We start from the raw sequence: 67,737 nt of genomic DNA, 5'->3' as shown, positions 1-67,737 counted from the left end.
ATCCCTAGGCCCTGCCCACCCCACCCCCACCCCCACCCCCACCCCCACCCCCCCCGCCTGCAGACTCCCTCCCCTGCCAGAGGCAAGCAGACGGGTCTCCTCAGGGCTGGGTGCACGTGCCTCTGTCTGCCCCTGCAGTGGTGACCATCATCAAGGGGAAGGTGGAGGAGGTGGAGCTTCCGGTGGAGAAGGTGGACATCATTATCAGCGAGTGGATGGGCTACTGCCTTTTCTACGAGTCAATGCTCAACACCGTTCTCTATGCCCGAGACAAGTGGCTGGTGAGGCCCCCGGCGGGGTGGGGGCCGTGCGCTGGGGCCAGGCTCCTTCGGCCACGTGTTGAGTACCTGTCAGTCGGGTCTGGGCAGAAGACAAAAGCCATGGCAGATATTTCCCACACGGGACTTCGTACAGGGGATTGACCGCTCCGATGTCAGAGGGCCCGGAGCCAAAATGGGATGTTACAGCCACCAGGAGCTAGACATTGACGAGGAGTGTCAGGAGGTGGTTGGTGCCGGGAAGAAGAACATGGCAGGGCAGAAGGATAGGAGAGGCTGGAGGGCCATGCTTCCGGGTGCTCAGATCAGAGCAGGCCTCCCAGGGGGAGGTGACTGAGACCCGGTCAAGGGGAAGGCTGCATGACATCCTGGGGGAAGAGCACCTGGGCCCAGGAAATAGTTAGTGCAAAGGTCCTGGGGCAGGAGAGTTTTTACTGTGTGTTGAGGGACAGGGAGTGGACTGAAGAAACAGAACGTGCAGGGGGCCTGAGCACTCCCATGAGACTTTGGTTTCTCCTCTCAGAGGAGCCAGGGAGGGTCCTGCAGATCCTTCAGAACCTATGAAGGACAGGTCTGACTTAGGTGCTCCTAGATGAGGGCGTGAGGACAGAAGCCAGGAACCAGTGAAGAGGCCGCTTGTAGGAGTCCAGGTGGGCAGGGCAGAGATAGAGTGTGTGGATGGATAGAGAGACGCGAGTTGTCCAGGTTTGGGGCCGGTGTCCCAAGTCTCCCCCCATCCTTCACACCCTCCCCCTCCCCCTCGGCAGGCACCCGATGGCCTCATCTTCCCAGACCGGGCCACGCTGTATGTGACGGCCATCGAAGACCGGCAGTACAAAGACTACAAGATCCACTGTGAGTTTGGGTCCCTCGGACGCCCGTGGGGCGGGACTGGCTTGCCCTGAGCGCCCCCTGCCGGGCTCACCCTCCTCCCTGCTTGCCTCCCCAGGGTGGGAGAACGTATATGGCTTTGACATGTCTTGCATCAAAGACGTGGCCATCAAGGAGCCCCTGGTGGACGTGGTGGACCCCAAGCAGTTGGTCACCAACGCCTGCCTCATAAAGGTGAGGTGGGGAGAGTGTGTGGCCAGGTTGTCCCCGGGGTTGGAGACAAGGAAGGGCCGCCACTTGGGCCTGAGCAAGACCTCAGGTCCAGGTGTCTATCTTGGAGTCTGACCTGTCAGCCGGAGGTGGCGCCGGAGGCCCAGAGAAGCCACCTTGACCATCAAAAAGCTCTGTGAGCTAAGCCTGCTCGTGGTTCGGACAGAGGGGTGGATTCTCGAATTGTGCTTGGCCACGAGAGGTGGGCCGAGAGCCACGTGGAGGAAGAGGAAGTCTGGAGCGAGTGGAGACAGGAGCTGGATGGGCGGCCGGACACCCTGCCAGAAAGAGTGCCGGGGAACCGTCCTAGGGTTTTGAGCCGGGGGTTGACGTGTTTTCACGTCACACTGGCTGCCATCACGAGCGTGGCGGGGGGACGCCGGTGAAGGGGTAACGGGTGACACTCCGAGCACGAGCAGTTGCTCTAGGAAGTAGGACTGTCCAGTTTGGGCTTCCGGTGGGGGGAGCGGGGGGGGGGGGACTGGGGACTGCCGCGTGGCACCTCCAGGGTCTTGGGCCAAACGAACGCTGGGCGGGGTGCCGGGGAGGGGGGCTCACGGAGCCTGTCCCGCAGGAGGTGGACATCTACACTGTCAAGGTGGAAGACCTGACCTTCACCTCCCCCTTCTGCCTGCAAGTGAAGCGGAATGACTATGTGCACGCGCTGGTGGCCTACTTCAACATCGAGTTCACTCGCTGCCACAAGAGGACAGGCTTCTCCACCAGTGAGCGGGGGGGCGGGGCCGGGGGGGGGGGGCTGTGCCACAGCAGCCGGCAGAGGGAGCCCGTGTCGTGACCGCGGCTCTGCCAGCTCACCTGAGCCTGTCCTGTCTCAGTTTCCCCACCTGTGAAAGTAGACGAGGTCCCTCTCCGGGACTTGATGGGAGTGAAGGGATTCGGGGATGGTGACCCCTGTCACCGCTCAGTAAAGGTCATCAAGGGGCCGGCCAGAGGGAAGGGCCCGGCCAAGGCCGGGGGATGTGGGGGGGGGGGGGTCCTGGCTGACCCGACCGCACCCCCCAGGCCCCGAGTCCCCGTACACGCACTGGAAGCAGACTGTGTTCTACATGGAGGACTACCTGACCGTGAAGACGGGCGAGGAGATCTTTGGCACCATTGGCATGCGGCCCAATGCCAAGAATAATGTGAGGCGCTGCGGGGGTTCGGGGGTGGGCCCAGGAGGGGCACCTCCGCCTGTTCTGGGGCCCCGGCAGCCCAGCCCTCTCAGCTAGGTTGAGTCGGAGACCCCCAGAGAAACCCCGAGTACATGGGAGGTCGAAGGCTCTAGAGCCTGGAGTCCAGGGCGGGGGCCTGGGCTAAACGCGTGGATCTGTGCGCCCGGGCTGGATCCTGATCTGGGAGCACAGACGGAGGAGGCCCCAAGGTCACGCCAGCTTTCCAAGGGAAGCTGGAGGTCTTCCAGCAGAGGCAGCTTTGCTGCCCCCCAGAGGGCATTTGTCTCTGGAGACATTTGGGGCTCTCAAAACTGGAGAAGGGGTGCTACTGGTGGCTCCCGGGAGTGGCAGGGATGCCGCTGCGCATCCCGCGGTGACCAGGACACCGGAACATCCTCCACTCTGGCCCCAAATGTCTGTGGTACCGAGCTTGAGAGAGAGAGAGAGAGAGAGAGAGAGACACATACACACACACACACAGACACACCCGCTGAGCTAAAGAGACAGGGAGATGCCCAGAGATGGGAGAGGAGCCCGGGCGCCTGGGATGAGGTGCAGCGAGGACTGAGGGCAGGCGCCATCATGGTTATAGGTGACTTTGCCCCGAGCCTTTCCGGGGAGTCCTGGGGGGGGGGTAGGGGGGGTGGGGAGCATGGAAGTGTTGGCTTCCCGGAAGCTTGGGAGTAGAGGAAGTGCGGAAGGCGGGGTTGGGACCCCTGAGTTTGGCTGGAGAGGGGTTTGCTTTCTTCAAAAGCAGTGAGGCCAATGGCTTGGGATAGGGAAAGATCTCGGGATGTGGGAGACAGAGCAGCTCGGTTCAGCCGGGCTCCGGGTGGGTTTTAGGGTGGGACCGGCCCCGGGGAGTCTCCGGCCTGGCCTTGGACCAAAACAAGACCCCGCGGGGTCTCCTGGGAGCGCGCGCCCCGCTGCTGCCTCCCGACTCCCGACGGTTCGGGTCTCTGCCTGCCCCGTGGCGCGCGCCCCTCACGTCTGCCCTCTCCCCACAGCGCGACCTGGACTTCACCATCGACCTGGACTTCAAGGGCCAGCTGTGCGAGCTGTCCTGCTCCACTGACTACCGGATGCGCTGAGGCGGCGCCCGGCTTCTCCCACCCCGGCCGGGCCGGCCCTGCACGGGCCCAGGGGCTGCGGCATCCTTAGGCAGTTTGGGGGCTCCCCCTTCCTCTCCTTCCCTCCCTCAGAAGGGGGTTTTAGGGGCCTGGGCTGGGAGGGGGGGCACATCGTGACTGTGTTTTTCATAACTTATGTTTTTATATGGTTGCATTTACGCCAATAAATCCTCAGCTGGGACGGCTCAGCTTCCTGGGGGGCGGAGTGGGGTCTCTTCCTTCCACACCCTCCACCAGGGTCACTTCCCCCGTCCGCCTCTCCGGGCCTGTGTCCTCCCCCAACCCCCTCACTCATGCCCCCTGAGGCCCCGTTCCCACTTGTCCCCATTGGGCAGGGCTCCTGCTCCACTGCCCTGCCGGGCTGGGGGAGGGTTGGGGTGTGGGTTCCCAGCACAGCTGGGCCCTTAGGTTTCCCAGAAAGCCATCTTCCCCCCGCCGCCCCCCCCAGCACACACATTGTTCCTCTGGCTGTTTTTTCCTGTCTGGGACCCTCCAAGGCCAGGCCAGGGCTGACTGGCAGTGACTGCTGCCCTGCCTGCTGCTGCTGCTGGGGAAACTGAGTCATGGGGGGGGGGTGTTAGGGGCTAGAACTTGTGGGGAGGGGGTGTCTGCTTCTCTCCCCAGCCTTGCTTGGAACTTGGAGTTGGGGGACTAGGGAAGGGTCCCCTCCTAGGGCCACAGGGCCTCCCACCTCCCCAGAGGCTATCCCAACCTCAGCTCCCCAGGGACCCTCTGTTCAGCCTCTGCTGCAGGCATGGGATCCACACCCGACCCTTCCCACGACCTTGTGTACAGAGCCCCTCGTCCCCCAGGATGGTGTCCCAGGACCTGGACCACCTGAGCCACCAGAATTTTCCTTTTCATGGCCCTGCTGACACCTGCTTCAGTACAGCTGAAGCCCTAGGCCCTGTGGCTCTTCGCACCTGTCTACACCTCTTCCCCTTCCAGGATGGTGTCCGCCGGTTATTCTGGGGCCCAGACTCCCTTTGTCCCCGGGTGGCTCCCCAGGTGGCTCTGCAACATGCCCCGCATTGTCCTGCCCACGAAGGAGCCTGGCCATTCGAAGGCAGGGTCCCTGATGGGTTGAGGTTGAAGTCCCAGAAGCCCAGCGCCTCCCTGCCCCCACCCCTTTCCTGGAAGCCCTAAGCTGTGTCACCACTAGCAGGTGTCAGCTGCCCCGCCCCTCTTCCCTCCTTAAAAGGGTCGCTCTCCAGAGGCCTCCCAGGGTCAGAGCGCCGCTGTGCGACCAGCACACCCGTGTGGGGCTCCGACGCCAAGGACAGGACGTGGGGATCCGGGTTCTGTCTTCCCTTCTGGCGTGGTGTGGCCTGGACTCGGCCTCGGTTTTCCCCCCCGGGGGAGGGGACCGGCGCTGAAGCGGGAGTCGGGAGGGGGCGGGGCCGCACTCCAGACGGGCCGCTTCGCCCAGGGGTTTCAAGGACCACTCCCGGCCCCACCCCACGATGACTTCCCACGTCCTCCTGTTGCTTCTCGCCTCCTCCATCCTGGGGGACCCGGACTCTGCGGGCAGGTGAGAAGCGGGTGGCGGCGGGGACCGGGCGGGAAGGAGACCGCGAGGAGCGTGCGCCCTCTTCAGGCCACGGTTTTCCGCGTCGGTGGAATGGTCATCTGTACACGCGCCTGCCCTGTGGCGGAGCTCTGGGTGCCCCGACCCCACCGAGACCCCTTTCTCGAGAGGATTCTGTTTGAACCCGGTCTTCTCCCATGCTCCTTCCCCAGACGGCCCCTGCATCAGGTCGCCCAGAACCGCAGGCGCCTCTGTTCCCTGGGCACATGCCAGACGCACCGCCTGCCAGAGATTATATACTGGCTCAGCTCTGCCTCCACCAAAGAGCTCTCAGGGAAGGCCGGCCGCGAGCCCCAGGACCCCCACAGCTACGGGCGCCGCCGTAAACGCGACGCCAGAGTCCTGCTGCGTCTCTATGACCCTGGCCCGAAGAAAAGAGGCCAGCGCAGTGCCCGGCTGGCTGGGTGACGTCGGGCACGTCCCTGTTCCTCCTCTGGCCTCAGCTTACCTACCTGTGTATTGGGGCCACGATCCCAAGTTTCTTTTGCCCTCCATCTCCTGGGCTCACTCAGAAACTGTCTCCCCCCGGCTGTGACTGGGCTGGACTCGGTGCACACCGGACCTAGCATGTACAAAGAATACTATCGTCCAGAGCCTAATAAAACGAGTTTCACGTTTCAGCCTCTGCTTGTCTGTGCCCATTCCGGCCTCCCAGTCTGAGCTCAGCCTGTGACATATTCTCCCCCTTTATCCGTGCACCTTTTCCCACACGGAAGTCCCTCTGCCTGGCTCACTTGAATCCAATCTGCTGTAGCTTCCCTTTCGCACCACTCAATCCGCGCAGCTGCTTTTTCCGTGGGCGGTTTCGGTGGGCGGGCCCAACTCCCCAAAGTAGCCCTCCCTCCTCGGGATGGTAGAACTTTGATTCGCTCCGGCTCGATACCCACGCGCGTGACTTTACACGTACCCAAAGGTGGGCTATGAGTACCAAGCTGAGCCTCGTTTTTCAAAGAGGGAGAGTGAGACAAAGCGGAGTGGGAAGCTCAAGAACCTGGGGTTCAGAGGAGAGGAGCTGCTTAGAACCCGGGAAGCCAATGGTAGAGAAATCAGGCCGGGTAGAAAAAGACTGAAGGCTGGGGAGCGAACGGAGGGAGAGGATTGGACGCTGCGATTCGAGGGGGCGGGGATAGAACGCAGAGGGTTGGAAGGGGGCGGGGACAAAACCAGGGACTTGCCTACCCGGCGAAGGCACACGCGAGGCAGAAATCGGGGTTCCTGGATGTTGGATAACTGGGAGCGGCCAGGAGCTCCGGAGGCCCGACGACCAAGTCGTGGACTCGTCGCACTGGGATTGGACATATGCAAGTGGGAGACTTGGGTCTGGCGCTCTGAACCGGGGGTGGGGGGTGGGCTCGGGCTTGGGTTCCAGGATCGGCTCGGCGGACGTCTGACTCAGCGTGGTAAGTATCGCACCGGAGGGACCCGAGCTCCCGCGGGGCCGGGAGGCCTGTGTCTTGGGTTGGGCGTGCGGGCTTCTCCATCACTTGTCCTCGAAGCTCGCATCGGCTCACAGTCTCAGCATCCCTGGCTGTGAGGCATGCGCAGTAGGGTGCTCCCTCCCCCACCTCTTCCAGCCCCCGGAGGGGGGAGGGGACGCTGGGCCATCCTGGAGCGGAAGAATTTATAGACATTCCCCCTGCTCCTCCCCCGCCACTCCCCACCCGTCCCATCCCCCCCTCCCCCGCCTTGGCATGGGAAGCGGAAACCAGGCGGACGGTGCCAACGTCCGGCAGGTGTTCATTTCAATGGGTCTCGGACTAATGTTTTTCTCCAGACCCCGCAACCCGACCCTGGGCTGGTTTCGCGTCCCCAACCCCGAATCTTGAAAGTCTTTCGTGGGGAGGGGCGCACGGCCTTGCACTTCCTTCTCAGCAGAGTCGCGAAAGGGGTTCACGCGAGTTATCCCTCCTGCCTCTCTATGCGTTCACAGAGGCCCCCGACTGACATCCCCCCAACACCCGAGTCTCTGACAAAGTCCTTCGAGACCCCTCAGGTGGTTAGGGAAGGGTGAGCCGTCGGCCTAGATTCCTGGGTCTGCAGGAGGAGGGGGTTGGGAGCCTGGATTCCTGGGTCTGAGGCTGGGGGCCTGGAAAATGACCCTCTGTCCCAACTCCCAGGGCTCTAGCGTGACATGGCTGAAGCGCACCAGGCCGTGGGCTTCCGACCCTCGCTGACCTCGGACGGGGCCGAAGTGGAGCTCAGTGCCCCCGTGTTGCAGGAGATCTACCTCTCCGGATTGCGCTCTTGGAAAAGGCACCTCGCCCGTTTCTGGGTGAGGAGGGCCACGCTTGGTTTCCTTCCAAGACTCCGGTTACGTGTTTCTGGGATGCCCGAGGCCCACTTCTGGGATCCTATCCCTCCCCACCCCCACCCCCCCTTCTGGGGGTTTGGATGTGGACTTTCAGGACCCCCTTAAAGCCATTTCTGGGTTTTCTGAGGCTCCCTTCCTCCCCTACTGGGAACCTCTATTCACCTCTTACAACCACTTCCTGGACCACTTCCCTCTGTCCTCAGACGCAAACCCAACTTCCACCCCATTTCTAGAATTCAGACCCCTTACCCCCCACCCCAGGTGCTCCCCTCACCTTCCCCTTTCGTCTTCAGGTGCTAAACTCGGTGCCCTTCATTTCAGAACACTGTGACCCGGGGAAGATCTTGGTTAGCCCGCACCCCAATCCTGAAGGCCCGCACCCCAATCCTCCTCCGCGCCCGAGCCCCTGGGTCTGAGGCTGCCTCCTCAAGCCTGCCTCTGAACCCCCAATTCCCCTCTCCGTACGCCGTGCGCCCTCCCTGTAGTTCCCAGACGTGAACCTCCAAATGTCCGTGTGCACTTCACCACTGCCCTTGTTCTAGAATGCCCATGCCCGACGTCTAACCAGAACCCATGCCTGCCCCAGGGTCTCTAGTTCTAGAAGTCCGGCACTGGGTACATATAGTGTCTCCCTGGTGGTCACGCCCTGTCTGAATGCAAGTCTCCAACACCTGCGGGGTTGGCCGAGACTGACTCTGAATCCCGGCCCTGCCGCTTACTAGCTGTGTGGCCTTGGGCAAGTACGCCTCTCTGAGCCTCAGTTTCCCCACACGTAAAACAGGGGTGATGATAACAGCTCCCCTGACGGGACAGTCGAGGGGATTAAATGAATTGTTACATGTAAGCACTGAGCGGACTGCCTGGGCCCTGGCAAGTGCCAAGTAAGTGTTAGCTTTTGATAAGATTGTTCTTTATTCATTAACCAGGTGTCTGGCTGCCTCAGTCGGTGGAGCGTGTGACTCCTGATCTCGGGGTTGTGAGTTCGAGCCCCACCTCTACACCCAACGTGGGTAGCCCCCGCCCCCCCCCCCCACAAAGAGCTTCTTCAGCCCCGCCCCTGGAGCTTCCTGGGCCTCAGGCTAATTCGTCAATTAGAACATTATCATGTGGACATTAACCTGGGGTTAAATACATAAACACACACCTACACATATACATATATTTTTACTTTATTTTTTTAATGTTTATTTATTTTTGAGAGAGCACGAGTAGGGGAGGAGCAGAGAGAGAGAGAGAGAGGGAGACAGAATCCAAAGCGGGCTCCGGGCTCTGCGCTGTCAGCGCAGAGCCTGACATGGGGCTCGAACCCACAAACTGTGAGATCATGACCTGAGCCGAAGTCAGACTCTCAACTGACTGAGCCACACATGTATTTTTAAAATTAAGATATCGTTTCATTCAGAAAAAAAAATGCGCAGGTGCTTAAAAGGTACAGTCCTTGAATTTTGACAATACCTGTGCACCCAACTTCCTAGCAAGACAGAATTGCTGCCATTCTAGAATGTTCCTTTGAGCCCTTTTCCAGTTACCGCCCACCCCCCCCCCCCCCAAAGCAACCGCTGTTCTGGTTTCTATACTTATAAGTGGATTTTGACTAGTGCTGCATTGTTGAAAATTTTGGCCATCACCACCCCTACTTTTGAGTCAAAACCTAAAGCCCTTCTCAGAGTCAGTCCCCTATGCCTGGTGGGCCCCACCAGACCCTGTCATTAGTATTAATTGATCATTGTAATAGTGATCGTTCTTCCCTTTCTATCACATAGCTGCCTCTCTCCCTGTGGGACATTGGATGCTCTTCTGTCCTTTCTCTTCCATTCTGGGACCTTAGGAGCCACCCTGAAGTCGTAGCTCCTGGAACTTGGTTTCAGGGTGAGGGCTGTGCCCTCAGCAACCGCAGGGCTGAAATCGCATAGACGTCCTGCTAAGCCATAGCTTGGTCACTTATAAAATGGCGTCCCTGACAGTCCCGGCCTCGAGGGATTGTTGTAAGCATGAGCTGTCTTAGCAGAAGGTCTGATGCAGAGAAGTGACCGCTCCAACATCGCCATTCCTACGATCCTGGTGGTTCCACATAGGTCGTAAGTGCTGGGTGCTCTCTGGCGTGTTATTAACTTCTCTGAGTCTCTGCCTCCTCGTTTCGAAAATCACATCAGGTCATATTTAGTGTGTTTTGGGCTCTACACTCACCAAACCCTTTAAATCTATTGCTTGCGTGTGACCCTTGATTTCAGGGTCGTGAATTTGAGCCCCGTGTGGGGTGTAGAGATGACTTAAAATCTTTTTTTTTTTTTATTTTTTAAGTTTGTTTATTGATTTTTGAGAGGGGCAGAGACGGCGCGAGCAGGGGAGGGACAGAGAAGGAGAGAGAGAGGGAATCCCAAGCAGGCTCCATGCTGCCAGGCGCAGAACGAGATGTGGGGCTCGAACTCACGACCTGAGCCAAAACCAAGAGTCAGAGGCTCAACGGACAGAGCCGCCCAGGTGCTCCCCAAATAAAATCTTTTACAAATAAAAATCAGAATAAATAAATGTATGGCTCATCTGATCTTCATTATAGCCTTCTAAGGGAGACCTATTCTCTGTCCCACTTTACAGATGAGGAAACAGAGGCCCAGAGAGGTGCCTTCAACTTTCCCCAGGTCACACAGCTGCCAAGATGCAGTGCTCAAGGCAGGACTAGAATTCGCAGTCTGGCTGTGGAACCCATACCCACACCTGCTATCCTGCTTTTCTAGAACGTGGTCCCAGGACCCATGCCATGGGGCTGTTGTGAATGACGTGCAGCGGGTCATTTGGGCCAAGCATGTGGCACAGCGCACATGTGGGCTGTTCAGCAGCAGGAGGTCAGAGTGTTTCCTGAGATGGTTTCCAGATGAATATGAGAGGCAGCGGACCCCAGGCGCCCCCGTGTGGAACTTTGCACTATATCCCGTTGCATTAGGGTCACAAGACATCTGGACGATTTGAGGGGTTGACAGTGGGCCCTCCCTGGCTTGGGACACGTTCTTCAAACTTCTTGTCTGCTCACTTTCTTCGCCCCTGCGCTAGAGATAGTGGTATTTACTACTGTTTTGCTGAGATACAGGGCAATGCAATGATTTATTGAGGCATCTCGTCCTTGGGAAGGGCTCTGGAGACGTTTCCTGTTATTACGAAGCCCTGTTCTACCGCGATCCCGAGCCCCGGATAAAGGAAGAGACTGCTTCTCTTAAAAAGAGATAGTAAGCAACCAAAGAACCACGGTTGCCAGTAACCTTTTCTTGCCATACCAAGGGAAGATCGTCACATAAATAAATCCCCAACAGGAAGTAGGGTAGCCATAGAAAGAAAGGAGCATTGGTAATGATGTTCACTGAGCGCTTACTGTGTGCCTGGCTCTGAGCTATGCAATTCAACTACCCTCCCCCCTCCCCCCTGCCCCGCCAGCCCTCTTTGCTTAGCCCACAGTCCCTAATGCCACCTGCCACACTACCCTAAATCCTTTACTGACGTAGCTATTGCTCTGTCCCCCAGGAGAGCAGGAATCTTGCTGTCTTATCACTGCTGTGGGACCACAATAACTTTGTGGGAGGACATTTTCTCATCCCGTCCTCATGACAGTCCCAGGAGCCAAGTACTGGGATTGTTCCCATTCCACAGATGAGGAAACAGACACAGAGAGGTGAAGCCACTTGCTCGCGGTCACTCAGCTTGTTAGTGACAGAGCAGAGGTTTGAGCCCAGGGCCCCAGAGCCCAAGTTCTAAACCGTGATCTCTGAGGCTCTCCCATTTGTTAAATGTGGGAAAAGAGAACGCGGGTTCTGGAGCCCTGATGGCAACGAATAGCAGCTCTTATCATGCTCTCTGTGTGACTTTGAACCCAAGTGGTTTCTTTTGCAAAATTAGATCACCTGAGTACCTGCCGCACAGAGATGTTGGGGGGGGGGGGTTAAGAGTTCCGCCTTGGAAAAGGGGCCGGGCAGGTAGTGAGCGCTGGTTAAGCGTTAGGTATTTCCATGCACTTCCCCAGCACTTTTGCGTTCCTCATTCATTCCATAGCCATAAAGTTCTAGAAGGCCTGCTGAGCTCCAGGCCCTGCAGTATATGGAGGGCCATTTTGCCTGGGAGTGACCTCCTCCAGGGAGCCCTCCCTGACTCCTCCAAGCTGAGCATCCTGCTCAGGGCTCTTGTGCCTGCCTTGTTTTTATGTCATTAGCACTCGCTTCGTTCCTGACTGACTTCCCTGAGGGCATGACCCAGATCTCTCTGGTCCCCACTGGGTCTTGAGCACCCAGCTCGGGATTCAGCGCACACTGCGTGTTCTGTCGATGTCTAAGAATGGTGCTTAGAGGAGGATTAATTGATTGAATGGGTGCCTTTCCTCCCGCAGAATGACTTTCTTACTGGTGTGTTCCCTGCCAGCCCCCTCAGCTGGCTCTTCCTCTTCAGTGCCATTCAGCTGGCCTGGTTCCTCCAGCTGGATCCTTCCCTAGGACTGATGGAGAAGATCAAAGAGTTGCTGCCAGACTGGTGAGCTCCCCAGCTTGAGCCCAGTAACCTCCCTAATTCCTCCCCCTCCACCCAGTAAGCTTCTCTATCAGTGTGATGTGCCTGCTAAAGAGAAGTAATCTCTGAGACTTACTTTGGGTCAGATTAATAAAGGTACAGCATGAGTAAAAAGGAGGTGATTTCCCCCGTTCTCTCTGCCTATTTTCCATCCGGTCTGTTTCTTGCTAAGGGGGATGCTGACAAACTAGAAAATATCCAGACATGGTTATATAAGCACCAAGAAAAGCAGGAGCCCTACTGGCCTCCAGTTGTGTAGCCTTAGGCAAGAGACTTAACCATTCTCGGTGTTAGAGTCTTCCTCTATAAAATATAGGTAATAGGGACATCTGGGTGGCTCAGTCAGTTAAACGTCTAACTTGGGCTCAGGTCATTATCTTGTGGTTCATGAGTTCGAGCCCCGTGTTGGGCTCTGTGCTGACAGCTTAGAGCCTGGAACCTGCTTCAGATTCTGTGTCTCCCTCTCTCTTTGCCCCTCCGCGGCTCACACTCTGTTTCTCTCTCAAAAATAAATAAACGTTAAAAAAAAATTAAATATAGGTAATAAGGGCACCTGGGTGGCTCAGTCAGTGGAGCACGCGATTCTTGATCTCGGGTTGTGAGTTTGAGCCCCACGCTGGGTGTAGCAATTACTTAAAAATAAGATCTTAAAAAAAAAAAAAAAAGCATGCACGTGGAATATTCCGTACAGTGCCGGAAGGTTACTAAATGGGAGTGGTTGTGTTATTATAATTGCCATTTGGGGGGACGGTTTGGGAGCCGGGTGTGGGGGAAGTGACAGGTTCTAATTCTTGGCTTCGTCCTCCTGGGGAAGAAGGTTCAGATTTTGTACAGACAGTCCCACAGGGCAGACCCAGGATCAGAGGTAGAAATTTCCAGGAAGGCTAGACTTACCCAGTCTACAGAGGGGAAGCAACTCGCCCCTAGTCCTCCAGGTGGGATTTGCTCATATGTCTATCTGATTGTCACTCTGCAAACACATTGATTTACTGTGGTTTTAGATCAGCAGTTTCTTTTTAAAATTTTTTAACGTTTTCTTTTTATTTATTTTGAGAGAGAGCCAGCAAGCGAGCATGAGCAGGGGAGGGGCAGGGAAAGGGAGAGAGAGAATCCCAAGCAGATTCCACACTGTCAGCGCAGAGCCTGATGAGGGGCTTGAGCCCACAAACCATAAGATTATGACCTGAGCTGAAATCAGGAGTCAGACGCTTAACTGACGGAGCCACCCGGGTGCCCCTTAGGAAACTCGATTTCTACGACTGACTCCAATTCTAGAAGATAGGCCCCCAGTCAAAAGATCAGGGTCAGAGACTATCAGGAAGAGCAGGGGCTGGTGGGGCTGGAGGGAAGGGGCGTTCTGAGGCCAGGAGACCCAGGCCCGGTGTCTCTTTCACTCCCCCAGGGGTGGACAGCACCACAGGCTTCGGGGAGTCCTGGCCGCGGCGCTGTTTGCTTCGTGCCTGTGGGGAGCCCTGATCTTCACGCTTCACGTGGCCCTGAGGCTGCTTCTGTCCTACCATGGCTGGCTCCTTGAACCCCACGGAGCCATGTCCTCCCCCACCAAGACCTGGCTGGTATGTGAAGGGCAGAGCCCTGCTCAGGCCCTCCGGGGACCCACTTCTCTAGGTCCCTCTCTCTGGGACCCTGTCCATCTCTCTCTGGTCTCTACGCCTCCCCCTGGGTCTGTCCCCCCATTCTCTGGGTGCCAACCCCATTCTCTCTGTAGGTTGCCATGTACAACCCCCGATCCCGGGGTCCCGGATCCCAGGGAGGGGTGCAGTGACCCACTAATTCCCCGCTTCCCTCCAGGCCCTGGTCCGCATCTTCTCCGGTCGCAATCCGATGCTGTTCAGTTACCAGCGCTCCCTGCCACGCCAGCCCGTGCCCTCCGTGCAGGACACCGTGCGCAAGGTGGGCCCGCCCGCTCCCTCCACGTGGGGCGGGAGGCGGCCGGGGGCGGGCGGGCGCGCGACCTACCATCTGCTCCTTGCCCCTCAGTACCTGGAATCTGTCCGGCCCATCCTCTCCGACGAGGACTTCGACTTGACGTCTGTCCTAGCGCAGGACTTCTTGAGGCTGCAGGCGTCGCTGCTGCAGTGGTATCTGCGGCTCAAGTCCTGGTGGGCGTCCAATTACGTGAGTCCCCCACCCTGAACGCGGAGGTTCTGAGCCCGCCTTCCTAAGGCGGGGTTCTACGCCCCGCCCCCGACACGCCCACAACCTGCAGGCCCGCCCCCTGCTCCGCGTTCTGAGCCCCGCCCACACGCTCCCGTAGTTTAAACCCCGCCCTAGATGCTCCAATATTCTGAGCTGCTCGTACTCTCCAATATCCATCATGTGCTAACATTTTGAGCCTCTCCCGGGACCTGCATGCTCCGACGTGAGCCTGACATCCATAATCTAAGCCCCGCCTCCAGGGCCTGCCCACATCCACAGCTCAGCCCCCAACCCTCCCGGATTGGAACCAGAATTCCCGGACTCCGACGGTTCAGCTCCTTGCCCGGCAGGCCAGCGGTCTAAACCCCCCGCCCCCAGAGTTGTTCTGGTTTTATCCCCTCCTTTTGAGTAAGGGCATCCTCCCCAAATGGGCTTCTATTCCGAGTTCAGGAGCTAGGCCTTTGGTAGTACTCTGATTTGAGCTCCTTGGGAAACTGAGGCACAGAGCAAGACAGCAACTCACTCAAATCGGGGCTTACAGGCCTCCTATTCTGTAGGAGGAAGTCATAAATAGGGGGCAGGCAGTGTGGGATCAGGAGGAGGTAGCAGCGAAGAAAGGTGGGGTGGTGTGAGCGTCTGGGGGGTGGGGTGGTCTGGGGACGCCGCCACTGGACGAGAGGATCAGGGTTCCAGGAGGAGTAGTTACTAGGTCTGAGCCCTGAGGGTTGGACAGAATTTGAACCGGTGCGGTTGGTAGGAGGGAATGGGCCGAGCGGAGGTGAGTAGTGCGGCGGTTGTAGGACATGGGCTGGGAACCAGGAGGGCATCGCTCGCTGGGACACAGAGATTGAAGGGTGGTCGTCAAGAGAGGGAATGGTTGAGTGGCGGGGAGTGGCCTGAACTCCAGCTGAGGATCCTGGACTTTTTATTGGGGGTGCTAGGGAGCCATGGGAGTATTCTGAACAGGGGAAGGTCAGGATCAGCTCTGGTGTGGGGGAAAGACTGGAGGGGAGACACTGGAGGCTGGGAGGCTGGAGAGGATGCGGTGGGAGAGGGGGGGAGGGTAGAGGACAAGGTCAGACAGGGGAATTGGGCCAGAGGGTATGAGGCAGAGTCAGGGGGCGGGGGTTGGGGGGTGGGGCTGGGACTGTCAGGCTGGGGGTGAGGAGATGCCAAGGGTGGCGCCTACGGGCCTCACGTGGTGGGGGGACGGCGGGGGTGTCCCTGAGATGGGGAGAAGGGGAGCAGCTCTGGGGCAAAGGCACTGAGCTCCGTGGGGGCAGGTGTGACAGGCCTGGGGAGTGCCGGGGACCTGCCCTGGGGCAGCTGGAGACCTGGGTGGAGGCTCAGGAAAGAGGCCTGGGTGACAGCATTGGACTTGAAAGGGAGGAGGAGCTGAGACAGAGCCACGAGGGGCAGCAGCACGGACAAGCGCTATGGAGGGGACCGAGTCGTGTCTGGAGAGGGAGAAGGGAAGCCAGGCCTTAGTTTTTACATTTTTTTCCTTCAAGCGCTTGGACCGGAGTCTGTTCCAATGCGCATGCGCGTGTGCGTCTGCGCGCGCGTGTGTACGTACACGCGCCCACACACACACACACGATGTATGTATTTCATTGGACTTCTAAGGCACCACCAATTATAACATATCCTGTTATCTTATGTATAACAAAAAAAAATGTGAAGGCCAACTAAAGTCTGACACCGTGCTTTCCTCTCACTTAGACTTTTTATCTATATTTTTATTTATGCTATGTAAATTTTATTTCTATATTACATGTAATTTTTTAAAATTTGTTTTAACGTTTATTTGAGAGAGAGAGAGAGAGAGAGAGAGAGAGAGAGAGAGAGAGAGAACGAGCCGGGAAGGGGCAGAGAGAGAGGGAGACACAGAATCCGAAGCAGGCTCCAGGCTCTGAGCTGTCAGCACAGAGCCCAACGTGGGGCTCGAACCCACGAGCTGTGAAATCATGACCCGAGCTGAAGTCGGACGCTGAACCGACTGAGCCACCCACGAGCCCCTACATGTAATTTTCAATTGCATAATACATAATATGCTTATATGTTTTATAATTTGTATAAAATATAGATTTAATATAGTATATAAAACATATGTAACCTAAATATGTATAATATTTGTGATAAAATGGACATAACATAAATTTTATCATTTTAGTCATTTTTAAAATACATTTTTAAACTTTATTTTACTTATTTTGAGAGAGAGAGAGAGAGCACAAGAGTTGCAGAGAGGAAAGGAGAGAGAGAGGATCCCAAGCAGGGAATCCCCATGTGGGGCTCGAACTCACGAACAGTGAGATCATGACCTGAGCCCAAATCAAGAGTCTGTCGCTGAACTGACTGAGCCATGGAATGGCCTCCATTTTAGCCATTTTTAAGTATGCAATTCAGTGGTATTAAGCGCATTTGCCGTGTCTGGAACCATCAGAACAATCTATTTCCAGAACTTTTTCATCATCCCAAACAGAAACTTGGTACCTATTAAGCAATACATCCCCATTCCTGCTTCCCCGAAGTGCCAGGTAACCTCTATTCTACTTATTATCTCTAGGGATTTACCTATTTTAGATTTTTCATGCAAATAAAATCATACACGATCTGTCCTTCTGTGTCTGACTCCTATCACCTGGCATAATGTTTTTAGGGTCTGTCCGTGTCGCAGTGCACATCAGAACTTCATTCCTTTTTATATTAGCATTCCATTGTAAGAGCGCCTGGCAGGCTCAGTTGGAGGAGTGTGTGGCTCTTGACCTCAGGATTGCCAGTTCAAGTCCCACGCTGGGTGTAGAGGTTACTTAAAAGTAAAATCTTAAAAAAAAAAAAATCCATTGTAGGGATAGGCTCCGTTTTGGTTGCCCATTCTTCTTTTGTTGGACACTTGGGTCTTGGTGATATGTAGTTTTTTTTTAAGTTTTGCTTATTTACTTTGAGAGAGAGAGTGTGAGCAGAGGAAGGGCAGAGAGAGGGAAAAAGAGAATCGCAAGCAGGCTCTCCACTGTCAGCATGAAACCGTGAGATCATGACCTGAGCCAAAATCAGGAATCAGATGCTCAACCGACTGAGCCACCCCTACTCTTTTTTTTTTTTAATTTTTTTTTTCAACGTTTATTTATTTTTGGGACAGAGAGAGACAGAGCATGAACGGGGGAGGGGCAGAGAGAGAGGGAGACACAGAATCGGAAACAGGCTCCAGGCTCTGAGCCATCAGCCCAGAGCCCGACGCGGGGCTCGAACTCACGGACCGTGAGATCGTGACCTGAGCTGAAGTCGACGCTTAACCGACTGAGCCACCCAGGCGCCCCTGCCACCCCTACTTTTTTTTAAAGGAGGCTCCAGGCCCAACTTGAACTTGAACTCAGGACCCTGAGCTCAAGACCTGAAATCAGAGTCTGTTGCTCCACTGACTGAGCCACCGCCACGTGCCCCCTGCCTTGTTCTTTTTCTTTCTTTCTTTCTTTCTTTCTTTCTTTCTTTCTTTCTTTCTTTCTTTCTTTCTTTTTTCAATGTTTATTTACTTGTGAGAGACTGAGTGCAAGCGGGGGAGGGGCAGAGAGAGCCGCAGACACAGAATCTGAAGCAGGTTCAAGGCACCGAGCTGCCGGCGGCGCTGGAACTCATGAACTGCGCGAGATCATGACCTGAGCCGAAGTCAGAGGCTGAACCCACTGAGCACCCCCCCCCCCCCCCCCGTGCCCGGCCGTGTGCTTTTTTGAACAGCTTGGTAGCATTCCGGGACAGGAGTATAGCGCGATTTAGCTAACTGATCCCCAACTGATGGACTTCGGGGTTACTGCTGGTTACTGATCACGATGGCCTCCTTCATTGAGTTCCACCCTCAAGGACTCGGCCGCCAAGTCTTGGGGGTCCTGCCGCTCCCACTGCCCCGCTCCCCAGCTTGGCCGCAGCCACCCCAGCTGTGCGTCTCTCGGCCCCACTCCTAGGTCAGTGACTGGTGGGAAGAATTTGTGTATCTGCGCTCCCGGCACTCGCTGATGGTGAACAGCAACTATTACATGATGGTGAGGAGGGAACATCGGGGCTGGGAGCCGGGCGGGGCCGCCGTTCATGGATCTAGGGTTGGGATGTCTCTGTAGGAGGTGGAGTTTCGGGCCGTGACCCGAATCAGAGTCTGTCGTTCACCATCCCGCCCTCTGTTGGGGTCAGGATCTGGGTTTGGGGGTCAGTGTCCCCGTGAGGGGCACGCCTGACCCCGGGCGCTTTGCGGTCCCCTCGGCTGGCCCCCAGGACTTCCTGTACGTCACTCCCACGCCGGTGCAGGCCGCTCGCGCTGGGAACGCGGTCCACGCCCTCCTCCTCTACCGCCACCGCCTGAACCGCCAGGAGATCCTGCCTGTAAGAGGGCCGCCCTGTGGGCCGGACACGGAGACTGCGGTCCTGTGGCCGTGGGGCCACGCGGGTCCTGGGAGGCAGTTCGGGAGCCCGTGGTCTCTTGCAGACTTTGCTGATGGGAATGCGGCCCTTATGCTCTGCCCAGTATGAGAAGATCTTCAACACCACGCGCATTCCCGGCATCCAGAAAGGTGAGATTCCTCTTGGCCCCGCACCGCACCGGCAGAGGCGTCAACGGTGTAGTAGCTGAGAGCATGGTCTCCTGGGTTCGAATCCCAGCTCCATCGCTCCCTAGCTGTGTGTGTGACCTGGGTCAGCTATTACCCTCTCTGAGCCTGGGTATCCTCGTCTCTGAAACCGGATTATAAGGGTGCACAGGGTAGTGAGGGTGAAAGGAGTATTTAGGACAGTGCGAGCCACCCAGGAAGTGCCTGATAAATGACCCTTGTTCTTATTCTTGCCACTGACCTTCGCGCCCTCTGCACTTCCCCCCCGCGCCGCCCCTAGACCACATCCGCCACCTCCGCGACAGCCGACACGTGGCCGTCTTCCACCGTGGCCGATTCTACCGTGTGGGGACCCACTCCCAGAGCGGCCTGCTGTCCCCGCGGGCCCTGGAGCAGCAGTTCCAGCGAATCCTGGACGACCCCTCCCCCGCCTGCCCCCAGGAGGAGCATCTGGCGGCCCTGACCGCTGCTCCCAGGTGAGGGCGGGAGATCGGGGCCCCGGGGGGGGGGGGCCCAGCCAGCCTCCCAGAGTTGTAGAAGGGCAAGGTTGGGGGCTGGGTGGGGGCTGGGCAGGGTACAGGGCCAGCCTGGGCTCAGGTACAGTCCCCCCCCCCCCACACTCCCCCTCCCCCTCCCCCTCCCCCGCCACAGGGATGTGTGGGCCCAGGTCCGGAGTTCCCTGAAGGCCCAGGCTGAGGATACCCTGGAGGCTGTGGAAGGAGCTGCTTTCTTCGTATCACTGGACTCGGAACCTGCAGGGCTCACCAGGGAGGACCCCGCAGCTACACTGGATGCCTATGCCCATGCCCTACTGGCTGGCAGGGGCCATGACCGGTGAGTCAGCCCCTGGACTCGAACCTCACCCCAACCTGTGACCCCAGAACCCGGTCTCCAGGCCTAGGACTCTGGACACTAGACAAGCAGACCCTGGACCCCAGACCTGGGACTTCCATACCTAGAGATCCTCAGACAACTTCCTAGATGTGCACGAGGCACCCTTGTGATTTCTGAGGTTCCCGGAAGAATCCCCCTAACCCCTCAGCTCCTCGTGAGCCTTGAACCTTTCTCGGCATGTTCCCTCGAAATGTCCCAATTTTCCAAGCCTTAGACATGCCTCAGAAACCATCTAGACTGCCTGGTGGAGACCTCCACCCTCTTAGAGATCCCTATACCAGCCCTGTTTCCAGAAACATCCCCCCCCCCACCCTGACACTCCTGCATTTTCCACCAAGAGCACCCAAGTTCCTTCTTGGCCCTGGCTCTCTGGTGACCACTTTGAATTCTCGCCTGCAGCTGGTTTGACAAATCCTTCACGTTAATCGTCTTCTCCAACGGGAAGCTGGGTCTCAGCGTGGAGCACTCGTGGGCCGACTGCCCCATCTCAGGACACATGTGGGAGGTAAGGCAGCCAGTCCCCTCCTGCCCTGGGGACCATCGGCCCCGTTTCCAAAGCCCTTCCTCTCCAGGGCCTTACGCTTAGGGGGAAGACAGAGGCTCAGACAAGCAGATACCAGATGGGGGGGGGGGCACCCAGCAAAGAAAAGAGGGTCTGGGATTATGACCTTTTGATGAGTTGGCAGCCGGGGCTCAGAGAAGGGAAGTGATTTGCCCAGAGTCACAGAGCCAGGAATTGCAGAGCAAGAACATGGATCCAGAATGTTCTGAGAGCAGAAAATGAGGCCTTTCAACCACAATACACTGAATCAGTGTGATGGCTTGCTGTGTGACCTTGGGAAAGTTACTCCCCTCCTCTGAGCCTCATTTCTCCCCTTCATCAGATAGAAGGGTTGGAATTTCTTTTTTCTGTAAGCTCCCATCCAATCCTAAGAACCTTAGCATCTCGATCTTCTCTCTTTTTTTTTTTTTTTAATTTTTTTTTTAAAGTTCATTTATTTATTTTGAGAGAGAGAGCAGGGAGGAGCAGAGAGAGAGGGAGAGAGAGAGAGAGAGAGAGAGAGAGAGAGAGAGAGACTCCCAAGCAGGCTCCACCCTGTCAATGCAGAACCCGATGCGGGGCTTGAACTCACGAAATGTGGTATCATGATCTGGGCCGAAACCAAGAGTCGGGTGCTTCACTGACTTAGCCACCCAGGCGCCCCTCTATTTTCTCTTTTTTCTTAGTCCCTAAATCATAGCAGGTGCCGTCTACACCCTCTCAGGTTCCCACTCTTCCATAGCATTGCATGAGGTACTGGGTGAGGCCCAGGGTGGGATCCAGCATGTTTGAGGGGAAGGAAGGCCCCTTTCAGATCTTAGGAACAGCCCTGGGTAAGCATGGGCTCTTCTGTACCTGTTTCGCATTTGCAAGATGGGAGTTTTCCCCCTTTGATGATATTGGCCGATGACACTGTCAATTCAGTTTAACTTTCAGACCCTTCATATCAACCTGTGGTCTCTGCGCATCAACTTTGAGTGAAGAGATGTCACATAGAGTATGATAAAGATACGTGGAAACTCCAAGGCATAAAGTGTTTCTTGATGTTTGTTTCTAATGCGGAAATGGGGATCTTTATCCCGTCTCCCTAAGTTATCGTGAGAATAAGGGAAAGGCTGGTGGGTAGCAGGTGCTCGACCAGGGCTGATTTAAAATATTTAACAACAAAAACAAAACTAAATAAAAAATAAAATAAAATAAAATTTAACAACCATCAGGGCGTGGGCACCACTCAGTCAGAATGGACACCGACCCCCTTGGCGGCCCATGCTGTGCTGGGCTTTATCTCTCTGGTCTCAGGATCCTGGTGGGGGTGAGGGTAGGGGGGTGTCTTGGGAAGTCGGGGGCCACCGTTGGTGGCTTTTTGTCTACTAGTCAGAAGTAAAAGGCCAGTTGGCACCAGCTGAGTATTAGTATCGGACTTACTCTCAATGAACTTGAACCTGAGAACCCACCTGTGAACATCAGAGGTTTCTGTTTCTCAATGACTGCCCCCCCCCCACCTCCAACCCCCAGAAGGGACTTATGAAAGCAAGTCCCTGGTTAGAGAGCCCTCAATCCAGAGGGAGGAAGGGACTCTGACAGCCTCTGTTTGTACACAGTTCACTCTGGCCACAGAATGTTTTCAGCTGGGCTACTCAGCCGACGGCCACTGCAAAGGGCATCCTGATCCCTCACTGCCCCAGCCCCAGCGGCTGCACTGGGACCTTCCAGAAAAGGTGAGACTGGGCTCCCCGGGCCTCTCCTCCAAGTCTGCAACCCCCTGGCTTTGACTCTAAACTCATCCCCATCCCCAAACTCAATCCCACCCTGGCCCCATCTCCAATCCCAGCCCAATCAGGTCTTCCCCACCTGAAACCCCAACCCATCCCCGACCCAGTTTGGTCTTCAGCCCAACCTCAGTCCCACCCCCCATCATTAATCCAGCCCTTCAGCTCCACGTTCGCCTCTGTCCCCATTTCCACATTCCACCCCTACCCTGACTCGATTTCCACCTTCACTTCCCTCCCCACTCCCAGTTCTAACCCTACCCCATCTGTAACCCCAGCCATCCCTCCCTCCTTCCTCCTCTGGCAGATCCATCTGTCCATCTCTCTAGCCCTGAGGGGAGCCAAGACCTTGTCTGGAAACGTTGACTGCCATGTCTTCCCCTTCTCCCACTTCGGCAAGAGTTTCATCAAACGCTGCCACCTCTCTTCAGACAGCTTCATCCAGATGGCCTTGCAGCTGGCCCACTTCCGGGTCAGTTGGGTTCCTCGACCCCAACCCCTTCTCGGGACCTTGGTTCCCCTGGGCCCCCAAGACCTCCCTTGTCAGCCCCTCTGGTGACGCTTTTTTGGTCATGGCCACTGTGGGGCCGCCATCTTGATTTCTCTCCCCCAGCCACACAGTCTCCCGGCAGGAGGAGGCGGGAGGTCCACACAGAGGTGGGTCAAGTCTGTGATTTCCAGAGCCCGGCTGACAGGCTTCTCCCTTCCTTGCCGCCCCCCCCCCCCCCCCCCCCAGGACAGGGGTCAATTCTGCCTGACTTATGAGTCAACCATGACTCGCTTGTTCCTGGAAGGCCGGACGGAGACGGTGCGATGTTGCACCAGAGAGGCCTGCAACTTTGTGAGAGCCATGGAGGACAAAGAGAAGACAGTGGGTGTGGGCCTCGTTTTGAGGCTTTGGTCATTTCCACATACTCGTTCATACACTTGCAAATATTTATGGAGCACCTTCTGAGGACCGGGACCCATGATGGGCATTATGGACAAAGGAGGACCCAGACCTGGTCTCCTACCTCAAGGAGCTCACTGGTGGGGAGAGACAGAGATATTTCAGTGCAGTGTGATACTTGCTTTAGTTGGGGGGGGGGGGTCGCACAGGGCACTGGGGGAGCACCTAACAGGGATCTCTGGTTCCACAATGTCTCTCTTTGATTATTTAGCCTCTATGTCACCTTAGGACTTCCATTTGTACCCTTCCACATATTCCCAACATTACCTGTCTGCTCAGAAACCCCCCACGCACCTCTGTTCCCTTTCCCGCTACCTATTATGGTTCAATGGAAGGACCTGGGGCCCTGGATCAGACAGACCTGGGAACCCACCTACCTCTGCTTTGCCTTGTGACCCTGGGCAGGTGACTCCCCCTCTCTGAGCCTGTTTCTCCTCCGCAAAGTAGAATTGGTATCTCTGCCTTGCAGGGATTTTGCAAGCTGGGTTGAGGCCAGGGGTGTGGCAGGCCCCAGCAGTAAGCCCACTTCCTGTCTTTCCATGACCTGTGACCTCCCGGGGGGACCCCAGGAACCACAGCGCCGTGCCATGTTCCGCCTGGCCGTGGAAAAGCACCAGGCTCTGCTGAAGGCCGCGATGAGCGGACAGGGGGTCGACCGCCACCTCTTCGCTCTCTACATCGTGTCCCAGTTCCTGCACCTGCAGTCGCCTTTTCTGGACCAGGTTAGGGTGCGGGGAAAGAGGGAAGCGGGGAACCACGGGAGAAGAGAGGGACTTCAGGACGAGGAGGGTGAGGTGGGCAAAAGGAGGTGTTAGAGGAGAGAGTTGGGGCGGGGGCGGTGCTGCAGCAAGAGAGGAAGGGAGAGGGCAGGGAGGGAAGAGGGGGAGAGAGAAGGGGAGAGGAGGCGGGGTCAGGGAGGCGAGGGGGCGGGGTCAGGTGGGGGCGTGGTCAGGAAGACCGAGGGAAAGGAGGTTCCAGCAGAACTGAACCCGCGCGGTCAGAAAGGGGAGGCTGGGGTCAGGGAGGAGAAGGGCAGAGCCAACAATGCGGGGATCTGGGGGAACTAGGCCGTCGGGGGGCGAGGGGGAGGTCGGAATGGGCCCGGGCTGCGTGGAATGGAGCTGAGCCAACGGGGCGCGGACCGGCTGGTCTTTTGGTCTTAACTGCATCCTTGACCGTCTTCTCTCTGTCCGTCAGGTTCACTCGGAGCAGTGGCAGCTGGCCACCAGCCAGATCCCCGTTCAGCAAATCCACCTGTTCGACGTCCACAATTACCCCGACTATGTTTCCTCTGGTGGGGGATTCGGGCCCGTGAGTGCCCCGGGGCCTGACCCCACCTCCCTGGACGTGGGCCCCGAGGGAGGAGGGCCTGCGCTCCTGCTTAGTTGGGGAGGAGGGGCCTGGAGGCTAGTTTGTTCCCCCTCCCTCTGCCCCTCTCCAGGCGGATGACCACGGTTATGGGGTTTCGTACATCTTCATGGGGGATGACACCATCACCTTCCACATCTCCAGCAAAAAATCTAGCACAAAAACGGTGAGACAGGGGTGCCTGGGTGGCTCCGTTGGCTAAGCCTCCGACTTCAGCTCAGGCGTGATCTCACTGTTTGTGAGTTCGAGCCCTGCCTCGGCTGTATGCTGACAGCTCAGAGCCTGGAGCCTGCTTCAGATTCTGTGTGTGTGTGTCTCTTTCTCTGCCCCTCTCTTGCTCATGCTCTGTCTTCTCTCGGTGTCGCTCTGTCTCTCTCTCTCCCAAGAATAAACATTAAAAAAATTTTTTTAATGGGGAGACAGGCTGGAACCCCCTCCCCCCCCACTGCACTGTCTTCCCTCAGGACCCAGGGGTCTGGACTCCTAGCTCCCTCTTCTTCTACAAGCTAGGAGTCCAGACTCCTAGCTTAATGCTGTCCCCGGACCCAGGAATCCCAGTCCCCTGCCGCCTCCTCCCTCAGACCAGCCCTCTTGTCTTCCAGCGCCGAGGAACCCCCTGTCCTGGCTCCTCCTGGACATGACGTCTTTCTCCTTCCAGGACTCCCACCGGCTGGGGCAGCACATTGAGGATGCATTGTTGGATGTGGCCTGCCTGTTCCAGGAGGGGCCGCGCCCTAAGCTCAGGTGCAGAGGGTTACAGGAGGAGGACTCGGGGCACAGGCATGGCTCTCTCCCCTGCCACACTGGGGGCTCCAGGGCCCCCACGAAACCCACCAACCTTTGACCCCTTCCAGCAGGGAGCTGGCCTCCCCAAGAACTAGGGAGAGGGTCTCGACAACTGGGTTGGTGCAGGACAAGAGGCAGCCTGTTTGGGTTTGGAAATCCCGCATCTGGTCCAATAAAGACGTGTAAGCTGGGTGTGTGGTGTTCGCTGTGCTGTTGGGCTCACAGGGGGTGGGAGGGGTGAGGATCAAGGTGGAGGAGAAGAAAAGTTCCCCTCCATCCCCAGGCCCAGCCGTGAATTCTCCATTACGATCAATTTCAGGCACACCCCCCAACCCTGCCTACTCCTACTGAATTCCCGGCTCCAGTCACACCAGACCCAACCATCCGAGGCCAGTCTCAGTCAAATAACCCCACAAATTCTCATTAGCCCAGTTCCTGCTGCCCCAACACCACTGCCCACCCCAAACATCAAGATCGACGCCATTCCAGCCACCCTTGTTGAGACCTCCGATGAACCCCCCAAAATTCTTATTCCTCAGCCCAACCCCAGCCATTCCAACCTCCTCCTCGGTGACGGATGCCACACCCACAACTGGGAAAGGCTCTGCCTAATGTTCCGCCTGACCGTTGTCGCGATTCCAAAACCAATGACTCCGCAACGCCACACCCCACTACCCCCGACAACACAACCACAACCGGAAGCATACAAACGGCGCAAAAACATCCAACTCCAACCTCCATCACCCGACCAAAACTGCCATCCAATCTCCGCCATACCCCAAACTTAAACTTGACCCAGAGTTATGCTTTAAACACCGCACTCCTCGGGGCGCCTGGGTGGCTCAGTCGGTTAAGCGTCCGGCTTCGGCTCAGGTCACGATCTCGCGGTCCGTGAGTTCGAGCCCCGCGTCGGGCTCTGGGCTGATGGCTCAGATCCTGGAACCTGCTTCTGATTCTGTGTCTCCCTCTCTCTGCCCCTCCCCCGTTCATGCTCTGTCTCTCTCTGTCTCAAAAATAAATAAACGTTAAAAAAAAAATTTAAAAACAAACACCACACTCCTCGATCACACTGCTACTCGACCCCCAGTACCACTACGATCTCCCAGGCTCAACTCAAGCCGTATCACCACCAACCCCGTCTGACCACACCAAGACCCCAGTGATCCAGCCCACCAGTGCCATGATTCCTGTACTCCATGACACCAAGCCCTGTGGTCTCCACCAGCGCAAACGTAACAACACACAAGCCCAACAACAAATTAAAACCGTGCACAGCTTAACCGCCACCAACCCAAACCTTCAGACCCAACCCACTAACTCTGGTACTTTCAAAAATGTCGACAAGCGGGGCACCTGCCCCGCTCAGTCAGTAGAGCGTGCAGCTCTTGATCTTGGGATCGTGAATTCAAGCTCCATATTGGAGGTCAAGTTTACTTAATTAAAAATATTTTTTTTTTCCCCACAAAGACGTCGACACTCTTCCCTCCACAAGGTGGACCTTAATCCTTCTCCCCTTGAGTATAGACTGGACTTAGTGACTCATTTTCCTAAAAGAATGTGGTAGAAGTGACTGACGTGAAAGATATCCTGGCTTCCTTCTTGCGCCCTCTCGGAATCACTTGCTCTGCGGGAAGCCGTCTGCCGTGTCATGGGGACATCCAAGCAGCCTATGGAGAGGCCCACGTCATGAAGAACCGAGGCCTCCTGCCAACCACCAGGGAGGAACATGTGAGGGAACGATCTTTAAAGGAGAGTCTCCCGCCCCATTCAGTCCTTCAGATGACTGCGGCCCAACTGACCTCTTAGATGTAACCTCATGAGAGACCCTGAGCCAGACTCCTGCCTTGCAGAGTTCCTGACTTTCAGAAACTGCGAGATAATAAATGTTTGCTGTTTTCGGCTGTCATGTTTTGTTGTTGTTGTTGTTGTTTTAATAGACAGCAGTAGAAAAGTTATGCAAACTGCAGGTACCTCAGTTTCAACCCCATATCCCTAACTACATCCCATTTTCTTTTTTTTTTATTATTTTTTTTAACGTTTATTCATTTTTGAGACAGAGAGAGACAGAGCATGAACGGGGGAGGGTCAGAGAGAGGGAGACACAGAATCTGAAACAGGCTCCAGGCTCTGAGCTGTCAGCACAGAGCCCGACGCGGGGCTCGAACTCATGGACCGCGAGATCATGACCTGAGCCGAAGTCGGCCGCTTAACCGACTGAGCCACCCAGGCGCCCCTAAATCCCATTTTCAAATCCATCCCCACAGAGGACAGAGCCTGAGGTAACCCCCAATGGTCTCCCATCCTTGAGGTCCACACCTTTGTGTAATCCCCTTGAATGTGGGTAGGCCCATGGCTTGCTTCCAACCAATATGACATTGCAAGGGTAATGGCGTATCACTCCCTTAATCTCTCCATGGGGTGAGGGATTGTCTTTTTTGGCTTGCAGTCATGTTGAGAAAGCCTCCTTACTAAAGAACTGCGGGTGGCTTCTAGAACCTGAGGGTCACCACCGCCAACATCCAGGAAAGCTCTGGGACCCTCAGTCATACAGCCAAAAGAAAATGAATGGATTCCACCAACAGTCTAAGGAAGCTTGGAAGCCGCTCTCTCCCCAGTAGAGCCTCTGATGAAACCACAGCCCTGGTCAGTGCACGAGTTGTACCCTGGAGAGACCCTGGAATGGAGAATCTTTTATTTTGTTTTAAGATCTTACTAGGGGCACCTGGATGGCTCAATCGGTTAAGCAGCTGACTCTTGATTTTGGCTCAGGTCATGATCTCACAGTTCACGGGATCGACCTCTGTGACAGGCTCCTTGCTGGGCATGGGGCCTGCTTGGCATTCTCTCTCTCTCTCTCTCTCTCTCTCTCTCTCTCTTTCCTTCTACCCCTCTCCCCTCTTTTCACTCTCTTGCTCTCTCGATCTAAAATAAAAATAAAATAGGGGCGCCTGGGTGGCTCAGTCGGTTAAGCGTCTGACTTTGGCTTGGGTCATGATCTCGAGGCTTGTGAGTTTGGGCCCTGCATCGGGCTCTGTGCTGACAGCTCAGAGCCTGGAGCCTGTTTCAGATTCTGTGTCTCCCTCTCTCTCTGTCCCTCCCCTGCTCATGCTCTGTCTGTCTCTGTCTCTCCATAATAAATAAATGTTAAAAAAAAATAAAAACAAAAATAAATTGAAATAAAAATAAAATAAAATAATACAATATAAATTTAAAAATAAAAATAAAACATATTTTATTTTATTTTTTTATTTTATTTTATGATTTTATTTTTACATAATCTCTACAACCAGCAGGGCTCGAACTCACAACCCTGAGATCAAGAGTCACTTGCTCCAACTGAGCCAGCCGGGTGCCCCTGCAATGGAGAATCTAACAAAACTCTGCCTGGACTTGTGACCTATGGAAATTGATGGGATAATCAAAGTGCGTTTTAAGCCTCTAAGCTTGAGGTACCTTCTCATGCAGCAACAGAAAATGAACACAGTCCTCTGTTGCATCTCCCACTAAAACCATACCCCCTTCCTGTGAGGGAATAAATTCTGTTGTTCTAGTCACCCTGTTTCTGGCACTTTGTTATGGCAGCCTAAGAAAACCAACATAAAGGCCATTATTCAACCCACTGTGCTGAGTTTTGATCATTGTTAGCCAAGAGGTTAACATTAGAAGCGGAGTGAAAAGTGTATAGGCACCCTCTGTACTACATCGTTTTTTTTGTTTTTTGTTTTTTGTTTTGACTAGGCTCCACACCCAGCTCTGTCCGTCTGTCTCTGTCCAAAATAAATAAACATTTAAAAAATTAAAAATAAAACTAAGACTTTCTTGGGCACCTGGGTGGCTCAGTCGGTTGAGCGTCTGACTTGGGCTCAGGTCACGATCTCACAGTTTGTGAGTTCAAGCCCCGCATCAGGCTGGCTGCTGGCAGCACAGAGCCGGCTTCGGATCCTCTGTCTGCCTCTCTCTCTGCCCCTCCCTCCCTCCCTGTCTCAAAAATGAATGAATGTTAATTTAAAAAAATAGACTTTATTTTTGTTTTATTTTTTTTTTTAGTTTTTAAGGTTTATTCATTTTTCAGATACAGAGAGACCCAGCATGAGCGGGGGAGGGGCAGAGAGAGAGGAAGACACGGAATCCGAAGCGGGCTCCAGGCTCTGAACCGTCAGCCCAGAGCCCGACGTGGGGCGCGAACTCACGGACCGCGAGCTCATGACCTGAGCCGAAGTCAGACGCTTAACCGACTGACCCACCCAGGCGTCCCCAAAATAGCCTTTATTTTTTAGAGCAGTTTTAGGTTCACAGCAAAGGCACAAAGAGCTCCCATATACTCCCTGCCCCACTCCAGCCTCCCCATTCCCCCCATTCCCACCACCAGAGTGGGACATTGGCCACAATTGCTGAACCTACACTGACAGCTCATTGTCACTTCAGTGATCTTCTGTAAGGCCAAAATTTTTTCAAAATACAGTGACTTTTTTTTTTTTTTTTTTTTTTTTTTTTGAGAGGTCTGTGTCTTTATCGGTGGAACAGGCGCGAAGCGGCTTGAAGGGGCGCCCGGATGGTGCCATGGAGGCTTGTAGGTGATGGGGAGCTCGCCCAGCTAGTGGCCAGTCATCTCGGGCATGATCTCCAGCTGGCTGAAGGTCTTGCCCCTGCAGACACCCACCGTGCTGCCTACCATCCCCGGCAGGACGGTCGTGTCCCGTCAGGACGATCATGTCCCGCAGGTGCTCCTAAACCACCCGGGGCCTCTCCAGGTGCGAGCCTCCCTCTGGGCCTTGCGCAGGCGCCCTAGCAGGGAGTGCGGCTTCCTGCGCAGACTCCGGTTTAGCCGCTGCTGGGCGCTGTGCGGCTGCCTCCGCAGCTCTGGTCACGTCTCCCCCCTGCCACCCCCGTCACCCCCCTCTCCCCCCCCCCCCCCCCCCCCCCCGTGATGGAGGTCCACGCCAATGCAAGCGAACTTGAACTTGAACTTGAAGAAGGTGCGCTTCTTCCGCTCCACTTCCGCCTCCTTGTCAGCTCTTCGGGAAGGTAAAATGACTATTTTACAAGTTATTGGAAGTACGTGCTAAGGGGTTCTCGTGACAAGGCTAACAAGCGTGGATCAGAGAATCGCGAGACGAGCATAAATATTGTCAAAGAGGAATTCGTTCACGTGGGCATTCAATAAGCATTTGTTAAATGGCAAAAAATATATGTAATTGTTTTTAAAGTTCCATCTTTTTTTTTTTTTTTTTTTTTTTTTGAGAGAGAGAGAGAGAGACCTCATAAGCAGGGGAGAGGGGCAGAGGGAGAGAGAGAATCTTAAGCAGGCTCCACCCTGAGTGCGGGCTCGAACCCACGCCCCTGGGATCATGACCTGAGCCAAAATCAAGAGCTGGTTGCTCAACCAACTGAGCCACCCAGGCGCCCCAAAGTTCCATCTTTGGGTATTTTTTTTTTTTAATTTTGTATTTATTTTTGAGAGAGAGAGACAAGTGTGAGCGGGGGAGAAACAGAGAGAGAGGGAGACACAGAATCTGAAGCAGGATCCAGGCTCGGAGCTGTCAGCACAGAGCCCGACTTGGGGCTCCAACTCACGAGTTGTGAGATCATGACCTGAGTTGAGGTAGGACGCTTCATCGAGGGAGCCTCCCAGGCGCCGGGAGAAATTATGTTAATTCTTTACGTGTAACAATGGCATTGTGGTCTTGTTAAAAGAGAACGCTTGTCTTTAAGGAAATGCACACTGAAGTCTTTGTGAACAAAACAATGCCATATGGATAAGCCTCCCCGTGATCTGGTGGAGAGAGACATTGTATCAGTGTCTTTTGTGGCTATCACAAGTTGCCACAAAGACAGCACCTTAAATAACACTACCTTAGGGGGTGCCTGGGTGGCGCAGTCGGTTAAGCGTCCGACTTCAGCCAGGTCACGGTCTCGCGGTCCGTGAGTTCGGGAGTCGGTTAAGCGTCCGACTTCAGCCAGGTCACGGTCTCGCGGTCCGTGAGTTCGAGCCCCGCGTCAGGCTCTGGGCTGATGGCTCAGAACCTGGAGCCTGTTTCCGATTCTGTGTCTCCCTCTCTCTCTGCCCCTCCCCCGTTCATGCTCTGTCTCTCTCTGTCTCAAAAATAAAATAAACGTTGAAAAAATAAATAAATAAATAAATAACACTACCTTATTATCTGACATTCTGGAGGCCAGAAGACCATCATGGGTCTCACTGGGCTGAGATCAAGGCGTTCTCTCAGGGCGAATCCACGTCATTGCCCTTCTCTAAGAAGCCTCTAGAAGCCTCCTACGCTCCTAGGTTCCTGGATTCTTCTTCCCTCTTCCTGGCCAGCGCTGATGCATCCTCTGTGTTTCTAGTCACATCTTCCTGTGACTGACTCCGGCCATCATCTTTCAGTTGTTAAGGACCCTTGCGGTTGTTGTGGGACCACGTGGAACATTCCAGGGGTAGCTCCCTATCTTAGAACCAACTGTCGGGAAACCTTAATTCCTTCTGCGACCTAATTCCCCTTTGCCATGTAGCAGAAACACATCCACAGGTTCCAGGGATTAGGACATGGACATCTTTGGGGAAACGCTCGTTCTCCCCACCACAGGCGCCTGGGTGAAGGAAGATATGGGGCACAGGTTGAGGAGTGGTAAAGCTAGGGGAAGGTCACTGGGCTGGGGCCTTCATCATATTCTTTTACTTTTTATATGCTTCAAATTTCTTTTTTTTTTAATGTTTATTTATTTGTTTTGAGAGAAGAGAGCGAGCGAGCGTGCACAAGCAGGGGAGGGGCAGAGAGAAAGGGAGAGAGAGAATCCCAAGCAGGTTCCGCACTATCAGTGCTGAGCCCGACATGGAGCTTGATCCCACAAACTGTGAGATCATGACCTGAGCTGAAGTCGGACGCCCAACCGGCTGAGCCACCCAGGCGCCCCCCCCCCCCACCTCCTTATTCTTTACTTGTGATGAGGTACCACTCCCCATGCCCCAGGCTACCGGACTCCTAAAACTTTCACTGGTGCGGCAGGTCCCCGACACTTTGTAGGGTTTATTTCCCACTCTCTGGAGGGCACGTGTCTCATCAATAACTCCAGCAACGCCTGCAGCTTCTTGCTCATCTAGTTTGATTAATGTGATATTATTGGTAGAAGGAACTAAAATGGTGTCTTTGAGGAATATTTAAGCCAGGACTGTGAGCCACATATGTAATTAAAAGTTGTCAACAGCCGGGCACCTGGGTGGCTCGATCAGTGTACCGTCCGAGTCTTGATCTCAGCTCAGGTCATGATCTCAATGGTTCGTGGGATCGAGCCCCGCGTCAGGCTCTGCCCCGGCAGCGAGGAGCCCGCTTGGGATTCTGTCTCTCCTTGTCCCTCTGCCCCTCCCCCCACAACCCCCCATGCACGTGCAGGCGCTCTCTCTCAAAACAAATAAATTAAAAAAAAAAAAAAGTTGTCAACATCCGTGTACCTGGGTTGGAAGACAATGTTGTTAAGACGTCAATGCCGTGCAGAACGTTCTGTTGATTCAGTGCAATCCCAATGGCATTATTTGCAGAAATAGAAAAACTCTATTCTAGGGGCGCCTGGGTGGCGCAGTCGGTTAAGCGTCCGACTTCAGCCAGGTCACGATCTCGCGGTCCGTGAGTTCGAGCCCCGCGTCGGGCTCTGGGCTGATGGCTCAGAGCCTGGAGCCTGTTTCCGATTCTGTGTCTCTCTGCCCCTCCCCCGTTCATGCTCTGTCTCTCTCTGTCCCAAAAATAAATAAGTGTTGAAAAAAAAAATTTTTTTTAAAAAAAAGAAAAACTCTATTCTACTTTGGAAAACCAAAACAACCTTGAACAAGAACCGTGTTGGTTATCTCACACGTCTTAATTTCAAACGTGATTACAAAGCTACAGTAATCAAAGTACTGGCCAGAAATAAACCCTCCCTGTAGTCCTAGTCAAATGATGTTTGTGCCAAGACCACCCAGTAAGGAGAGGACAGTGTTTTCAACAAACGGTGTTGGGAAAAATGGATATCCACATGCAAAAGACAAAATTGGACCCTTACCTTACCCCGTGTGCAAAAAATTAACTTGAAATGGATGAAAGACCGAAATGTAAGAGGCAAAACTATTAAAACTCTTTTTTTTATTTTTATTTTTTTTAATTTATTTTTTTTAACGTTTTTATTTTTGAGACAGGGAGAGACAGAGCATGAACAGGGGAGGGTCAGAGAGAGGGAGACACAGAATCTGAAACAGGCTCCAGGCTCTGAGCTGTCAGCACAGAGCCCGACGCGGGGCTTGAACTCACGGACCGCGAGATCGTGACCTGAGCCGAAGTCGGCCGCTTAACCGACTGAGCCACCCAGGCGCCCCAAAACTCTTTTTTTTTTAAAGATTTACTTATGTAAGTGATCTCCACCCCCAGTGTGGGCTCGAACTCATGACCCCAAGATCAAGAGTTGCATGCTCCACCAGCTGAACCAGCCAGGCGCCCCCATTAAAACTCTTAAAACACAGGGCAAAAGCTTCACGACGTTGGGTTTGGCAACAACTTCTTGGGTATGATAGCAAAAGCACAGGCCACGAAATTAAAAATAGAGAAGATAAATATAAATTAAATAAAAAACTAAGTAGTTAAAAAAAAAAACTTTCTGTGCACCAAAGGATACAGTCAACAGTGTGAAAAAACAACCCACAAACTGGAAGGATACATTTGCATGCCATAGATCCAATAATGAGTTAATACTGAGAACTCCTACAATTCCATAAGAACAAAAAACAAATGACCTTGTTCACAAATGGGCCAAGGACTCGAATAGACCGTTTCTCCAGAGAAGACATACAAATGGCCAATAAGCACATGAAAAGATGTTCTTGGTGGTTGCCAGGAGCTAGGAGGAGGGAGGAATGAGGAATGCGGCAGTTTTGTTTCATAGGCACAGAGTTTCTGTTTGGGATAATGAAAAGTTCTGGAAATGGATTGTCGTGATGGTTACACAGCATTGTGAGTGTAATTAATACCACTAAATCATATACTTAGAGATGGTTAAAATGGTACCGTTCATGCTATGTATATTTTAATGTTTATTTATTGTTGAACGAGAGAGAGAGAGACAGAGTGCGAGTGGGGGAGGGGTGGAGAGAGAGGGAGACACAGAATCCGAAGCAGGTTCCAGGCTCTGAGCTGTCAGCACGGAGCCCCACGTGGGGGTCGAACCCCTGAACCGAGGGATCGTGACCTGAGCCGAAATCAACAGTCGGGGACACTTAAACCGACTGAGCCACCCAGGCGCCTCTTCTTGAACTCAATCTAGAGCAGGCAAAGCATCACTTCCACCTTGTCCTATTGGTGAATGCAAGTCACGAGACCCGATTGAAGGGACTTATGCCTACCCAGGGTGTGACCGCTGGGATCTATGGCTCATCGGGGCTCTGATGAGACAGACTACCATAGCAGCTCAGCTTGTGCATTCCTGTCAGGACCTGCTCCCTAGTTTCCACCTCCAGGAGAGTAGGGGGTCCCAGCTCCCCCTCCCCCCCCCCCCAAGGTGTGGATGCTTCAACAGTGTCCTCCTGAAAGATTTGCCTGGAGGTATAGCCCAGGGCCCACTCCACCAACCCTTCCTGACACTTTTCATGTTTATTCCCTTATATTAAATCCTTCCTGCTTGGTGCCTGGGTGGCGCAGTCAGTGAAGCCTCCAACTTCTCAGCTCAGGTCATGGTGTCATGGTTTCTGAGTTCGAGCCCCACCTCGGGCTCTGTGCTGACAGCTGGGAGCCTGGAGCCTGCTTCGGATTCTGTGTCTCCCTCTCTCTCTGCCCCTCCCCTGCTCACGCTCTGTCTCTGTCTCTCAAAAATAAATTTACAATTTTTTTAATTAAAAAAATTCCTTCCTGCTTAAAACAAGGAAAGCACCTTCTGTCAGCTTCAAATTTTGACCAATAGGTAAATGTTGCCACAAGGGGTTACTTTCCCTGGTGAGGGAGTGTATTAGTGTTCTGGGCTTTTGTAACAAAGTGTCACACGTGGGGTGGCTTAAACAACAGACATTGATTGCTTCACAGGTGGAGAGGCAAGGAGTCTGAGATCAGAGTGTCCACAGGATTGGTTCCTTCTGAGGCTGTGAGGATAAATCTGTTCCCAGCCTCTCTCCCAGCTTCTAGTGGTCCGCTGGCGATCTTTGGTGTTCCTTGTCTTGTAGAAGCATCACCCCGATCTCTACCTTTTTTTTTTTTTTTTTTTTGGTAAGTTTACTTATTTGTTTTGAAAGAGAGAGCAAGTGGGAGAGGGGCAGAGAGAGTGAGAGAGAGAACCCCAAGCAGGCTCCGCGCTGTCAGCACAGAGCCTGACATGGGGCTCGATCCCCAAACCACGAGATCATGCCCTGAGCTGAAATCAAGAGTCGGACGCTTAACTGGCTGAGCCACCCAGGGCCCCTTGATCTCTACCCTTTTTAAATATATTTTTAATGATTTTTTCTTTTAGTTTGTATTTTAATTATTTTAGTGTTTTATTTATTTACTTATTTACTTATTTGAATTTAACTTTATTTTTTAATTTACATCCAAGTTAGCATCTAGTGCAACGATGATTTCAGTAGATTCCTTAGTGCCCCTTCCCCATTTAGCCCATCCCCCCCTTGCACAACCCCTCCAGTAACCCTCTGTTTGTTCTCCATATTTAAGAGTCTCTTCTGTTTTGTCCCCCTCCCTGTTTTTATATTATTTTTTGCTTCCCTTCCCTTGTGTTCAGCTGTTCTGTGTCTTAAGGTCCTCATATGAGTGAAGTCATATGATATTTGTCTTTCTCTGACGAATATTACTTAGCATAATACCCTCCAGTTCCATCCACATAGTTGCAAATGGCAAGATTTCATTCTTTTTGATTGCCTGAGGAATACTCCACTGTATGTGTATATATATATATATATATATATATATATATATATATATATATACACACACCACATCTTCTTTAGCCATTCATCCATCGATGGACATTTGGGCTCTTTCCATACTTTGGCTATTGTTGATAAAGATAGCAGTGTTGGGGCGCCTGGGTGGCGCAGTCGGTTAAGCGTCTGACTTCAGCCAGGTCACGAGCTCGCGGTCCGTGAGTTCGAGCCCCGCGTCAGGCTCTGGGCTGATGGCTCAGAGCCTGGAGCCTGTTTCCGATTCTGTGTCTCCCTCTCTCTCTGCCCCTCCCCCGTTCATGCTCTGTTTCTCTCTGTCCCAAAAATAAATAAATAAATAAATAAATAAATAAATAAATAAATAAAAGATAGCAGTGTAAAAATTTTTTATTTTTAAAAAACATTAGGGGCGCCTGGGTGGCGCAGTCGGTTAAGCGTCCGACTTCAGCCAGGTCACGATCTCGCGGACCGGGAGTTCGAGCCCCGCGTCGGGCTCTGGGTTGATGGCTCAGAGCCTGGAGCCTGTTTCCGATTCTGTGTCTCCCTCTCTCTCTGCCCCTCCCCCGTTCATGCTCTGTCTCTCTCTGTCCCAAAAAATAAATAAACGTTGAAAAAAAAAATTAAAAAAAAAAAAAAAACATTAAAATTTTTTTTTTCTTTGAGAGACAGAGTGCAAGGAGGGGAAGGGGCAGAGAGAGAGGGAGACAGAATCCGAAGCAGGGTCCAGACAGCTCAGAGCCAGATGAGGGGCTCAAACCCACAGACCACGAGCTCATGCCCTGAGCCAAAGTCGGACGCTTAACCAACTGAGCCACCCAGGTGTCCCTAATTTTTCATGTTTTGTTTATTTTTGAGAGAGAGAGAGAGAGACAGAGTGTGAGTGGGGGAGGGGCAGAGAGAGAGAGGAAGACACAGAATCCGAAGCAGGGTCCAGGCACAGAGCGTGATGCAGGCTTGAACTCATGAACTGTAGGATCATGACCTGAGCCAAAGTCAGACACTTACCCGACTGAGCCACCCAGGGACCCCGCCCCCCATCTCTGCCTTTATGTTCCCATTCTCCCTGTGTCCCTCGGTGTCCCTTACGTTCTCCCTGTGGTTGTACACTTGAACCCAAAACCCGGTAGTATAATACAAAATCGTTGGTCTTTGCCCTTGATTCCTAGGGTAGGAGAAGGGGGGGGGAAACCCTTTTTCCTCAAAGCGCTTATGTTCAGTGAGACAAAGGATAAAGCGTTTTAGGCAAGGGGTGGTCAGCTGTGGGAATGCAACCAGGAAATATATGCAGGGAACGAATGAAAGATAAGGATTGTCTTAGAAACATGGGTTTGCAGTCCCATCTGGGAGCCAACTTCCCATCTCCCCCGTGACCGTTAAGCTCCCTGGGGAGGGGATTTACAGAAGTCCCTCATCTCTCAGACATTTGTGCCTTTGGTCAAATAAAATAAGCCCCAAGAAGTCTTCTTTCTGTATCAGTTGATTCTCATTTGCCACCAGCTCAAAATCATCCTTATGTCAAAGTGGTATATTTTGGGGTGTCCTATTCTGATCCCCTTCATTGGCACAGAGCTTCTAAAAATTCCTTTACAAAGAAGATCACTTGGAATCTCCCAGCTGATAAAAGTGTTTGGGGCATGTTAATGAGAGAGCTCTTGGCTGAGGGGCCTCGGAGTACTTTCCAGAGGGGGGCTGGTCTCCAGAAGGACTAAGCCATGCTTAGATTGTTGGGACCTTCACCCGTACCCCCAGACCTCTGGGGACAGGAGAGGGGCTGGATATAAGAGTTCAGTCACCAATGGCCACTGATTTAATCAGTCATGCCCATGTAATGAAATCTCCATAAAAAGCCCTAAACAACATGGTTCGGAGATTTTCCGAGTTGGCAAAAATATCGAGGTGCCGGGAGGGTGGCGCGCCTTTAGAGGGCAGGGAAGCTTCAAACCTCTTCCCCATACTTTGCCCTATGCCTCTCATCCATCTGGTAGTGCCTGAGTTGTATCCTTTATAATAAACCAGTAATCATAACTAAAGTCCTTTCCTGAGTTTTGTGAGTTGTTCTCCTAAATTATTTTACCCGAGAGTGCAGGGGTCATGGGAACCCATGTTGTTGGCTGGGCAAAAATGTGTGTAACCTGGGCACCCTATTTGCAGCCAGTGTCTGAAGCAGGGCAGCGTTGTGAAACTGTAGGGAACCTTAAATCTGTGGGGTCTGGGTTATCACTGAACAGTTAACATCAAAATTGAACTGACTTGTTGAACACATAGCTGGTGACAGAGAATCAGAGAATTAATTGGTGTGGAAAAATATGATCTATTTGATGTCAAGGGAGCAAAACAACCTTCCAGACCTCAAAATAATATTTTGAATAATGTCACTATTCTTGATCGCTTTATGATAACATGTTTGTCAAATATTATTTATGAAGTTTTTTTATTTTTTATTTTTTCAAATGTTTATTTATTTTGAGGGTGGAGGGGCAGAGAGAGAAGGAAAGAGAGAATCCCAAGCAGGCTCCACACTGGCATTGCAGAATACGATGCAGGGCCCCGACTCATAAACCGTGAGGCCATGACCTGAGTGGAAACCAAGAGTCCAAGAGTCAAAAGCTTAACTGACTGCCCCTCCCCCTGCTCATGCTCTGTCTCTCTCTCTCAGAAATAAAAAAATGTAAAAAAATATTTTTTTAAAAATTTTTTAAATAGTCAAGCGTGCTCAAACTGGTATCTTGAAACAACTTACAGTTAAGGAAGCTCTGCTGAATGATTTGGTGGCCACTGAGGTGTGGATGTGGTTTTATGTTGGTGAGATCATAGGCAAGCGTGGCGTCATTGGCTAGGATGTTTGAAGACCAGTCTTTAACATCTATCTGTATTTGGCTTGTTATTTGAGTGTTTTTGGACCATGTGTGATCAGACCGGTATTTGAGTGAAATAAGATAATGTATCAAAATCAATGTTTTCTCGATCAGACACTACATGGAAGGACGAAGGTTTCTCTTGATCATAAAAGGAGCTGTCTTTTGCTTTAATACATTAATACAGCTCTAAGTGCATGTATTTTGCTTAGCCTAAAATTGGAAAGGATATATGTGAACATACCAACCTGGTATACGCATTTATGAGGATAATTTGGACCAGAGATTAACATTCTAATTTGAGCGTTTGAAGTAGATGATGATTTATTTTATTTCCAGAATAGTCCAGGGAAAGACTTGGGAAAACTAGAATTTGCTTACAGTAGGAAAAATAGTAAGGCCACGTGCCCAACTGATATACTTAAATTGTGTTGGTAATATAAAGAACAAAATTTGGATGGTTTCTCTTTGCCAAAATCAGAGAGAGAACTTTTTTTTTTTAATTTTTTTTTAACGTTTATTTATTTTTGAGACAGAGAGAGACAGAGCATGGACGGGGGAGGGTCAGAGAGAGAGGGAGACACAGAGTCTGAAACAGGCTCCAGGCTCTGAGCCCTCAGCCCAGAGCCCGATGCGGGGCTCGAACCCACCGACCGCGAGATCGTGACCTGAGCTGAAGTCGGACGCTTCACCGACTGAGCCACCCAGGTGCCCCAGAGAGAGAACTTTTTGATAACACCTGTGCTTATAAAATGCTGGAGTACTTGGTGATATGCGAAGTATCTTTGTGACATCTTTAACCGCAGGAGGTAGCAAATTGAGAGCCAGGACCTACATTTTTAATCTAATTTTGATGTGTGTTATATTATTGATCTATTCGGTTTTATGATTTTTTTTTCAGTTTTATGAATTTTTAGACCCTATCTTTGCAAAAATAAGATACCCTATGGATATTTAAATAGTTACAATTTAGGGGCGCCTGGGTGGCTCCGTCAGTTAAGCATCATACTTCAGCTGAGGTCATGATCTCGCCCTTCCCGAGTTTGAGCCCCGAGTCAGGCTGTGTTGACAGCTCAAAGCCTGGGGCCTTCTTCGGATTCTGTCTCTCCCCCTCTCCCTCTGCCCCTCCCCCACTCACACTCTGACTCTCTCAAAAATAAATAAACATCTAAAAAAAAATAAATGGTTATAATTTAGTACCCAAAAAATGGAGTAAATAAAGTCTTTGCTTCTCTCATCCGTGTCTTCAGAAGACCTTTAGAATAATTGGGTCAAATCCTTTGAAAAATAATCTCATTGGAATTTTGATTGAATTTGCTTTAAACATCCGTGACATAATTTGGAAAGAACATGAGCAAAAGATTCAGACTAGCTCTCCAGGAACACAATTAGTCCTTCATGCATTCACGTACTCCTTTAAAAGCATATTTGGGCCTTAGGAATACGGAAATGGATTACTCGTGGTCACTGGTCCTTGGCAAGCGATATTGCTAAGTTTGCCAATTACCAAGCTATTATCTCTTGGCTTCAACTCCATTCCCAGTTCCGGGCTTTGCGAATCTGGGATCGCAACTCTGCAAACCACACTTCCGCTTTGCCCACGAGCTGTGTTGGGCTCTGCCAACAGGGGGCACCAAAGAGACTGTGGAGACCTGGAGGAAGCCAAGGGACCTGGCTCCTTCCGGTTTGCCCTCTGCTCCTTTCCTGTCAGTTTCTTGTTCCCATCAGCATCGGCATTACCCAGCGCCGCTGAGGCAGTTCCTTCCTGGAGGAGCTGCTGAGCAGAGCTTGCAGGTTTTCCAGATCTTGGACACCCTCGGAGATGTCGGCACCGGAAAAGGTGCTTCCGGAAAAGCTCTCAGTCCCTAGTGGTCCTCTGAACTCGGACATGCGTGCACCAGCAGAGCAGAGCCCCCTCCTCATTATCTGAGCCTCGTTGCCAGTGGGCCCCTCAAACAAGCCTTCAGTTTCAATAATTTTTTTTTTTTTTTTTTTTTTGAGAGAGAGACAGAGAGAGAGCACATGTGTACGAGTGGGAGGCGGGGAGCAGAGAGAGAGGGAGAGAAAGATCCCAAGCAGGCTCTGTGTCGTCAGCGTGGAGCCCGACGTGGGGCTCGATCCCATGAACCTGGAGATCATGACCTGAGCGGACATAGGTGCTTAACCAAGCGAGCCACCCAGGCGCCCTTCAGTTTCAATAATTCTTAACTTTCTCCTTTGTCTTTCCTGTCCCAGGGGCAGTAAATAGCTGCTCTCCATAGACGCTATTGCCATGATAACCCTAGGGTTCTCTTTTTGCCTTTCAGTTACCTAGTTACCAATCCTTTGTACCTAAATAACATTTATTTATATGGAATCATCTCTGTTACAATCACTGATGCGATTTCTGTCTCCTGAGTATACCTTAACTGACACCAGTATTAGCAACAGGAAGCAGATTCTTTTTTTTTTTTTTTTTTTTAGTTTTTTCTTTTTCTTTTATTTATTTTTTATTTTTTTAACATTTATTTTAGAGAGAGAGAGAGACAGAGTGTGAGCAGGGGAGGGGCAGTGAGAGAGGGAGACACAGAATCCGAAGCAGGCTCCAGGCTCCGAGCTGTCAGCACAGAGCCCGACGTGGGGCTCGAATGCATGGACCATGAGATCAATATCCCAGCCGAAGTCGGATGCTTAACCGACTGAGCCACCCCGGCGCCCCTTTCTTTATTTCTTTTTGAGAAAGATACAGAGAGGAAGCGGGGGAGGGGCAGAGAGAGAAGGAGGGAGAATCCCAAGCAGGCTGCATACTGTTAGTGCAAAGCCCGATGCAGGGCTCTAATGAACTAATGAACCTGTGAGATCAGGACCTGAGCCAAAATCAAGAGTCAGACACTTAACCGACTGAGCCACCTGGGTGTCCCAGGAAACAGATTCTCAAAGGTAGGGTTTGAAGGATGCTTCCAGTGTTTCTTAGGGGTTTAAAACAGTGATGAGCTCCTTGCCCATGAGAAATGAGATGCTAGTGGTCCATTGTGTGCAGTGACATCATGGTTAATCATATATAAATAGATGATTATGTAAAATATGTATATAATGTCTATTTATTTTTGAAAGAGAGAGCATCAGCAGTGGAGGGGGGAGAGAGGAAGACACAGAATCTGAAGCAGGCTCCAGGCTCCGAGCTGTCAGCGTAGAGCCCGATGCGGGGCTCGAACTCACGAACCGTGATCATGACCTGAGCCGAAGTTGGACACTTAACTGGCCGAGGCACCCAGGCGCCCTATGGTTAATCATATGTTGTCACTGATGGGGTTGACTGATGGGGTTCCAACTGGAGTGAGTGACTTGGGAGGTCAAATGGCTGCCACAGCTGATCATTATTGTACAGATAATGGCCACACGAACGTTGGTATTCGGTGGCTTCTTCTGAGTGAGCCGACATCTTTACTGAGAGAACATTACAAGCTCAGGTCTTTAAACTCTCAGCTCCAGTCGCACTCAGAGAACCGGAGCACTTCTACGGAAGCCCTAATAAAGTTTTATATTTCTTGTAAACACAGGGCTAACACCGCTGGAAATCCAACGCAAACTGTAGTTGTGTGGGCTTCAGAATGACCTAGTCCGTTGAACTTAAAGCCTCACCAAGTCTCTAATATAAAGCTTCGGGCATTGAATGGGAAGGTGGGGTGGGATCCTGAGACTTACAGTGGGGACATCTAACTGGATGCAGATAAATCCGAGAATCTTGAACTTTCTCTGTCCTACTTTTCCACATAGGCTACCAACTCATTTCTTCACTCTCCTTTGCAGCAAAAGTCATCAAAAGAGTGACTTAGGGCACCTGGGGGGCGCAGTTGGTTGAGCGTCCCGCTCTTGATCTCAGGTCAGGTCCTGATCTCAGGGTTGTGAATTCAAGGTCCATGTTGGGCTCTGCTCTGGACGTTAAGCCTACCGTAAGGGAAAAAAAAAAAAAAAAAGAGGGGCTCCTGGGTGGCTCAGTCAATTGAGCATCCGACTCTTAATTTTAGCTCAGGTCATGATCCCTTGGTCATGGGATCAAGCCCCACGTCGGACTTGGCTGAGAGCTCAGAGCCTGGAACCTATTCTGATTCTGTGTCTCCCTTTCTTTCCACCCCTCCCCTGCTCATGCTCTGTCTCTCTCTGTCTCAAAAATAAATAAACATTAAAAAAATTTCATTAAAAAAAGATTCTTTTTCTTCCTTTGCCCACCTCCCTGCCTTGTGCTCCCTCTCTCCCTAACATAAAAAATAAAAATAAAAAAAGAGAGTGATCTATACCTATCTTCTCTAAATCTTTGCCTCCCATCCTCTCTTAAACACGGATTTCCCTGGGGCACCTGGCAGGCTCAGTGGAGCTTGCAAATCTTGATCTCAAGGTTGTGACTTTGAGTCCTACCTGGGGTATAGAGGTTACATAAAAATAACTTTAAAAATCTTTATTTAAAAAAAAACAAAACAAAACACCACATTTCCTCGGGGCACCTAACTGGCTCAGTTGGTAGAGCATGAGGCTCTTGATCTCGGGATTATGAGTTCAAGCCCCATGTTGAGTGTAGAGATTACTTAAAGATAAAATCTTCTTAAATTAAAATCATGGGGCGCCTGGGTGGCTCAGTCAGTTAAGTGTCCAACTCTTGTTTTCGGCTCAGGTCATGATCTCATGATCTCATGGTTCAGGAGTTCGAGACCCACGTAGGACTTTGTGCTGACAGCATGAAGCCTGCTTGGGATTCTCTCTCTCCCTCTCTCTCTCCCCTTCCCCCATTCAGTCTCTCTGTCTCTCTCTCAAAAATAAATAAATAAACTTAAAATAAAAAAATAAAACATTACAATCTTTTCTTAAAAATTTTTTTAAATGTTTTTATTTTATTTTTGAGAGAGAGAGAGAGAGAGAGCACAGCAGGAGAGGGGCACAGAGAGAGGGAGACACAGAATCGGAAGCAGGCCCCAGGCTCTGAGTCGTCGGCACAGAGCCCGATGCGAGGCTCGAACTCACGAACCGTGAGATCGTGACCTGAGCTGAAGTCGGATGCTTTAACCAATTGAGCCACCCAAGTGCCCCATAATTTTATTTATTTGATGCTTTTTAAAATTTATTTTGGAGAGGGGTGCCTGGGTGGCTCAGTCGGTTAAGCGTCCGACTTCAGCCAGGTCACGATCTCGCCGTCCGTGAGTTCGAGCCCCGCGTCAGGCTCTGGGCTGATGGCTCAGAGCCTGGAGCCTGCTTCCGATTCTGTGTCTCCCTCTCTCTCTGTCCCTCCCCCGTTCGTGCTCTGTCTCTCTCTCTCTGTCTCAAAAATAAATAAAACGTTAAAAAAAATAAAAAATAAATAAAATTTGGAGAGAGGGTGAGCGGGGGAGGGGCAGCGAGAAAAGAGGACAGAGGATCTGAAGGGGACTCTCTGCACGACAGCAGTGAACCTGATGCTGGGCTTGAACTCACAGACCGTGAGATCTTCAGCTACTACCTCTGTGTCCATGGTTTCCAGGTTTCTGTAACCAGACCCTACGTCTCTCCTTAACTCAAGTCTCAACTGCCCCACTCGGTATCTCCTTCTGGATGTCTAATAAGCATTTTAAACAACATTCACGCACCAGTTCCGAGCTTGTTTGACACCTGATCTGTTTCTTCACCGTTTTCGTCATCTGTCCTGTAGCACAGAGGGTGACCCTGTAGGCTCTGTTCCCCAGCCCTCTGTGCCAAGCAGCTTTCTGCTGGCTTCAACCGATGGGAGGCCCAGGCAGGAGACAGACTGACGTGATAGACACAGGACATTTCCTGTACTCCCTCTCTGCTTCTCTGGAGGCGGCCAAAGCTCAGACTAGACAGACCTGCTTCCACCAGGTGACCTCGGTCCCTGGACATCAATCACCACCTCCTCTGTTTGTCCTTCCAGCCTAGGGGTGGTTGTGGCCTCGTGCTGATGCTAATCTGTGGTTTCATCCTCTTTTGGCCCCTTACCTCCTCATCACCCATGCAACCAACCCCTACATCAAATGCTCAAAGTAGTTGCTATGTTCTTGGGGTCCAGAGTGGCTTCAGGAAACAGAGCCCCAAACAGGGATCCTGGGATCGGGTTGCTCACCTGTTTGAGCTTTCATGAAATGATATCTTTGCAGGTAGAAAAGCGGATTACAGTTATCCCCGAACACATGGTCTCTAGGAGGAATGTGGAAGGGGCTTGGGGGCAGACAAATATGTTTCAATAGGAACAGTTCTTTCACTCAGCAACTGTGTATCCTTGTGTAAATAACGCATCCTCTGTGGCCTTCTGTCTTCCTTTGTATCTTAGTCAGTTCTGGTGGAGATAACAAAATACCATAGATCAGACAGCTTAGACAACAGACATCTATATCGCGAAGTTCTGGAGTCTGGGAAGTCCAAGATCAAAGCCGAAGATTTGGTGTCTGCTTCCTCGTTTGCAAATGGTTGCCTTCTTTCTGTGTCCTCATGTGGTGAGAGGGGAGAGAAAGAGAGAGAGAGAGAGAGAAGGAAAGGGAAGATGGCAGAGGGGAGGGAAAGGAAGGAATAGAAGGGAAGGGAAAGAAAGGGAGGGGATTGGGTCTCCTCTTAAAGGGCACTAATCCTGGGGTGCTGGCTGGCTCAGCTGGCAGAGCCTGCAACTTTTGATCTCAGGATCAAGTCCCACGTTGGGTGTAGAGATTGCTTAAAAGTAGAAGCTGGCGGCTCAGTCAGTGAAGTGCCTGACTCTTGATTTCGGCTCAGGTCCTGATCTCACGATCCGTGAGATCGAGCCCCACATTGGGCTCAGTGCTGACATCACGGAGCCTGCATGGGATTCTCTCTCTCTCCCCCTCTTTCTCTGCCTCTTCCCCACTCATGCTGTCTCTATCCCTCTCAAAATAAATAAAACTTAAAAAAAAAGTAGAATCATAAATACATAAATAAATAAGTAAATAAGTAAGTAAAATACGTAAATAAGTAAGTAAGTAAATAAATAAACGAATCCCATCATGGGGTTCATACTTATGGCCTCATCTCAACCTCCTAGCGGCCCCCACTCCAAATGTGATCACATTGGGCATTAGGACTTCCACCTATGGATTCTGGTGGAAATAAACATATAGTCTATAGCACTCTGTAAAATGAGAATAATTATTCATTCTCTGAAGGGTTATTTATGTATTTACCGATTTACATTTTTATTTTGAGAGAGAGTGCACACACATGATCAGGGAAGGAGAGACAGAGAGAATCCCAAGCAGGCTCCACGCTAAGCTCAACCAACTGAGCCACCCAGGCACCCCTCTCTGAGCGTTTTTAGATCCCCCAGTTCCCATCATGTTGTGGGTACAACATTTTATTTTGAGAGAGAGAGACAGTATGAGCAGGGGAGGGGCAGAGAGAGGGAAAGAGAGAATCCTAAGCCAACGTAGGTCTCGAACTCATGGACTGTGAGATCATGACCTGAACCAAAATCAAGAGTTGGACGCTCAACCAACTGGGCCACCCAGGCGCCCCAAAAGAAGCCACTTTTAAAAATCTCACATTGGGGTGCCTGGGTGGCGCAGTCGGTTAAGCGTCCGACTTCAGCCAGGTCACGATCTCGCGATCCGTGAGTTCGAGCCCCGCGTCGGGCTCTGGGCTGATGGCTCAGAGCCTGGAGCCTGTTTCCGATTCTGTGTCTCCCTCTCTCTCTGCCCCTCCCCCGTTCATGCTCTGTCTCTCTCTCTCCCAAAAATAAATAAACGTTGAAAAAAAAAATTTAAAAAAAAATCTCACATCTACTAGCTTTTATCTATAAATCAATTGGGGAGAAGTAAATAGGATCTTAAAATTTTCGTCTTCATTTTTTAACCTTTTATCACTGGCATGCAGAAATAAATGTATTTTCTTATGTTCACCTTTTGTTTAAGCTTCCTCGTTAAACATACTGATTTTAAGATTTTTTTTTCTTATTTTTTAAAGATTATTTTAAATGATTTTTTAAAGTTTATTCATTTATTATTTCAGAGAGAGACAGAGTGAGGGTGAGCATGAGCAGGGTAGGGGCAGAGAGAAGGAGACACAGAATCCGAAGCAGGCTCCAGGCTCCGAGCTGTCAGCACAGAGCCCGATGCGGGGCTCGAACTCTCGAAGGGTGAAATCGTGACCTGAGCCAAAGTTGGAGGCTCAACCGACTGAGCCAGCCAGACTCTCCAAGATTTTTTCAGTAATCTCTAGACCCAATGTGGGGCTCAAACTCATCACTCTGAGATCAACAGTCACATGCTCCTCTGACTGATCCAACTAGGCACCCCTGAACTGACCTTAACTCTGCCCTTTTTTTTTGTTTTTCTTTCTTTCTTTTCTTTCTTTCTTTCTTTCTTTCTTTCTTTCTTTCTTTCTTTCTTTCTTTCTTTCTTTCTTTCTTTCTTTCTTTCTTTTTCTTTCTTTTTTTTTAAGTAGGCTCCATGCCCAGTGTGGTGCTTGAACTCATGACCCTTAGGTCAAGGATGCTCAGGGCATCGGTTGAGTGTGACTTCGGCTCAGATCATGATGTCGCCATTCACGAGTTTGAGCCCACGCCCCGCATCGGGCTCTGTGCTGACAGATCAGAGCCTGCATCCCGCTTTTAGATTCTTTATATCCCTCTCACTTTGCCCCAACCCTACTTGTGCCCTGTCTGTCTCAAAAATATTAAAAAAAAAAAAAAAAGAAGAGTGGATGCTCTACCAACCGTGCCAGCCATGCATCCCAAAATTAATTTTTAATAATTTATAGATAGATTCCTTTGGGTTCTCTGTGATTCTCTATGTGTGCAATTATATAGCATCTAGAAATAATGATAGTTTCCTTTATTCTCTTTGTACTTCTTTCCTTATGTTATTGCAATGGTGTTAGAAGAATAGAAGTTGAATGTTGGGTGTGCAGAAAGGGTAGTGATTGGGAGGGGACATGATGGGGGCTTCAGTGGGTGCTAGTCAGGTTCAGCTTATCTTGGTTGTGATTGGAAACACAGGTCCATTTTATGATAATTTGTCATACACTTTTAATTTGCGAACTTTCCTGTTTATATTATCCTTCCATGAAAGGTTTAAAAATGGGATTACTATGCTGGTTTAAAATATGTCCACAAATTGACAAGGTCTCCAGAATACATCTACAGGAGTGCCTGGCGGGTTCCGTCAGGGGAGCGTGTGACTCTTGATCTCAGGGTTGTGAGTTTGAGCCCCATGTTGGGTGTAGAAATTACTTTAAAAAAAAATGAAATCTTTTTTAAAAACTCTAATGTTTATAATCTATTACTGAGAGAGAGAGAGAGAAACAGGGAGAGACAGAAAGAGAGAGCGAGAGCAAGCAGGGGAGGGTAAGAGAGGGAGACACAGAATCTGAAGTAGGCTCCAGGCTCTGAGCTGTCAGCACAGAACCCTATGTGGGGCTCCAACTCATGAACTGCAAGATCATGACCTGAGTCAAAGTTGCACACTTAACCGACTGAGCTACCCAGGTGCCCTGAAATCTTTTTTTTTTTTTAATGTTTATTTTTTTTTTAATTTTTTTTTCAACATTTTTATTTATTTTTGGGACAGAGAGAGACAGAGCACGAACGGGGGAGGGGCAGAGAGAGAGGGAGACACAGAATCCGAAACAGGCTCCAGGCTCCGAGCCATCAGCCCAGAGCCTGACACGGGGCTCGAACTCACGGACCGCGAGATCGTGACCTGGCTGAAGTCGGACGCTTAACCGACTGCGCCACCCAGGCGCCCCTTTAATGTTTATTTTTGAGAGACAGAGACAGAGCATGAGTGGGAGAGGGGCAGAGAGAGAGAGAGACACAGAACCCGAAACAGGCTCCAAGCTCTGAGCCATCAGCACAGAGCCCGCCGTGGGGCTTGAACCCGCAAACCGTGAGATCATGACCTGAGCCAAAGTTGGATGATTAACTGATTGAGCCACCCAGACGTCCCTAAAATGAAATCTTTAAAAAAATATGTCTGCAGATCCTTTGACATGATCCTTGAGTATGATGTGGACTCAGTGACTCAACTCTAATGAATATAAAAAGGGTAAATGACAGTTTGCAACTTCAGAGACGAGGTCATCAAAGGCCCTGTAGCTTCCTGCTTGCTCTTAGACTGCTTGCTCTAGGGACAGGTAGCCGTCGTGAGAAACTGAGCCCCCCCCCCCCCCCCCCCCCCCGCCGACAGACAACGAGGAACCGAGGCCTCCAAACAAGGCCACCTCATGGGGACCCTGAACCACAACCATCCAGCTATGCCACTCCTAGGTTCCTGACCCTCAGAAATTGTGTGAGACAATAGGTTTATTCTTTTAAGCAGCTATGTTTGGGGAGGGGTAATTTTTTTACACAGTGTTAGACGATATAATGGTCTAGTTTAAAAAAAAAAAAAATCACCGTAGGGGCTCCTGGCTGGCTGAATCAGTACAGCATGTGACTCTTGATCTTATATGTTATATACGTATATCATATAATTTTTTAAAAACCACTCTAAAGGGGCGCCTGGGTGGCTCAGTCGATTAAGTGTCCGACTTCAGCTCAGGTCACGATCTCGCGGTCCGCGAGTTCGAGCCCCGCGTCGGGCTCTGGGCTGACGGCTCAGAGCCTGGAGCCTGCTTCCAATTCTGTGCCTCCCTCTCTCTGCCCCTCCCCCGTTCATGCTCTGTCTCTCTCTGTCTCAAAAATAAATAAACGTTAAAAAAAAATAATAAAAAAAACAACCACTCTAAAAAGGTTTGGATCGACGGTCCCACACTGTACCACAGGTCCTTATTTCTACCCCCTATTTCCTTTCCAAAGAACTGTGCCATCATCATCAACTCTCTGGAAACCCCATTGGCTGAGGATTGAGTCACGGGGAGAGGCTCGTGCGTGGTGTGTGTGGGATTTACCAGCCCTCCTATGGTGCCAAAAAGGAGAGAGATTTCATGCCAGCATGAGAGGCCATTTATTGTTCAGGGGCTGGGCCCCCACGTTTTGGGGGAGCTCCCCCACCGCTTCCTCCCCCCATCGTCCCTGTGGACCCCTCAAGTGGCAGGTTGCTGAGTTGATCGTGGAGGGAGCACATCTTCAGGTGTACATAGTCCAGAGTGGCCACCTTCTCCCTGTAATAACAGAGAGTGGGGGGCTGGTGCCGATGAGGCCAGATGCCAGGGGGCTGGAGTGGAAGAAGAGGGTGACTCGGGCCCTTTTCCCAAGACCTCACCCTCCTCCCACGCCCTCAGCCTCCTTCCTCACTCCGGCTTCATCTTGTCGGTCAGCAGCAGGTTCTTGGCCCGCAAGGCTTCGTCTTGGGCCAGCCGAAGGGTGGAGCTTAGGGCCTCTGCCCTGATGTGTTTGGCCAAGGCCTGGCGCTCCAGCTCCTGGGGAGAGGAGTGTAGGCGCGACTGGGCTTGCCGGACTGGGCTGGGGGTGGAGGGGGAGCTGGATCACGGCGGGCAAGGGTCATGGGGCCCATGGGGTCCACGTTCCTCCCCCCAGGGTTTTCCATCATGCCTTGGACCTGAGACTGACCCCAGCATCCCACAGTGGGCTTTCCATATCCCATCATGTGCCGAACCTGTGGCTGTCCCACTGTCTGTCCCCTAACGTACTGCCCTTCTGTGTCCCAGCAAGCACGCAACCAGCATCTAACATGTCCCCTAATGCCCATGAACCATCGTGCATTTGATATGTGTCCAGGTCCCAGGATCCCATAATTGGTGAACTACATCCCCTAATTCGTAAGACCCCGCATCTCTCTTAGACCAGCATCTCAGTTAAAATAATAATCCTCAGTCCTCTGGTTCCCTACATTCCACAACGTCCCAGGCCCCATGTCCTCTCATGTATTAGTCCTATAGTCCTGCCACATCAGTGTCGTCTCACCCACTGCAACTTGTGTCCCATCGTACATTAGGCCAGTATCCCATAATACATTAGGTATCTGTGTTTCAGGATGTACACAGGCCTCAAGTTCCATCAGCTAATAGGCTGGGGCCGGTGGTGCAATACCTCGTGAAGAGCTGTAGTTCCATTTCCCATAATGCACTAGCTTACTGTGACTTGTATTCACTGGGTCCCCTGTCTGACCTCAACGATCCCATATTGCGTCCCTTAAGGTCTACAGAAAATCAGGCTTGTATTCCATGAAGCTGTAGACGAGCGTCTGTCTCCTGTGTCCCACCATGCATCAGATCCAATGCGTCATCCACTGCCTTGGGCCCAAGTCCATCACCCCGGGTCCCATAATGACTGACCTGTGACTTACCACCCACCAGACTGCTTGCCTCTCCTCCCCACCCCGATGCATCAGATCCACGTGTTCCCCCAACACCTGCCACGAGTGGTGTTTAGTGCTTCCCATCCTGCCACACGTCAACAGCATCCTTGTGTCCGGGGCTCCCCTCCCGCCCCCCTGACCGAAAAGTGGGGCATGATGGCCTGTGGTCCCTGGTACCAGAATCTTCTTGTGTAGCCGCTGGCAGCTGGGGCAGGCGGGAGCCAGGCCCCTCTGCTTCACCTCGTCCACTAGGGGGGTCAGTGCTCGCTCCAGTAGCTGCTGCAGGGACTCGGTGGACAGCTGCTGCCCCTGGCTGAGGGAGGGGCAGTCACTGGGCGTAAGGAGCCTAAGACCAACTCCATTCCCAGATGCCCCATAGCCACCTGCCCGCCCCCCACTCAGATGGCACTTCCACTGTGCACCCACGCACCCTTCCCACCGTGCACTGGGGCCAACCTACAGTGCATCAGGTATCTTTTGATTTCCACAGTGTGGGTAATTCCCACAGTGCCCTGGGGGGTGCCCACTCCCAAAGGGTAGCAGACAGCCCTTAGTTCATGAAAAAAAAAAAAAACAACAACACATTTCCCATCATACACTAGTTAAACTTGAACCCGAATTGGGAGTCCCCCACTTCCTATTGCGGACCAAGCCTGGTATCCCTCCGTTCTCCAATGCATCAAGGTCTCCACCTTTCTCACGATGCAGAGAAACCTGGCCTCCCACCAAGTACCACATCCCAACCTTCCCACAATGCACTGGATATCCAGGATGCTCAAAATGTATCATATCTTGTGTCCCATAAGACACTGACTTCATCTTGTGGGAAGGGGAGAAATCTGGCTCCCATAACGCACAAGGACTAGCCTGTCCTAAAACGCATGGGGATACTCTCCCACCGTGAACTCCTCCCTATCCACTCCACCCCCTGCCAGAGTCTTGGCCAGTGCCCCATCTCCTTCAATGGTCTGTCCTCAACGTGACCCAGAATGCGCCACGCCCCGCCAGGCCCCATCCCCTTACCTGGCACAGCGGGCACAGGAGCCTTGGGGCGGCCGATCCAGGGTCATGGAGAGGTCAGACCCTCTTCGAGAGCTCCGAAATTGCCGCCCCAGCTCCTCCAGAATAGGTTTCATTGGGCCCAGCCCCTCCAGTTCGCTCCTCAGTGAAGCCACAGACACTGCAGATCGCTCCACCCTGAGGTGAGGGTAACCAGTGCTGCGAGGTAGCCTCTCCAACGGTTAAGTCCCCTTCGCACTTCACCCATTAGCGCAGCCCCTCCGTTTGCATCTAGTCTGCGATACTCCGGCCCTGCCCCGCCCCTCTGCGCTCTGATTGGCCTTTCCTCTGTGTTTTAAGGTCTGAAATGCCCCTCCCTGTTCTCCAATTGGCTTTCCCTGTTCCTACTTGGCTCCTCCCCTTATCCTTTTAAGGCATGGAACACAACGCTTCTCTAATTGGCTCCGCCCCTCAATCCTTATTATCTATGGCCAGCCACCCCCTCTTTCTAATTAGAGCTTCCACGTGCCAGGCTAGGGGCTCGACCTCTAGGCCCCAGCTGATGGGTCCGTCCCTGACCTTCAAGGCCCCGCCCCCTGTTCCCTGGCCGCGCGCTCGCCTTGGTTCTTACAAGGTGCACAGCTCATCCGCCCGGCCCCGCAGCTCCTGTAGGCCCCGCGCGGTCTGCGCCTGCTCACGCTGCGCCCGCTCCCACTGGCCCAGGAAGCCGTCGAGCCTGCCGCCCAGGCCCCCGAGCAGCCGCAGGGCCTCCTGTACCGCCCCCTCCTCCTGATGCCACCGGGCAGTCAGCGAGGACACCTCCCTCCTGGAGAGGCAGAGGTAAGGAACGGGTCAGGGCTGAGGTTAGGACAGGTCTCCAACGCCCCCTCCCTGCCCATGGCTCTGGACCCACCCAGCTCCCAAATTCTCCTGTCCTGCCCATTTCTTGCAATCCTCTCACGTCCCTGTCCCCTTGTCGGGGGTCCTGGCCCTTCCCTTGTACTGCCACCCCCCCCCCCCGCCCCATGCCATAGCTCCTCCAGACGCTGCGACCCTGAAGTTGGAGCCTCCAAGGACCTGTCCCCTACCCAAACCCGCCCACCCTAGTTTCACCAGACGCGGACCTCCCTTCCGCCAACCCTATACTCAAAACTCAGCTCTTTGAAGTCCGGCCTTTCCAGCTCACCATCCCCAACACCCTCCCTCCTGGGCTCCTGGAGCTCCATCGCATAGGCCCTTGTCCCGCTCTGATCTTCGAGGCTCCACCCTCGGGCCCGCCCACGTCAGGTCCTCGAGGTTTCACACCCTCACACCCTTCCCACTTGCCTCAGCTCCTCAAGGCCGGCAGAGACCTTCTGCAACTCCTGCTCGCTCACGACGGGGCCCTCCCCCGCCCGCGGCCGCATTCCCCAACCGCCCGAGGCCATGCTGCGCGGTCGCGGGGGTTCGTTGGGGCTCCCCGGAGGGCCAGAGGAGCCAGGGGGCTGGGCGGGGGGGCCCAGGCCCTGCGGAGAGAGGCCAGCCTCCAGCTTCTGTTCCAGCTCCTGCAGCTCGGCCTCCTGCCTCCGCGGTGTCTCGTTCTGCAGCTGCCGCTGGAGATAACGCAGCTTCTCCTGGGCGGGGAAGGAAGGCGGGGTGACACCGTCCAGCCGCTTGCCTCCCGCGACCACCTCCACCCGCCAGTCTGCCCAGTGACTCCCCGAGATTGGAAAGTAAATGGGTGGGGAAGAGAAGAGTGGGAAGCCCCGTTTCGAGTCTAGGTGGACTCTCCATTGCTGTTGCTGGGGAGGACTGGCCCGTCTGAAACCCCACTCGCTTTAACCTCCGAATGCTTGCCTCCACGTCCCCATCCAGCCCTCCACCCCCACTCCGGTTCTCCGTGGGGCCACATTCCAGCCCCTCCTGTTAGAACAAGTGAAGCTTTTCCAACGTGGTGCTGGGAAATGTGTGAGAAATGGGGGCCGGACAGGCATTCCTGCTCAGAGTCGGACACGAGTCCCTCTCCAAGACCTGAACGCGAGCACGCACGGAGGAGCTTGAACGTGAACGTTGAAGGGGCGGTGGCGGTGGTGATGGGGGGCGGGGGTGGCTGGGCAGGAAGCCCCACCTGAAGTCTACTTCAAGTACCTCGTGCGTCTGACCGTCTGACCGTCTTCCCCAACCCCCTCCCCCCTCACCTCCAGCAGGGCAGAGTTCTGCTTCAGGACGTTGGTTTTTATTTCAGCGTCTTCCACCGACTGGGTCACCTTCAGGCAGTTCTCCTGGGTCAGAACACCAGGGCAGGGGCCCTGCCTTCCCATTCCAGTTCCCGCCTCCCAACTCTTTCCCTCGTTAGTTCCGTAGAGGCTCCCACCCCTCCTCTGAAACACACCTGCTTCCTCCAGTCTGCCTGGTTCCCTGGGCTTCAGGGATGGCTTCCTCCGTAGACCCCCCCTCCAAGAGCTAATTTTCTCCACCCATCTCCTGTCCATGACTCCATTCCCCCTCACGTTTCCACCTTCTTCCTACTTCTGCTCCCTTCTCCCCACCCTTCTCTTGCTCGGCTGTGGCTCACCTTGAGTTGACTGCAGTAGCCTTCTAGTTCCTCCGCCTCTTGCCGCCTTCTCTCTAGATTCTCGCTCAGCACAGAACACTCACTCTGGAGCCCGGAAGGGAAGAGAGGTTAGCCAGGGCCACGAGGATACCCCATGGGGAGGAGAGGCTGGGTCTGGGAAGGACCCTTTGCCTTCCCAGCCTCAACCTTCCCAAGCAGGGCTGTGGGGGCACTGAGTTGGAGGAGAGCTCTAGGAGAGGAACTTGGCCGTGGAGGAAGGGAAGGTATTGGGGGGGGGGGTCCCCACACCTGCAGCGTCTGCACGTGCTGGTTAACCCTGGTGGTCTTTTCCTTCAAGCTGGTGATGGAGTCTTTGGCACGGACCAATCCACTGTTGACCCCACTCTGGCGAAGAATGGGAGAAGGCAGGTCAGTGGGTGTGTGGGAGCGAACCCCAACCCCCCAAAAAAGGTCTAGAACAGAGAGGAGGCAGGGTTTGCACCTCAATTTTGCCCTGCAATGGCTGTGTGACCTTGGGCCGGGGCTGTACCTCTTTGATTCTTGGTACTCCTGTTCCATGAAACCAGAGGGTGGGCTCATTTTCTGCTTGGTGAATGGGAAGGAAAAGAAGTGGGATCCGGAAGGGAGTCGGGGGGGGGGGGGGTCAGGGGAGAACTCAGATCCATGGGAGATGGATGGTCTCAATTGAACCTTGAGAGAAATGCCCTTGGGGTCCACAGACATAAATAAGATGAACTATTAAAACACATGCTGTATTTTTCTCTCCAGGCACTGGAAAAAATTTTTAAGATAACCCACTTTCCAGATATAAGTGCTCACTAAGCACCATGCCCCCCCCCCCCACACACATTTCCTTTTCAGTCCTCTAAGCCACACCTTTTGAGGCTTTTTGGCCCAATCTGCAAGTGAGGAAAATGAGGCTTAGAGATACAATCCCCCCTTGAATTCCCAGGTACACAGCGCGTGAGATGGCCTTGTCAGATTTTAAACCCAGAGCCTTTGTTTTAAACCATGACACCACATAGCCTCTGATCATCGCCACCTTATATCACCAGAAAATGCTTTAGGACTCATGCGAAGCAAACTGTGGCCCAAGAGGGATGCAGGTGGCAGGATCCACTGTCTGCTCTTCCACATTTTTAGAGGACTTAGCCCGGCACACGACTGTCCAGGCAAAGACTACATTTCCCAGGCTCCCTTGCAGGTAGGTGTGGCCACACGACAAAGTTTCAGCCAATGGGATGTGAGTAGCAATAAGGTAGGCATTTTCCAAGTCAGGCCTTTCTTAAAGGAAAAGAGGGGAAACATCCCCCTTTCTCTCTTCTTGCTGGCTGGAGTTCAAAGTTGGTGGCTAAAGCCAGAGCAAACATCTTGACCACCAGTTGCAAGACACAACAAGATAGAGAAGGCTGAGTCCTCAGTACTGTGGAGCCGCTGTACTCAAATTCCAACCACTGACCATGATATACATGTGAGAGAGAACATCTTCCATCGTGTTTAGCCTGTGCTGTTTTGTGTCTTTTTGTTACTGGCAGCCACACTTGCGACTCTATAGCTGAACCTCCAGAACACGGAGCCTGTAATGCACTTCATTTGAAGAGCAAGCCTGCTACGCTTGTTGAGATTATTATGTGAGAGAGAAATAAAGTATCTTGCCTAAGCCAGTTACTTTGGTGTCCTTCACAGTTGCCCAACTAGTACGCAAAGAGAAAAGGGAGAACAAGTTTCCTCTATCGTAAGAAAAGGACATCACGTTCCTTGCATGATTGCTCTGGAGAAGAGGTGTGATGAGAAATATCGTATTGGGGCACCTGGGTGACTCAGTTGGTTGTGTCTGACTCTTGATTTCCGCTTAGGTCATGGCCCCAGGGGTGTGATTTCGGCAAAGGTCATGGCCCCAGGAGCCTTCATCAGGCTCCACATTCAGCATGGAACCTGCCTAAGATTCTCTCTCTTTCTCTCTCTCCCTCTGCCCCTCTCCCCTGATCTCTCTCTCTCTCTCTCTCTCTCTCTCTCTCAAAATAAAAAAATAAAAGAAAAAAGAAATATTGTATTAAGGCGACATAAGCAAAATGATGGATCCCCAAAATTCCACCCCTCCATAAAAACAATGAAAAAAACTGCCCAAACCTGTAAGAGTCAAGTCCTTGAGAAGGTGTAACCATTATAAATATATATGCACCAAACAGAGCTTTAAAATGCATGAAAGAAGGGACGCCTGGGTGACTCAGTCGGTTAAGCGTCCGACTTCGGCTCAGGCCAGGATCTCATGGTTCATGAGTTTGAGCCCTGCGTCGGGTTCTGTGCTTGACAGCTCAGAGCCCGGAGTCTGCCTCGGATTCTGTGTCTCCCTGTCTCTCTCTGCCCCTCCTCCGTTTGTACCCTGTCTCTCTCTCTCTCCCTCTCTCTAAATAAAACATTAAAAAGAGTTTAACATGTGTGAAACAAAACCTGACAGAATTGAAGGGAGAAATCGACAATTCAACAACAATGGTTGGGGACTTCAGCTTCAGTATCACACTTTGAGTAACGGACGCACAACCGGAGAGAAAATTAACAAGGAGACAGAAGACCGGAAAACCACTATAAACCAGCCAGACCTAACAGACATCTGACAGACAGCCCTCCACCCGGCAAGAGCAGAATACACATTCTTCTCAAGTGCCCATGAGACATTCTACCTCGGGTCCAGGATGGACCCTGTATTGAGTCAGAACACAAGTCTCAATAAATGCAAAAGAACCGAATCATACAAAGTATGCTTTCTGACCTCAGTGACCTCAAGAGAATGGAGAGTAGAAGTCGTTATCAGAGGGGCACTTGGCTGGTGCAGTCAGTCGAGTGTGTGACTCTGGATCTCGGGGTTTTGAGTTTGAGCCCCGCGTGGGGTGTAGAGGTTACTTTAAAGTCTGAAGAAGACAGAGACAGAGGAGCAAGAGGAGGGAGGAAGAGGAGGAGGAGGAGGAGGGAGGGAGGGTATGAAGAACTAGGACATCTGCATAGGCCCATAAGAAGTAAAGAGATTGTGGCTCAGTCGGTTAAGCGTCCAGCTTCCCGCTCAGGTCATGATCTCCCAGTTCATGAGTTCGAGCCCCGCATTGGGCTCTGTCGCTGACAGCTCAGACCCTGGAGCCCGCCTCGGCTCTCTGCCCCTCCCCCACTTCTCTCTCTTCCCCTCCCCCCACTTGTGCTCGGCCTCTCAAAAATAAATAAATGTCAGAAAAAAAATTTTTGTGAATACAGTAAAACCTTGGTTTGCGAGCATAATTCGCGCAGGGAGACCTGCTTGTAATCCAAAGCGCCCGTATATCCAAGTGAATTTCAAGAACCATTGGCTCAGTTGTGATCACGTGCCATTCGATGGCACGCACTACTCGTATTGCAAGACAGCACGTTTATCAAGTATGAAATGTATTAGAGACGTCTGCTCGTCTTGTGGATCACACCCAGAACCAGCTACTTGCCATCCAAGGCTTTACTGTATGCCCATAAGTTCTTTGACGCTTCTCTAAATGAGGAGACTTACCTGCCTCACTTGAATGTCAGCTGGACTTAGTGACCCTCGTCGCTAGTAGAATAAGGCAGAAGTGATGGTGTGTGATTTAAGAGACTAGTTCACAAAAGGATGCTTGGCTTCCTGCTTGCCCTCGCTTGCTCTGGGGAGTCACTGCCATGTCACAAGCAGCCCCTTGTGGGGAGGCCCATGGGACAAGGAAATGAACCTCCAGCTAAGAGCCTTATGAATGTGGATGTGCCAACTCCAGTCCTGGTCAGTCCTTCGGATGGCTGCCGCCCCTACTGAAATTTTGACTCCAACCTTATGAGAAACCCTGAGCCAGAACCACCCAGCTAAGCCACTCCAGGCTGGTTGTTCTAAGTTTGGGGATAATTTGTTTCACAGCAGTAGCTAACCAATACACAAAGTGATTTTTTAAAATTACTTATTTTGGGGGGCGCCTGGGGGGGCTCAATTGGTTAAATGTCCGACTTTGGCGCCTGGGTGGCTCAGTTGGTTAAACATCCGACTTTGTGGTGGTTCACGAGTGCGAGCCCTGCGTCGGGCTCTGTGCCGACAGCTCAGAGCCTGGGGCCTGCTTCGGATTCTGAGCCTCTCTCTCTCTGCCCCTCCCCACTCATACCCTCTCTCTGTCTCTCAAAAATAAATAAAACATTAAACACACTTTTTTAATTGTTTGTTTTTTAGAGAGAGCGAGCAGGGGAGGGGCGGGGGGGTGGGACAGAGGATCTGAAGCGGGCTCTATGCTGACAGCGGAGAGCCCGATGCAGGGCTTGAACTCACAAACTGTGAGATCATGACCTGAGCCAAAGTTGGATGCTTAACCAAGTGAGCCACCCGGGCGCCCCTGATTATTTTTTTAATTTTTATTTATTTTGAGAGAGAGAGAGAGCGCGCTAGCTGAGGAGGGACAGAGAGAGAGCACAAGAGAGAATCCCAAGCTGGCTGTGCACTGTCAGCACAGAGCCTGATGCGGGGCTCAATCTCACGAGCCGCCATATCACAACCTGAGCCGAAATCAAGAGTTGGACGCTTAACCGACTGAACCACTCAGGTGCCCCCAAAGTGATTATTTTTAAACTGAAGACCCAGAAGGTCTTGGGTTTCCTGTAGCTGTTCTGGAAAATAGAGGAAAGTAGGTCCTGGGGTCTACTCCGTTCTCCCACTTAATAGTTGTACGACCTCAGGGAGGGGACTCTTACCCTACCTATCACATGGAGGTGAGGTTAATAGCTACCTTCCCAGGGCTGGTGGGAGGGGCACAGGCTGGCCTGTGGTCAATACTTCTTTGAGAAGGGGCCATTTGGGTCCCTGGGGGTGAGTCTTAGCTTCACTGAGAGCAGATCTGGGGGTGGTGAAGACAGGGCCTGTCGCCCTTGGCTGAGAAGCAAATGGCCTGAGATGGGGCCAAATCCCTCCTTGGCCACCCATAGGCTGCACCTTGGCCATCAACCCCCCCACTCTGAGCCTGCTTTGCTTCCTTTGCCATATAACAGGAATGATGCTACCTTGGTCAAATGGCAGTGAGGAAGGGTGGCCAAGATGGTAAGGTCAGTAAGGCAAGCTCAATGACTAGTGTCACCATTGTTGAAAATAATGACAACAGGGCGGGAAGTACCGGGAAGGGGCTTAGCACCAAGACCTCGAGTAACCCCCAGGAATTCTGCCCTGTCCATCTTTGCGTTGCTTCTCCGACCTTCTCAGAAAGCAATACCACCATCTCTGTCCCTTTCCTGGCCTCGTAATGGTGTCGTCGCTTAAGACAGGAGCCCAAAGCTTCTGCTTCGTGTTCTCCTGCTGTTCTCTGTCGGGTCTGGGACTTGTCATCTCAGCCGGGGGCCCCAGGCACCCAGTTCTCTTCCTTCCTCTCTCTGGGTCTCTGTCTCCCTCTCTCCTGGTCCCTGCTCTCCCCCTGCCCCAAATATCTGTCCCCCAGTCTCTGTGGCCTCTGTCGCCCACCTCTGGATCTCTGTGCCCCCCCCACCAAGTTTCCCTCCCCCCACTCTGGTCTCTGTCCCCTTCTCTCTGGGTTTCCGCCACCTCCCCTCTGCCTGTCTCCAGCCTTCTCTCCTGTCGTAGCTCGGGTGCTGAATGCCAGGATGGGGTCCTGCTAACCCCGCCCTACCGCTCCCGCCTGTGCCCCTGGATGTTGGCCGTCATTACTGTTTCCATCTCAGAGAAGGATCCTCAAACTCCTGGGAGGCTGATGCATCCGCGCAGCCCCACCGCAGCCCATGGCTGCTTCGGGCCTTGCTCTCAGCAGGGCTCTTTCCCGGCTGTCACAATCCCCCGGGGACGGGATGTGACTCAGAAACACTTCTGGTGGGAGGCAGGCCTCTGCAGACGCTCCGAGAGGGAGGACACTGCTCTGGCTGGGGGAGATGTCTCCGGGGCCACCCGTCCCACCAGGACTCTCTCTGCCCTGTTCCCTTCTTTCCATCTGGCCCTTCCATCCCGGGCCCTCGCCCTGCCTCCTGTCTGGCCTCCCTGCCTCCAGCCTCCGCCTTCCAGACATCCCCACACCAGGTGCAGAGGAGTCCTCCAGGGAAAGAAGGGACCTTTGCATTCACACCACCTAATCCTGGCCCTGTCTCTTACAGGCTCTCCTATTTTGCTCAGGTCATTCCATCTCTCTGTTCCTCAGTTACTTGTGTTTCCATCTTTAAAAGAATTTTTTTTTTTAATTTTGTTTAATGTTTTCTTTATTCTTGAGAGAAAGAGAGGCAGAGCATGAGCGAGGGAGGGGCACAGCGAGAGAGGGACACAGAATCCGAAGCAGGCTCCGGGCTCCGAGCCGTCAGCACAGAGCCCGACGCGGGGCTCGAACCCGCGAACCGCAAGATCGTGACCTGAGCCGAAGTCGGACGCTCAACCGACTGAGCCCCCCGGGCGCCCCTGGTCTTTAAACCAGTAATTATACCAGTTCCCTGACAGAACTTCTAAGAGAAGAAAAGGAGATTCCCCACCACGGGGATGTGACACAGTGCCTGGCACAGAGTACATTCCCATAGTACATGGGAATGGATTCAGAACTCCTGAGCTGCTCCTCTCCCCTACCCAGGAACCTTCAATGGCTCCCCATTGCCCTCAGGAGCACGCCCACAGTTCTCAGCCTGCGTGGCCTCTGCCCTCTCCACTCCAGCCTCGTCCCGCTCACCCCCCCCACACTCCAGCCCCAGAGACCTAACCCCCTCTCCCTGTCCTTTTGCACCTGCTGTTCCAGTTAGCTAGAACACCATTCTCTGTCTTCTGCTTGGGGGACACCTTCCTTATCTTCAAGATCCAGCTTCGGTGTTGCCTTTTCTGGAAAGCCTCCCTTGACCATGGCCGACTAGGCCAAGGCCACCCTCTTCAGGGCTCCCACAGTGACCTCTACTGTCCCCGTCAATGCAGGGTGCGCCCCCCCCCATCAACTCCTGAGACCGTCTCCACTACTTATAAGCTGCGTGACCTATTTAACCTTTCTGAGGCCTCAATATCTTCCTCTGTGAAATGGGGATAAATGACAACCAGCAACACTGATTCGGAGCCCGCAGCCGTGCTAAACGTTTTACAGAACGGGCTCCACTTCTTTGTCATGACCACCTCGTGAAGCGGGCGCGGCTGCATCCAGAACGCTGTCTGGCTGTCCATTTGCTGCTCCTACACCAGCGCCTGGCACATGATAGGCGTTCAAGACCTATGTGTTGAAAGAGCAAACTCATGCATTTCCAGTTTTACAGATGAGGAAACTGAGGCTCTCAGAACATAGAAGGCGCTTAGGAAATGCTAGTGAGTCTTGTGAGCAACATTATGACCATGGTTGTCATTCGTGTAATTCTCAGAGTCCGTATCAAGCCCAGTTCAGGGCCTGGCCCGGAGGAAGCCTGGCCGGGGTGGAGGGTGGCAGGGAAGTTAAAGGATCAAACCGTAGGAGCGACTCGGTGGGCTCCGTTGGTTGAGGGTCCGACTCCTGACTTTGGCTCAGGTCATGATCTCGTGGTCCGTGAGTTCAAGCCCCACATCAGGCTCCATGCTGACAATGCAGAGCCTGCTTGGGATTCTCTCCCTCCCTTTCTCTGCCCTCCTCCTACTCTCTCTCTCTCAAAAGAAATAAATAAACATTTTTAAAAAGAAAAAGAAAGGGGCGCCTGGGTGGCTCAGTCGGTTAAGCGTCCGACTTCAGCTCAGGTCATGATCTCGCGGTCCGTGAGTTTGAGCCCCGCGTCGGGCTCTGTGCTGACAGCTCAGAGCCTGGAGCCTGTTTCAGATTCTGTGTCTCCCTCTCTCTCTGACCCTCCCCCATTCATGCTCTGTCTCTCTCTGTCTCAAAAATAAATAAATGTTAAAAAAAATTAAAAAAAAAGAAAAAGATCAAACTGTAGCACTCTATGCTCTAGTCAGGAATTCTCTAAATCCCCCCTAGATCTCGCTCACCTCTCGGTTTTGCCCCAGATTTAGGTGATCCCCTCCGAGAACTCCTACTCAACCATCAAAGCCCGGTTGCAACAGCCGCCTCCTCCAGGAAGCATTCTCTGATATTCCCAGCCTGGTTTGAAAGTTATCACCGCAGTCTGTCTCTGCCAGCCCCACCAGACCGGGGGTTCTCCGAGTTGAGAAACCTGGCCTAACTCCTACCTGGGACTCCAGCCTCACCCAGAACATTTGGAAGCGAGTGAACGAACTAAGGAGACCAATTCCCTAGGCAACAGGCATCATTCATGCAGGAAGGGACTGATTCAGGGCTGGCTTCGTGGTTAGGGGAGGAGGCGGCGGTTCCTCTGGGCCTGGAGGATGACCAGAACTTTCTTCCTCCAAGTCAAGAAGAGCCCCCCGGCCCCCCCTCCTCAGTATTTGTCTACCACCAGGGCGAAGACCCTAGCCTTCCCCAGCCAGGGCCCCTCACCAGTATTTCCGAGATGTCTGGGTCATCCGAAGCCCAGGGTAGAGTGGGGGAGGCAGGGGGCACCAGCAGTGCAAGCGGGCCACTGTCCTCTGTGGTTGAGTCTGTCCCTGAGGAGTCAGTGGGCTCCGTCGCGGCCAGGTTGAGCAGTGACACATTGGTGCAGGCGGAGGACCTCTTGAGGTTCAGGCACCAGTGCATTGGCTTGTGGGACATCCGAGGCTCCACCCTGTGCAGGAGAAACGGGCAGGGGGCTCGAGATACAGCCCCAGTGGGTCCGGTGCCTCCTGCCTCCCTGTCTCCACACCGCCTGCCCTCTCTGACTGCAACCTTATCATCCACTCTCTTTGTCCTCCTCCCTCTCTGCTGCCTGCTTTCTCCTCCCTCCTTCCACCCTCCCTGGCTCCATCCCCACGACCCTCTTCCTCTCTACCTCCCTCTGCTGCCACCACCGTCTGGCCTGGCCCTCGGTTGCCCCCTCCTCATCTCCCCCTCCCCTTCCTCCAGCACCCACGGTGGCACTCATGCTCTGTTGGAGGCAGTGCTGGGCGCTAGGACCGTCCCCGACAGGGTGCGACAAACCCACCCGTGGAATGACACGGCCTTCTTTTTCTTCGTGATCCCCTTGGCCGGGGTGCTCACCCCCTCAGGAGCCTCGGGGACCAGCTCGGAGTGGCTCTCCACCCCCGCTGGGGGGTCCCCGGCCTCATGGATCTCTTTGGATTGCCAGATTGTCTTGACCACCACACTCGCCATGGCGTGTGGGGGGGCCCCTGCCCCCGGGGACTCCTTCCTCTGAGACTCTCCACCTACTCTGACCGCTGACCCTCAAAGTCCCTGTCCTCCCAGGCTTGCCTCATAAAGGACCCAACCACTGGGCCCCAGTAAGGGGGGGGTGCATAGGGGTAGGAGAAGGCACTAGCCAGTGTGTTCCCCCAGGGGGTCTCCCTGAACACTTCTGGTTCTATCAGATACGTTCCTTCCATTAGAACCACAATGCATTTCTCCATTCTAGTCCAGAACTTATAATGGATGGGCCCACTGGCCCTCGGGAGAGGTTCAGCTTCCCTTCCCCTGAGACTGTGGGTTCATCCGGCCCCTGCCCGCCACCCCCCCCCACCCCCCATGCACACTTCACGCAATACCCTGGATTCGTGGGGTACTCTGGGGTCTGGGTCCCACTGCTTGTGTCCCGCTGCCGGGGGATCCAAGATTCTGGGGGGGGGGGGCTGCACCGGGGCAGGCAGGGAACAGACAAAGAAACAAGAATTTGGTTGGGGGACGCTGGGGGTAGAGGTGGAGCGTAGGAACGGGTCTGGAGGGTCGGAATGGCCAAGGGGAGGCCAGTGTGGCTGAAGCCTTTATGCTGGGGAAGGACACAGCTGATAATTGTTGAAAGAAGTGCCCTGGTGTGTGTGGGGTGGACTGTGGGTGGCCAGGATGGAAGCGGGGACAGTCATAAGGTACGTCACTGCAAGTTTCCAGGTAAGGGATGATGACGGTGACGGTAACCTGCATGGCGACCCACGGAGGTGGCTGACTTCAGATGTGTTCCACCCTTGGCGTGAGGGGGAGGGACGGGGTTCTGGCAAGAGTGCCCAAGTGATTGATGGAGGGGCCCTTTGCCCAAATGGGAAGACTGAGGATGAGTTCAGTTTTTCTGGAGAAAATCAAGAGTTGGTTTGCAAAGGCCAAAGTCTTAGGAGCTATTGCTGGTTCAATCCACGAGATACTTGGGCTACCCCTGGGGTTTCTTCTTAATGAATAGGTCTGCCCGAAGCTCATTAGACCCCCAAATGTGGACTTGTTCAAAGTCTGGTCTTAAAACCTAACAGTGGATTAGTTCTTGAGCCCCGGAGCCCCATACTTGTCTTGTTCAAACCAGCCCTATAATTCTTCCCTTCCCTTCCCTACCCTCCCCTTCCCTCTCCTCTCCTCCCCTCCCTTTCCCCTCCCCTCCCTTCCCCCTTCCTTCCTTCCTTCCTTCCTTCCTTCCTTCCTTCCTTCCTAAATTCTATAATTCCAAGTTCACAGGCACAATCAATGACTTATAGCTACTGAGTGCCTGTAATGTGGTGGGTCTCAATCAAGGTGTGCTCTAAGTAGAAAACACAGGATTTCAAAGACTCAGGAAAATGAGAGGCTCCTCGGTGGCTCAGTTGGTTGAGCATCCGACTCTTGATTTTGGCTCGGGTCATGATCCTAGGGTTGTGGGATCAAGTCTGGAGTTGGGCTCCGTGCTGAGCCTGGAGCCTGCTTGGGATCCTCTCTCTCTCTCCCTCTGCCCCTTTCCCACGTGCACATGTGCTCCCTGTCTCAAAACAAAAGCAAAGATTTAGGAAAATTAGAATGGTAAATATGTTCAAATGATAGTATTCGGGTATGTTGGCTTCAATACAATATATTATTTAATTTTTTTAACGTTTATTTATTTTTGAGACAGAGAGAGACAGAGCATGAACGGGGAAGGGTCAGAGAGAGAGGGAGACACAGAATCGGAAACAGGCTCCAGGCTCCGAGCCATCAGCACAGAGCCTGACACGGGGCTCGAACTCACGAACTGCGAGATCATGACCTGAGCCGAAGTCGGACGCTTAACCGACTGAGCCACCCAGGCGCCCCCAATACAATATATTATTAAAATTAATTTCACTTTTTTAACTAAAAAATGTAGCTCGAGTCAGTTGAAAATTATATATGTGGCTCCCACTGTATTTCTATTTCTAAGTACCGCTCTAATTCAACAGGGGTCATGAGTTCCTGTGATGGGCGGGGGGGGGGGGGGGGTCCAGGACTGCCCCCACACAGGATCAAACAATCCCAGGTTTTCCAGAAAGTTAAATCAGCCTTCCCGGTCTGACTCCCTATTAGAATCCAGAATGCCTTTGCTTTAGGGCCAGTCTGAAAATTAAGTTTTGGTTACTTCATGGGCTCTAGGGTAGGGTATGTGTGGAGGGAGGACTGAGTTCCCCCACCTATCTGTATCACGACCTAATTTCAGGACATCCTTCCCCCCCATACTGAGCCCAGAGTTAACTCCATCTGGCCTCAGGTGGCCCTGGGCAAAGGGTGGAAGGTGGCTGGGTGAAAGTGAGGTGGAGAGTTGAGGCAGGGAAGGCACACTTAGACACACTTGGGACTCTCCGTGTTTCTCTTGTCCAAAAAGAGGACAAGTTCGAATCCTGTCACGAATATGTATTTTTAAAGATATTCTCCGGGAGACAGTGTTTCCTCTTTTTTGAGTTTGTTAATTTATTTTGAGAGCGGGGCAGGGGCAGAGAAAGGGAGAAAGAGAATTCCAAGCAGGCTCAGCCCTGTTGGTGCAGAGCTGGAGGCAGGCAGGGCTCGAACCCATGAAGCGTGAGGTCATGACCTCAGCCGAAATCAAGAATCCAATGCTCAACCCACTCCTTCAGGGCTCCTTCAGTCCTTGCAACGCTTAACGTATCTTTCCATAAAAATGACTTTTTCCAACTCACATTCCTATTAGTTGTTCGTTGTGTTTTTTTTTTTTTATTTTTGAGAGAGAGCGAGAGAGAGAACAAGGAAGGAGCAGAGAGAGAGAGAATCTCAAGCAGGCTCCACACTGTCAGCATGGAGCCCTATGTGGGGTTAACCAAGAGTCAGAGGCTTAACCAACTGAGCCACCCAGGCGCCGCCCCTAATTGGTCCTCTACTCTCTGTTCTTTAGGGGCAAATAGCCCCCCTAACCCATATTGGGAATGGACTTTCCTGGTCACTAAGACAGCTCAGCATGTCCTTCCTCCTAGAATCCAGAATGATTTTCCCAAGCCCCATTCCTGGAAACCCAAATGGACCAATCTGTGAAACGCTGCAGCCTGGCCAGCTCTTGTCCCGGTCCCTATCCCCTGGGGGTTCAGAGTGGAAGTTCACAGGATCCAGGACACTCCCTCAAGGCTCATTCCAAGAATACCAGACTTCTGAGATTAGACAAGTGTTGTGGAGTTTAGTTCCTGGAGGTGACAGAAATGGACTCTCTCAGTTCCCTTTACCCCAAATTTCTCAATAGCCCGGAGAATTGTAGTCCTTCCCCAAAATCAAAGTCAATCAAAGAGGGGCTTGGGTGCCAAGGGGTGGTGGTTGGGCTAAACTAAGATTCATCTATTCCTTCCTTTGAACCATTCTTCAGTACTAGATGCCATTCTTGCTCAGGAGGAGCTCCAAGTTTGGTGGAGAGATTCACAATGTGTAGAATGGCATTATGGTTGAAAAAAAAAAGGCATTGTATATGGGAAAGTGGTTAAAAGACAAAATATAGTTTAAATCCCCACTCTACTCTTTTGAGCTGTGTGACCTTGGGCAAGTCACTCAACCTCTCTGGACGTCAGATTTAACGTATGCCTAACAGGACTAGACTTGAATTCATATTTCCCCCGTTCTGAGAAATTTGGTTTCGACATCTAGGCCGCTAGACAAGGGAGGGGGAGGGGAAGACTTCCTGGAAGAAGATTTAAAGAGTCGGGGGTGGAAGAGAGGAGGGAGAAAGGGAATCGGGAACGCTTGCGCAGTAAACACCTCACATTTGCTTGCCCCTCCCAACCACTTCTCTGCAGCAGGGAATTGCAGGCGGCGCTCCACCTATCCTAGTCCAGCTGAGTGGCAACCCCCATTCACTTTCC

General features: G+C 52.6%; 4 protein-coding genes and 1 long non-coding RNA gene across 25 annotated transcripts in view; 4 read left to right on the top strand and 1 right to left on the bottom strand.

The window, feature by feature from the left end:
- The window catches only part of PRMT1 (protein arginine methyltransferase 1), an 11,634-nt gene extending 5,742 nt beyond the window's left edge, over window positions 1-5,892 (top strand). For all 5 annotated transcript variants that reach the window (XM_003997500.6, XM_003997501.6, XM_019819203.3 and 2 more), the window contains 7 exons: window positions 139-281; window positions 1,046-1,133; window positions 1,228-1,343; window positions 1,954-2,104; window positions 2,403-2,524; window positions 3,562-5,215; window positions 5,425-5,892. In XM_003997500.6, coding sequence (XP_003997549.1) covers window positions 139-281; window positions 1,046-1,133; window positions 1,228-1,343; window positions 1,954-2,104; window positions 2,403-2,524; window positions 3,562-3,645 — 704 coding nt within the window. In that variant the 3' untranslated portion in view covers window positions 3,646-5,215; window positions 5,425-5,892. The remainder of the gene's footprint in view (window positions 1-138; window positions 282-1,045; window positions 1,134-1,227; window positions 1,344-1,953; window positions 2,105-2,402; window positions 2,525-3,561; window positions 5,216-5,424) is intronic.
- Window positions 5,148-5,680, top strand: ADM5 (adrenomedullin 5 (putative)). Its single transcript, XM_004001414.4, has 2 exons — window positions 5,148-5,215; window positions 5,425-5,680. The coding sequence occupies exons 1-2, from the start codon at window positions 5,148-5,150 to the stop codon at window positions 5,678-5,680; spliced, it is 324 nt and encodes a 107-aa protein (XP_004001463.2).
- A 638-nt stretch (window positions 5,893-6,530) lies between the features above and the next one.
- CPT1C (carnitine palmitoyltransferase 1C) lies at window positions 6,531-25,379 on the top strand. 7 transcript variants are annotated; one of them, XM_019819201.3, is made up of 20 exons: window positions 6,531-6,672; window positions 7,203-7,265; window positions 7,390-7,544; window positions 11,953-12,092; window positions 13,531-13,702; window positions 13,938-14,039; window positions 14,127-14,264; window positions 18,245-18,322; window positions 18,549-18,656; window positions 18,760-18,844; window positions 19,161-19,356; window positions 19,532-19,714; window positions 20,174-20,279; window positions 21,917-22,033; window positions 22,392-22,556; window positions 22,821-22,955; window positions 23,603-23,755; window positions 24,231-24,344; window positions 24,475-24,567; window positions 25,060-25,379. In XM_019819201.3, exons 3-20 carry the CDS (start codon window positions 7,404-7,406, stop codon window positions 25,243-25,245), a joined length of 2,412 nt encoding a protein of 803 aa, XP_019674760.3. In that variant the 5' UTR covers window positions 6,531-6,672; window positions 7,203-7,265; window positions 7,390-7,403; the 3' UTR covers window positions 25,246-25,379. The 7 variants fall into 7 exon arrangements, 6 of the variants coding, with proteins under 6 accessions (XP_019674760.3, XP_044901894.1, XP_011287989.3 ...); XM_045045959.1 differs by having other exon boundaries at window positions 7,203-7,279; XM_011289687.4 differs by lacking the exon at window positions 7,203-7,265 and having other exon boundaries at window positions 6,541-6,672.
- Window positions 25,380-49,807: 24,428 nt separating this feature from the next.
- On the bottom strand, window positions 49,808-63,995 carry TSKS (testis specific serine kinase substrate). Of its 11 annotated transcripts, none has more exons than XM_006940980.5 (11): window positions 63,684-63,984; window positions 63,101-63,326; window positions 54,987-55,082; window positions 54,699-54,782; window positions 54,322-54,432; window positions 53,471-53,757; window positions 52,776-52,970; window positions 52,169-52,342; window positions 51,323-51,458; window positions 50,090-50,289; window positions 49,808-49,988 (listed from the first exon to the last, which is right to left on the bottom strand). In XM_006940980.5, the coding sequence occupies exons 1-11, from the start codon at window positions 63,851-63,853 to the stop codon at window positions 49,832-49,834; spliced, it is 1,836 nt and encodes a 611-aa protein (XP_006941042.4). In that variant the 5' UTR covers window positions 63,854-63,984; the 3' UTR covers window positions 49,808-49,831. The 11 variants fall into 11 exon arrangements, 9 of the variants coding, with proteins under 9 accessions (XP_006941042.4, XP_006941044.4, XP_006941043.4 ...); XM_006940982.5 differs by having other exon boundaries at window positions 54,322-54,390; window positions 63,684-63,983; XM_006940981.5 differs by having other exon boundaries at window positions 54,322-54,405; window positions 63,684-63,974.
- Window positions 52,846-56,362, top strand: LOC102901129. Its single transcript, XR_002738488.2, has 6 exons — window positions 52,846-52,984; window positions 53,731-53,856; window positions 53,999-54,409; window positions 55,036-55,106; window positions 55,754-55,902; window positions 56,234-56,362. It is a non-coding gene; the product is annotated as an uncharacterized LOC102901129 (long non-coding RNA).
- Window positions 63,996-67,737: the final 3,742 nt, after the last annotated feature.

The sequence above is a fragment of the Felis catus genome, chromosome E2 (genome assembly GCF_018350175.1).
Source record: "Felis catus isolate Fca126 chromosome E2, F.catus_Fca126_mat1.0, whole genome shotgun sequence".
In the NCBI taxonomy this organism is placed as follows: domain Eukaryota; kingdom Metazoa; phylum Chordata; class Mammalia; order Carnivora; family Felidae; genus Felis; species Felis catus.
The sequence above is the reverse complement of the archived record's forward strand: the minus strand, read 5'-3'. Positions and strand labels throughout refer to the sequence as shown.

Excerpts from the sequence above, each read along its gene's own strand:
- ADM5 (XM_004001414.4), top strand. The coding sequence starts at position 5,148 with ATGACTTCCCACGTCCTCCTGTTGCTTCTCGCCTCCTCCATCCTGGGG. Across the intron at positions 5,216-5,424 it reads GACCCGGACTCTGCGGGCAG|ACGGCCCCTGCATCAGGTCG; the intron begins GTGAGAAGCGGG and ends CTCCTTCCCCAG.
- TSKS (XM_006940980.5), bottom strand. The coding sequence starts at position 63,853 with ATGGCGAGTGTGGTGGTCAAGACAATCTGGCAATCCAAAGAGATCCAT. Across the intron at positions 54,433-54,698 it reads GCTACTGCAGTCAACTCAAG|GGCCCCTGCCCTGGTGTTCT; the intron begins GTGAGCCACAGC and ends ATGGGAAGGCAG. Across the intron at positions 53,758-54,321 it reads AGAACTCTGCCCTGCTGGAG|GAGAAGCTGCGTTATCTCCA; the intron begins GTGAGGGGGGAG and ends TTCCCCGCCCAG.
- CPT1C (XM_019819201.3), top strand. The coding sequence starts at position 7,404 with ATGGCTGAAGCGCACCAGGCCGTGGGCTTCCGACCCTCGCTGACCTCG. Across the intron at positions 13,703-13,937 it reads CCCCCACCAAGACCTGGCTG|GCCCTGGTCCGCATCTTCTC; the intron begins GTATGTGAAGGG and ends GCTTCCCTCCAG. Across the intron at positions 19,715-20,173 it reads GCTGGCAGGGGCCATGACCG|CTGGTTTGACAAATCCTTCA; the intron begins GTGAGTCAGCCC and ends TCTCGCCTGCAG.